Source organism: Zophobas morio, unplaced genomic scaffold (genome assembly GCF_036711695.1).
Source record: "Zophobas morio isolate AGI-343-1 ecotype UQ-CSIRO unplaced genomic scaffold, CSIRO_AGI_Zmor_V1 ptg000021l, whole genome shotgun sequence".
NCBI lineage: Eukaryota > Metazoa > Arthropoda > Insecta > Coleoptera > Tenebrionidae > Zophobas > Zophobas morio.
In genome coordinates, this window is record NW_026972126.1 from 17057929 (window position 1) to 17112314 (window position 54386).

The 54386-nt window shown below is 34.6% G+C and overlaps 11 protein-coding genes across 11 annotated transcripts; 1 reads left to right on the forward strand and 10 right to left on the reverse strand.

The window, feature by feature from the left end:
* Positions 1–10848: 10848 nt before the first annotated feature.
* Positions 10849–11760, reverse strand: LOC135131700 (slit homolog 3 protein-like). The gene has a single exon (XM_064059546.1). It carries the CDS (start codon positions 11758–11760, stop codon positions 10849–10851), a length of 912 nt encoding a protein of 303 aa, XP_063915616.1.
* Positions 11761–16863: 5103 nt separating this feature from the next.
* LOC135131701 (insulin-like growth factor-binding protein complex acid labile subunit) lies at positions 16864–17409 on the reverse strand. The gene has a single exon (XM_064059548.1). It carries the CDS (start codon positions 17407–17409, stop codon positions 16864–16866), a length of 546 nt encoding a protein of 181 aa, XP_063915618.1.
* Positions 17410–17524: 115 nt separating this feature from the next.
* On the forward strand, positions 17525–27013 carry LOC135131703 (uncharacterized). Its single transcript, XM_064059549.1, has 5 exons — positions 17525–19374; positions 22406–22587; positions 22726–22837; positions 26635–26721; positions 26771–27013. The coding sequence occupies exons 1-5, from the start codon at positions 17731–17733 to the stop codon at positions 27011–27013; spliced, it is 2268 nt and encodes a 755-aa protein (XP_063915619.1). The 5' UTR covers positions 17525–17730.
* A 2464-nt stretch (positions 27014–29477) lies between these two features.
* LOC135131704 (leucine-rich repeat-containing protein let-4-like) lies at positions 29478–30404 on the reverse strand. Its single transcript, XM_064059550.1, has one exon. It carries the CDS (start codon positions 30402–30404, stop codon positions 29478–29480), a length of 927 nt encoding a protein of 308 aa, XP_063915620.1.
* A 2000-nt stretch (positions 30405–32404) lies between these two features.
* Positions 32405–33223, reverse strand: LOC135131705 (leucine-rich repeat-containing protein 15-like). The gene has a single exon (XM_064059551.1). It carries the CDS (start codon positions 33221–33223, stop codon positions 32405–32407), a length of 819 nt encoding a protein of 272 aa, XP_063915621.1.
* A 639-nt stretch (positions 33224–33862) lies between these two features.
* On the reverse strand, positions 33863–34874 carry LOC135132754 (leucine-rich repeat-containing protein 15-like). The gene has a single exon (XM_064060948.1). It carries the CDS (start codon positions 34808–34810, stop codon positions 33902–33904), a length of 909 nt encoding a protein of 302 aa, XP_063917018.1. The 5' UTR covers positions 34811–34874; the 3' UTR covers positions 33863–33901.
* Positions 34875–34885: 11 nt separating this feature from the next.
* Positions 34886–39080, reverse strand: LOC135131706 (leucine-rich repeat-containing protein 15-like). Its single transcript, XM_064059553.1, has 4 exons — positions 39036–39080; positions 37961–38675; positions 36158–36906; positions 34886–34993 (listed from the first exon to the last, which is right to left on the reverse strand). Exons 1-4 carry the CDS (start codon positions 39078–39080, stop codon positions 34886–34888), a joined length of 1617 nt encoding a protein of 538 aa, XP_063915623.1.
* Positions 39081–39171: 91 nt separating this feature from the next.
* Positions 39172–40101, reverse strand: LOC135131707 (asporin-like). The gene has a single exon (XM_064059554.1). The coding sequence runs from the start codon at positions 40099–40101 to the stop codon at positions 39172–39174; it is 930 nt and encodes a 309-aa protein (XP_063915624.1).
* A 3631-nt stretch (positions 40102–43732) lies between these two features.
* LOC135131708 (protein artichoke-like) lies at positions 43733–44551 on the reverse strand. The gene has a single exon (XM_064059555.1). The coding sequence runs from the start codon at positions 44549–44551 to the stop codon at positions 43733–43735; it is 819 nt and encodes a 272-aa protein (XP_063915625.1).
* Positions 44552–47314: 2763 nt separating this feature from the next.
* Positions 47315–48226, reverse strand: LOC135131709 (leucine-rich repeat-containing protein 15-like). The gene has a single exon (XM_064059556.1). It carries the CDS (start codon positions 48224–48226, stop codon positions 47315–47317), a length of 912 nt encoding a protein of 303 aa, XP_063915626.1.
* Positions 48227–48958: 732 nt separating this feature from the next.
* On the reverse strand, positions 48959–49992 carry LOC135132743 (leucine-rich repeat-containing protein egg-6-like). The gene has a single exon (XM_064060935.1). The coding sequence runs from the start codon at positions 49972–49974 to the stop codon at positions 49078–49080; it is 897 nt and encodes a 298-aa protein (XP_063917005.1). The 5' UTR covers positions 49975–49992; the 3' UTR covers positions 48959–49077.
* Positions 49993–54386: the final 4394 nt, after the last annotated feature.

The window sequence follows — 54386 nt, forward strand, 5'->3', positions numbered from 1 at the left end:
TGAAGTAATTTGAAAGAATCTTGACACATGTTTTTGAAGTAGTTTGAAAGAATATCGGGGATTCTTCGAGATTTTTGTGTGTACTATTTTTGACGCAATTTGTCAGAATCCCGGGAACCATTTGTGTCGTGTTTTTGAAGTAATGTGGAAGACTTTAGGGTATTCGTCGCTTTTTGTTTTTGAAGTAATTTATTAGAATCTCTCGAAATCTTTTGTGTCTTATTTTGAAGTAATTTGAAAGAATCTTGACATTTGTTTTTGAAGTATGTAGTTTGAAAAAATCTCGGGGATTTTCCGGGATTTTTCTGTGTACTATTATTGAAGCAATTTGTCAGAATCCCGGGAACCATTTGTGTCGTGTTTTTGAAGTAATTTGGAAGAATTTAGAGTACTCGTTGCTTTTTGTTTTTGAAGTAATTTATTAGAATCTCTCAAAAAACTCTGTGTCTTATTTTGAATTAATTTGAAAGAATCTTGACATTTGTTTTTGAAGTAGTTTGAAAGAATCTCGGGAATTCTTCGGGATTTTTGTGTGTACTATTTTTGAAGCAACTTGTGAGAATCCAGGGAACCATTTGTGTCGTGTTTTTGAAGTAATTTGAAAGAATTTCAAGTACTCGTTGCTTTTTGTTTTTGAAGTAATTTATTAGAATCTCTCGAAATCTTGTGTCTTATTTTGAAGTAATTTGAAAGAAACTTGTCATTTGTTTTTGAAGTCGTTTGAAAGAATATCGGGGATTCTTCAGGATTTTTGTGTGTACTATTTTTCAAGCAATTTGTCAGAATCAAGGGAACTATTTGTGTCGTGTTTTTGAAGTAATTTGGAAGAATTTCGAGTACTCGTCGCTTTTTGTTTTTGAAGTAATTTATTAGATTCTGTAGATATCCTCTGTGTTTTATTTTGATGTAATTTGAAAGAATCTTGACATTTGTTTTTGAAGTAGTTTGAAAGAATATCGGGGATTCTTCGGGATTTTTGTGTGTACTATTTTTGAATCAATTTGTCAGAATGCCGGGAACCATTTGTGTCGTGTTTTTGAAGTAATTTGAAAGAATTTCGAGTACTCGTTGCTTTTTGTTTTTGAAGTTATTAATTTTTTAGAATCTCCGGGACACTTTGTGTTTTTGAAGTAGGTAATTTTAAAGAATCTTCAGTTCCCATGTGTTTTGCTTTTGAAGTAGTTTGAAAGAATCACGGGGGTCCCTTGTCTTGTTTTTGAAGTAATTTGAAAGAATCTCGGAACCTTTTGTCTTTCGTTTTTAGGTAGTTTGAAAGAATTTCGAAGATTTCTTGTCTTGTTTTTGAACAAAATTTTAAATTTGCCTTAGAAACTTCTAAACCGGATGTCATTCCAGCAATTTTGGAGATTATTTCTCCAACACAATCACCAGCAAAGAACAGAAGACGGAAACGGGAGTCTACTTTTTCGAATTATAGGAACTATGAAACGTCGAGAAAACAGGTAATGCTCCTATTACAATATATTCGCAGCTTAAGCTTAAACTGAGTGGGTAGGACACCACAAACAAAATCATAAAAAATGGTTTCTAATACCACAAATTTTTTTTAATATATGTTTTGAAAGGTTTATGGCTTACATAACGTTTATGAATTGTAAATAACGTATTTTCATGCGCATTTTCTCGTCGCAAAGAACCACAAACTCTTGATGAATTAACATACCAGACTCTGAGGTTTTACAAAGTGCCTCAAATGTCGTACCAACTATTGTCAGACTAAACTGCTCGAAACTGGTTGGTTAGATATGTAAAACTTAATCTCGGGAGGATTTTTGCGACCTTAATATTTTATCACGAAAAACGATTAATTGGAATCGACAGTTTTAACAAAAAAACGTGACTCTGATCTTGACATAGTTTCGTCCTTGGAATTTCTGTTTTGTTATTATGGCATCTAAAAAAAAGAGTTCTGATTTTCGCACGAAATGTTTTTTGCGCTGGAAAATTGTTGCAGTTGTATGAATTACTTTGTAAAAGTGGTTGCTCCGATTACTACTTTGTAAACCTAGAAAGTACTGATGATGTCATTTCAAGAAATGTGAAACAGTTTTTACGAGCTTCCGAAGAGAGGAAAGTCCTCCGTCAATAACTCCGCGGATTTTTATGTCAAAAATATTATAAAACCGGCAAAATTACCGTTAATGCTCGCGGGAAGTCGCGTTTAACGTAGACCAAGTACATTACATGTGGATAAATATCCAAATAGCACCTTTTTACATAAAATTTTTATCACCAAATCATGGCCAAATTAATTTCGTGATTAACTGATTATGAATGTAATAAATCAATTAAATTCTCCGGCACGTGAAAAAGATAATGGGTTTTTAATACCTCTCCTGGAGTGTACAATCGGGACAAATTGGCTTTAGTACGATCACTTGTTAATCCCTTTTAATAATGAATTAGAGAAACAAATATCTACACTTACCTAGGATACCAGACACGAATACGTCATTACTGGAAAATCTCCGTGATCTTTAATCCACAAACAAAGAAATTTTAAGCGAAATGGTCTTGTTTAAATTTGCTTATTTGACTCAATAAATCATGATAAGGTGTACAAATTATTAGATGTGCGTTTAGCATATTTTACTTGATAAACACCTATTCAGCGAAGAAGAATGGCCTAGTTGTGGAAACAAACAAGGGTCGTAAATAAAAGCCGGTTTCGCGTTACTCACTTCTTTATTTATTACATATTTTCTCTTTGTCTAGTAAGCTAAATGTTTGATTATTTTATAACCGCTGCAATTTACACCGGTGGCTACTTTTTCTTGAGTGTCATTTTTTCCGGTTATTAAATTTAAATTTACACATATTATCCGTGTGCCTCGGGCTTTGGACTTTGCTCGAAACATATGCATTAAAATGTTCGCTATTAGTCACCATTACCAGTGGCACACAACATACTAACATGATCACATTGACATTTGCCCCCTTTTTAAGTAGCCACTTGTTTAAACTACCTCGTGATATTAATTGCTGCCTTAATAATTTTATTGCTGCAACAAATTATTTTTCTGGCATAAATAAAATCACATGAACTGTATTTGGTTAAATGCATTAACCGACTTAATTAAAGTGTTATTATTTCCGTATTTTCATTGAAAGTTGTGGGAAATAATTAAAAGTTGGGTGCGTAGCAGTGTGTTTATATGGGTAAAGGTGCTTCAGGGCGTTGTAGTAGAAATATTTTAATAAAGTAAATGTAAACTTTTTTTGTGTGTGAAATTTATCGTTCCTTGAAAATGCATTTTTTGAGAAATACTTGAGCTAATAATAATAATAATTGTGTTGCTAGAGTTATGCAACCAGTAAAACATCGTGTAATTATTCATTTCACGGCATTGACGGTGTAAAGCGATTCTTAGAATTATTGTCTGGTTTTTTATTATCTATTTTTTTATGACGTTAGTTATTTCAATCGATTGTAACGTTATTGCTTACTATTACGTCGTTCTAAATAACGTAAGAAGGACTAATTGCATAACATAATGTTAAATCATCAAAAAATGAATCACAATCTACAGCGTTAAAAATGTGAAAGTATGTTTAGTTTTTGAAAATTATTTGTTCTTCCACTTGTCGATTTCATTCTTTTAAGAGTTTTTCGTTTGCTGTTTCAATTTTTGCTTTATTCCATTTTCTGCATTTTTCCTGTTATAAATAATAAAACTATCAGAACCGTACCAGTGGCTGAGTGCTTTAGAAATTCGTCAAGGGTTCTTCTATGATCCTGCATTATTGTTGTGGAGCTATGTTCTAGAACTTTTTCCAATGTCCGCTACTTAACATCATGTTCTTAATCAAAAGTTCAGTTTTTTATTTTTTTTTTAAATCTCTGTACTTGCCTTTTTATGCCAGCAGATTTGCTTCTAGAATCTTCTCTAGAAGTCCACAACTAATATTTCCATGCCAACAATCTTACAAAAGTTCTAAAAATTTCTGTCTCTGTTCTAAAGCGAACTTTCTGACAACATCACTTTCAATTCTTGAATTCTTCACTACATTTGTTCTAAATTGAATTCTTCTAGAATGTTGCTTTCAATCTTTTGATTGTTTTAGAATTTTATAGAAGCTTCCAGTTGCACCCTTTCGTTGATAGCTATCCAGTTTTGTATTTTGTTCTAAGTGAACTTTCCTGGAATATCACTTTCGGTTCTTCGAATCTTCTAGATTTTCTTTGGTATCTCTAGTCTCTCTGTACCTTCGTAACTTTTCAATCCCGTGAACGTTTTTTCTCTTATATGTTGCTAATGTTTTTTTACGTATGTGTTTTAACGTGAACTCTCCTAGAATATAATCTGCAGTGCTCCGAATGTTATAGAATTTTATTTAAGCTCTCCACGTTTTCCTTTTCGTTGATTTATTATTTTGTTCTGTATTGTTCTAATAAGGTTCCTTGTTAACAGAATATTCTAGAACCTAGTTGAAACTTTGTCGATAATTTTCTTTCTTAGTTTCCTAAAAATTCTACTCATTTTAGAATTTGTACCATGCTAATTAGTTCTAAAGTGAAATCTCCTCGTATATCACCTTCAGTTCCTCGAAAGTTCTAGAATTTTTTAAAATATGTTCATTCTAAACCTTTACGTGGTATCTATTATTTTATGTACCGTCAAAAAGTTTCTTCCTAGCATAATATTCTAGATCTTTGGTGAAACTTTCAAATTTTTCAAAATTGTTGTTAGAGTTTCTTGCATGTGTACATTTGTTCTAAAGTGAAATCTTCTAAATATCACCTTCAGTCCTTCGAATCTTTTAGAATTTTATAGAAGCTTTGAATCCTTTTCTACGTTGGTATCTTCTAGAATTTTATAGAAGTAACCGTAATAACGTTTTTTTCATAGCAAAATATTATACAATTTTAATGCAACTTTATTGATAATTGGCTTTCTTAGATTCCTCAAAATTTTCCTCATTTTTGACTAGAATCTTTCCTAAAACTTCCCAGTTCCGTGAACAAAGTTCCCCTTTTCTTATGCGATGCTAATATTTTTCTACGTATGTACATATTTTCAAAAGTTAAATATTCTAGAATATTGTCTTTAGTTCTTCCAATCTTCTAGAATTTTATAGAAGCTCTTCATTTTTATCTTTTCCTTGTTATCAATTCTGTTTTTTACTGTTGTAACGTTCCTTATTAATTGAATGTTCTAGAATCTTTTCGAAACTTTGTGGATCATTTTCTTTCTTCTCTCTTACACGATGCTAAATTTTTTTACGTATGTACATCTCTTCTGAAGTGAAATCTTCTAGAATATTATTTTCAGTTCTTCGAATCTTCTAGAATTTTATAGAAGGTCTTAATTTTTAACCTCTCCTTGTTATCAATTCTGTTTTGTACTGTTGTAACGTTCTTTGTTAACAGAATATTCTAGAATCTTTTGGAAATTTCGTCGATTATTTTTTTCCTAGATTTCTCAAAATTCTCCTCGTTTTTGACTAGAATTCTCCCAAAAACTTCCTAGTCCGTACACAAAGTTGTTTTTCTCTCTTTTACACGATGCTAATATTTTTTACGTATGAACGTGTCTTCTAAAGTGACATGTTCTAGAATATTGTCTTTAGTTCATCCAATCTTGTAAAATTTTATAGAAGCTCTTCATTTTTATCCTTTCCTTGTTATCAATTCTGTTTTGTACTTTTGTAACATTCCTTGTTAACAGAATATTCCACAATCTTCTTTCTTAGATTTCTAAAAATTCTACTCATTTTAGAGAGATTTTCTTCGAGAAATTTCCGAGTTCCGTTAACACATTTCTCTCTTTCTGTCTTGTACGATGCTAAGATTTTCTTGCATCTGTATATTTGTTCAAAAGTGATCTCTCCTAGAATATTACCTTCAGTGCCTCAAATGTTCTAGAATTTTTTAAGAGCTATATTTTCTTAATCTTTCCTTGATATCTACTCTTTTCTGTACCGTTACAAAGTTCTTGCAGAATATTCTAGATCTTTCGCGAAACCTCGTTGATAGTGTTTTTTTTTATTTTATCAAAATTCTTATTTTAGTGTAAAATTCCTTCAGAAACTTCCCAGTCCTGTTAACATATTTCTCTTTCTGTCTTGCACGATGCCAATAATGTTCTTACATGTGTACATTTTTTCTAAAGTAAAGTCTTCTAGGAAGCACTTTACTTACTCTTCTAGAATAATATCAACTTCAGTTCTTTGAAGGTTCTAGGATTTCACTGAAGTTTTCCATTTTTTATTTTTCCTTGACATCTACTTTGTGAGTCGTTAAAACATTCTTTTTTAGTAGAACATTCTAGAACCTTCATGCAACTTCGTCGATAGTGTTTTGACTTAGATTCTCCAAAGTTTTACACAGTTTAGAGTAGAATTTTTTCAGAAGCGTTGGAGTCCTATTAACAGGTTTCGCTCTTTCTCTCTTGCAGGAAGATATGATTTTTTTGCATCTGTACATTTGTTTTAAAGTGAAGTCTTCTAGAATATCACCTTTACTTCCTCGAATCTTCTAGAATTTTATAGAAGCTTTATATTTTCAAACTTACCTTTGACCCTCTTCATGAAACTTTGTTGATACTTTTCTTTCTTAGATTCCATAAAATTCTACCCATTTGAGACTTGAATTCTTCTAGAAACTTCTCGGCCCCGCTAACGTTTCTCTCTTACACAATGCTAATATTTTTTTTTTAGAATATTGTCTTCAGTTCTTCGAATGCTCTAGAATTTTCTAGAAGATTTTCATTTTTAAGTTCTTCTTATTATCAATTATGTTTTGTACTCTTGGAACGTTCCTTCTTAACAGAATATTCTAGAATCTTCTCGAAACTTCGTCGATAATTTTCTTTCTTAGATTCCTCAAAATTCTCATTTTTGACTAGAATTCTTCCAAAAACTTCCCAGTGCGATGAAAAAAGTTCTCTTTTTCTCTGTTACAAGATGCTAATATTTTTTACAAACGAACGTGTCTTTTGAAGTGACATCTTCTAGAATATTGTCTTCAGTTCTTCGAATCCTCTAGAATTTTATAGAAGATTTTCATTCGTTAAACTTTATCGATAATTTTCTTTCTTAGATTCATCAAAATTCTACTCATTTTAATCTAGAATTCTTCCAGAAACTTCCCAATCCTGTAAACACATTTCTTTCATTCTCTCTTACACGATGCTAATATTTGTTTATGTATATACATGTTTTCTAAAGTGAAATCTTCTAGAATATTGTCTTCAGTTCTTCGAATAATCTAGAATTTTATAGATGCTCTTCATTTTTCTACTTTCCTAGTTATCAATTCTGATTTGTACTGTTGTAACTTTTCTTTCTTGTTACCAAAATATCCTAGAATCTTTTTGAAACTTCGTGGATAATTTCCTTTTTTAGATTCCTCACCAGCAAAGTGAAACCTTCTAGAATATTGTCTTCAGTTCTTCGAATGTTCTAGAATTTTATTGAAGCTTTCTAATTTAAATTTTTTCTTGATATCTAATCTGTTCTGTGCCGTCGAAAAATTCCTTTCTAGTAGAATATTCTAGAACCTTCGTGCAACTTCGTCGATAATGTTCTGACTAAGATTTTTCAAAATTAATTTAAATAAACAGGTTTTTCTCTTTCTCGCTTTTGCGTTGATAAGATTTTCTTGCATCTGTATATGTTCTACAGTGAAACTTCCTCGAACATCATCTCAAGTCCTTCGAATCTTCTAGAACTTTATAGAAGCTTTGAATTTTTAACCTTTCCTTGTTATCTCTATCCTTTTCTGTACTGTCATAACGTTTCTTACTAGCAGAATATTCTAGAACCCCCATGAAACATCGTTGATAATTTTCTTTCTTAGATTCATTAAAATTACATTCATTTTCGATTAGAATTCTTTTAGAAACTTCCCAGTCCACTTATCACATTTCTCTTTTTTTTCTCTTGCACGATGCCGATATTTTCCTGCATCTGTACGTTTGTTATAAGGTGAAATCTTCTAGAATATCACCTTCAATCTGTATCTTCTAGAATTTTATAAAACCTCCCCATTTTTAGCTTCTCCTGGTTATTTATTTTGTTCTGTACTGTTGTCACCTTCGTTGTTAGCAGAATATTCTAGAACGTTCTTGAAATTTCATCGATAATTTTCTTTCTTAGATTTCTAAAAATGCTACTCATTTTAGAATTGAATTCTTCTAGAAACTTCGCAGTTTCGTTAACACATTTCTCATTTTCTCTCTTGTACGATCTTTCCTAGATATCTCTATCCTTTTCTGTACTGTCATAACGTTTCTTACTAGCAGAATATTCTAGAACCCCCATGAAACATCGTTGATAATTTTCTTTCTTAGATTCATTAAAATTATATTCATTTTCGATTAGAATTCTTTTAGAAACTTCCCAGTCCTCTTATCACATTTCTCTTTTTTTTCTCTTGCACGATGCCAATATTTTCCTGCATCTGTACGTTTGTTATAAGGTAAAATCTTCTAGAATATCACCTTCAATCTGTATCTTCTAGAATTTTATAAAAGCTCCCCATTTTTAGCTTCTCCTGGTTATCCATTTTGTTCTGTACTGTTGTCACCTTCGTTGTTGGCAGAATATTCTAGAACGTTCTTGAAATTTCATCGATAATTTTCTTTCTTAGATTTCTAAAAATTCTACTCATTTTAGAATTGAATTCTTCCAGAAACTTCGCAGTTTCGTTATACATTTCTCGCTTTCTCTCTTGTACGATCTTAAGATTTTCTTGCATCTGTACATTTGTTCTAAAGTGAAACTTCCTAGAATGTCACTTTTAGTCTTTCGAATCTTCTAGAATTTATAGAAACTTTCAATTTTTAACTTTTCCTTGATGTCTCTACACTATTTTGCCATCCATCGTAACGTTTCGTCCTATCAGAATCTTAGAGAATTTTCGTGAAACTTTATTTATAATTTTCTTTCTTAGATTCCTCAAAGTTCTATTAATTTTAGATTAGAATTCTCCCAGAGACTTCCCAATCCCGTAAACACATTTCTTTCTCTCTCTCTTACAAGATGTTAATATTTTTTTAACGTATGTACATGTGTTCTAAAGTGAATTTTCCTAGAATATCATCTTCAATCCTTAGATTGTTCCAGAATTTTAAAGATACTCTCCATTTTTAACCTTTTCTTGATATTCATTCTGTTCTGTATTGTTGCAACGTTCCTTGTTGGCAGAATATTCTAGATTAGATCCCTCAAAATTATCTTTAGACCACACTATCAATAATCCGTTTATTTTCAGTATATATTTTTTTAAATAATTGAGGTATATTAGACCAGTTAATTTTTATGCTATTTTTATTTTCTTTTTTACTCCAGGCAGTAGTAACAGTAGTCTACAAACTGATTTATTTTTTAGTACACTTAAGGGTATCACTGCACTGGTTTTAAAGTCTTCCCTATTACAACCCACTCATTATTTATATTTAGGTCACACTTTTATTGTTAAATCTCTCTTATTATTTATCATTTAAGTGAATTGATTTTAAATAAAAGCGAATAAAAATTCCACATCACCATGAATAAATGAAATTTAATTAAACAACACCATGCACCATCACTGTGATCACCACAATTAACGCAGTGACCCGAACACATTCCAGAAATAATGAACGAACTTCCCCAGAAAAGAAAACAAACCGGAAATTATCAAGGCAACTCTGTCATCAGTTTCCGCTTGGTTGCACCCAATGCAAGTTTTTTTGCATTACCATCACAAACAGACAACACATGTTTTCATGGTGTGCAGATCGCATCCATACATAAAATAACACCGTTTTGAAAAACCACCAGTTAACCTCCAAACTCTGCCCCAATGGAGTCCGTAATCGCCGCTCTTCTGCTCATCCAGCTACTCACAACCCAAGCCATCAAATACACCGTGGTCACAGAAACGAATAGCGTCATCCACCGCGACAGAGACTTCATCGAGAGCCAAGAAGGCGCCAAAAAAATCGTAGTCGAAGACGACTTCCACGTTCTGGACGAAGACATGATTCAAATCCGCCACAAAACGCCGATTTTTTTGATGGAGAAGAACTATGTTCTGCACAAACTGGAAGCCGGGGCTTTCTCGGACCAAGAAATTTCTGAATCTATTGTGATTACGAATAGTCAGATAACGGTGATTCCAACCGCGGCGTTTCGGAATTTGAAGATATTTGAGCTGATTTTGAAAGATAACGAGATCACTCATGTTGAGGAGGAAGCTATCACTGATCTGCCTAATCTGGAGGTTATTAACTTGTCGAGGAACAAAATTATGTTGCTTCATGACAATTCCTTCGTCGACGCGCCGGCGAGGTTTATCGACTTGGCGTTCAACGAGCTGGAGGAAGTTAGGGAGAAGTGGTTCAGTTTTATGAGTGAGAAGGAGGCGGTGATGGTGTTGTTGGACAACAACATGATCAGGAGTGTGGATCCTAGGAGTTTTGATGGGCTTAATTTGGGGATTTTGAATCTGAGGGACAACAGGATTAGGGAGCTTCCGGGTGAGATTTTTGAAAATGATACACTCAGTGTGGTTTATTTGCAAAATAATAATTTGGAGATGTTGCCGGAGGCGTTTTTTGATTTGACGCATTTGAATCTGGCTGATTTGACTGGGAATTCGTTGGATTGTGAGAGTCAGAAGAAGTTGGAGAAGTTTCATGAGGATTCTTTGGCCACTGTTGTTTTTGAGAAGAGTTGTTGAATTAACGTTTTATTGCACTTATCCAGCACTGAGTGGAGTTTCGTCTGAAGGAGCAGAAAGTTTGAAAAGTGTACAGAAGGTGGAAACAGAATTTAAACTTAGATGACACTACATTTATGATCTTATAATTAATAAACACATATTATAATTTCCAGTGTTTAGTTTAGACGACACCTAGTATAACAATCTTGATCTAAAAAACAAGAGGATCCACTTTTTTCACTAAATTCCAACAACTTTTCAACTGTTTCGCATTTAAGGGGGTTAGAACGTAACATTAGTTTTTCTACAGTTGAATTAACCCCATAGAAAGCATCCGGAAGTTCTTCTACTTGGTTATAATCCAGCTGTAACATCTCAATTTTGTTTTTCGTAAATAGTTCCTCTGGAACATCCCGAATTAAATTTTCGATAAGACAAAGCTGCATTATGTTCAAATTTTCAAACCCTGTAGGATGAATTTCATCAACTGCGTTATGATTAATTCTAATGGTGAGATCTTCTTCGGTCATAAAACCAAAACACCCTTCTTCAATTTTTGTTATCCGGTTAAAACCAATGTCCAAAATAGATATGTGGGGAGTGTTGACAAAATAACCAGAACTAATCTGAGTAAGCTTATTTTCGGATAATATCAGCATGTACAGTTGTAGCATGTTCATAAATGCCCCTTTCTCAATAACGGTAATTTCATTGTCGCCTAAGTACAGAGTTTTTGTTGGAAGATTGTTAAACATTTTCGACTGGATCCTGGTCAATTTGTTACCCACAAGTGAAATGTGGCTAATGTTTTGGTTATCAAAAACTCCTGTTTCCATGTATTGTAAGTTGACGTTATTCATTTGGAGATTTTCAAGCTGTGTTATGTTTAACATGCCTTTGCGTAGTTCGGGCAAATTTTCTTTAATAGTAACCCTGAAGAAGTCGCTGTTAGCGTTTATAACGGTTCTTGATAATGTTTGCACATTGTTTGAGCTTTCAAAAGCCACTTCGTATTTGATTAAATTGTTATTAGAGCTGTGAACCTTTAGCACTGAGTAGAACACAACTAAAATGATCGATGGCAGCATTTTTGAAGCTGTGGTTGCAACGTCAAAAATGCATGTATGCAAGTGTGCAAGAATGGTACCCAGAAACCATTTCACTTATAAAAAATTGTGAGGAAAAAAAGCATTAAAATGTAATTTGTGCATTTAGAACGAGTTTTTAATCATCCGATAATGGAAATAAATGAACAGAAATGTGCATCGCTTTTTTTAAGTTACAAAATGGTGACTGGGTACCACCTGGTACAAAGTAATTAAATATTGTTGCATATTCGCACTTCTAGCCCTGTTAAAAATGCCCAATCAAATCCAATATAACCCAATCTAAGTTAGATTGGACCAGATTGTGTTTGATTGGGTTAATTGGGATTCAATTTGAACTTATATTGGATTTGATTGGGCAAACACAATTAAGGGCTTTGATTGGATTTGATTGGATTTGATTGTGAAAATTGGAAATAATTGTGTATTACCAATAAAAACATCTAAAAAGCAAAATGTGATGTAATAAATACAATTTAGGTTTGGAGTGTGCTAGAACGTGCAAATGGAACATTTTATTTTATTTTATCACTAACATTGATGTCCCTAATATAAATAATTTTGTTGCTTTCGTTTAGATTCCCAAAATGGCTTTGAGTTATCATTTACAATAAAATGCCGTAAAAGATAATTATTTATTATGGAAATAAAATGCTTATTGAAACGATTATAACGAAAAATACAATTATTTGAAAAAAGCACCCCCTTCACGAATAGAATAAGTTGTTAACATTTTATTACCCGAGAACAAGGCTCGAAAGAATTCTGAATCGATCACAAGAATATACATCTATATGCATATTCAAAAAAATTGCATAAATATGTTCTGCGTATTAGCAACCCCCATAGGGGGGTCCACGGGGAACGTAACCACCCACTTCGATGAGAAGTCGTAAAGAAACACATTACGCAACCATTTTGCATCCTACGGCAACGATACGGACCGTAGGTGCCTCAATTTCACGTTTAAACGACGGTCACAGTGTCGCCCAATCTGGCCCAATCAAATCCAATCCCAAATTGGGGGCGCCCAATCAAATCCAATCTGCGAATAATTCGCACGCCAATCGCACAAAGAAGGTAAAAAATGACCACCACAATGGTCACGTGGTACGCAAGCAAACATATTATCACCATTATAGCGAACAATAAAACTTTTTTAAAAAACAACCCTTTTACGCGGGTTTAAGTGTTAATATTATCCGACAGGAGTATATTTTTGGGAAAAAATTCTGTGTTCGACACGATAGGATTTATGACGATAAGCATACTCAAAAAAAATGCATACATATTTTCCTGCGTATTAGCAACCCCCATAAGGAGGTCGACGGAGAACGTAACCACCCACTTCGATGAGAAGTCGTAAAGAAACACATTACGCAACCATTTTGCATCCTACGGCAACGATACGGACCGTGGGTGCCTCAATATTACGTTTAAACGACGGTCACAGTGTCGCCCAATCTGGCCCAATCAAATCCAATCCCAAATTGGGGGCGCCCAATCAAATCCAATCTGCGAATAATTCGCACGCCAATCGCACAAAGAAGGTAAAAAATGACCACCACAATGGTCACGTGGTACGCAAGCAAACATATTATCACTATTATAGCGAACAATAAAACTTTTTTAAAAAATAACCCTTTTACGCGGGTTTAAGTGTTAATACTGTCCGACCAGAGTATATTTTTGGGAAAAAATTCTGTGTTCGACACGATAACGTTTACAGCGATAAGCATACCAAAAAAAAATGCATAAATATTGTCTGCGTATTAGCAACCCCCATAAGGGGGTCGACGGAGAACGTCACCACCCACTTCGATGAGAAGTCGTAAAGAAACACATTTCGCAACCATTTTGGGCACCTACGGCAACGATACGGACCGTAGGTGCCTCAATTTCACGTTTAAACGACGGTCACAGTGTCGCCCAATCTCGCCCAATCTGCGAATAATTCGCACGCCAATCGCACAAAGCAGGTAAAAAATGACCTCCACAATGGTCACGTGGTACGCGAGCAAACATATTATCACTATTATAGCGAACAATAAACCTTTTTTAAAAAACAACCCTTTTACGCGGGTTTAAGTGTTAATATTATCCGAGAGAAGTATATTTTTGGGAAAAAATTCTGTGTTCGACACGATAACGTTTACAGCGATAAGCATACCAAAAAAAAATTGCATAATATTTTCTACAAATTACCAACCCCAATAAGGGGGTCAACGGAGAACGTAACCACCCACTTCGATGAGAAGACGTAAAGAAACACATTACGCAACCATTTTGCATCCTACGGCAACGATAGGGACCGCACGTGCCTCAATATTACGTTTAAACGACGTTCACAGTGTCGCCCAATCTCGCCCAATCTGCGAATAATTCGCACGCCAATCGCACAAAGCAGGTAAAAAATGACCTCCACAATGGTCACGTGGTACGCGAGCAAACATATTATCACTATTATAGCGAACAATAAAACTTTTTTAAAAAACAACCCTTTTACGCGGGTTTAAGTGTTAATATTATCCGAGAGAAGTATATTTTTGGGAAAAAATTCTGTGTACGACACAATGAAATGTATAACTCTAATCATGATTAAAAAAGTTATATAAATATTTTGTATAAATTAGCAACCCCTGTAAGGGGGTTGACGCTGAACGTAACGACCCACTTTGATAAGAAAACGTAAAGGGACACATAACAATTATTTTTTATTCTACGGGAATGGTCCTGACCAGACTTGGCTCAATATTGCGTTTAAACGACATTCATAGTGTCGCCCAATCAAATACAATCTGCGAATAATCCGCACACCCATCTCACACAGAAGGTACAGAATAACCACCAGGGTGGTAATCTGGTACGCAAGCAAGCATATTATCACCATTTTAACGAATAATAAAACTTTTTTAGAAAACAACCCTGTTACGGGGTTTTAAGGGTTAATACTGCACCACCGGAGTATACTATTGGAAAAAAATTCTGTGTTCGACACAATAAAATGTATAACTATAAACATGAGAAGTTAGATATTTTGTATAAATTAGCAACCCCTGTATGAGGGTTGACGCAGAACGTACTGACTCACTTAATAATAATAATAATAATAATCGTAATTTATTATCCAACAGACAAAGATCTATGTGGATACTTGTACATAACTCCGGATAAGTATACACAAATACATATAACAAAAAAAGAAAGAAATCAATACAAAACAATTATATAACTAAACACTAATCACTAAAAAATTATATAACTCAACATGCAGGAATGTCAACTACAGTGGCGTAAGAACTGCATTTTTACACAGATAAGTGAAATGTTTGATATTCTGTAGAAAGATGTCAGCAAGAGGAGCAATATTATTGTAACTTCTTTGATTGGGCGCCCCCAATTTGGGATTGGATTTGATTGGGCCAGATTGGGCGACACTGTGACCGTCGTTTAAACGTAATATTGAGGCACCCACGGTCCGTATCGTTGCCGTAGGATGCAAAATGGTTGCGTAATGTGTTTCTTTACGACTTCTCATCGAAGTGGGTGGTTACGTTCCCCGTCGACCCCCTTATGGGGGTTGATAATACGCAGACAATATTTATGCATTTTTTTTGGTATGCTTATCGCTGTAAACGTTATCGTGTCGAACACAGAATTTTTTCCCAAAAATATACTCTGGTCGGACAGTATTAACACTTAAACCCGCGTAAAAGGGTTGTTTTTTAAAAAAGTTTTATTGTTCGCTATAATGGTGATAATATGTTTGCTTGCGTACCACGTGACCATTGTGGTGGTCATTTTTTACCTTCTTTGTGCGATTGGCGTGCGAATTATTCGCAGATTGGATTTGATTGGGCGCCCCCAATTTGGGATTGGATTTGATTGGGCCAGATTGGGCGACACTGTGACCGTCGTTTAAACGTAATATTGAGGCACCTACGGTCATTATCGTTGCCGTACGATGCGAAATGGTTGCGTAATGTGTTTCTTTACGACTTCTCATCGAAGTGGGTGGTTACGTTCTCCGTCGACTCCCTTATGGGGGTTGCTAATACGCAGGAAAATATTTATGCCATTTTTTTGATTATGCTTATCGTCATAAATCTTACCGTGTCGAACACAGAATTTTTTCCCAAAAATATACTCCGGTCGGACAGTATTAACACTTCAACCCGCGTAAAAGGGTTGTTTTTTAAAAAAGTTTTATTGTTGGCTATAATGGTGATAATATGTTTGCTTGCGTACCACGTGACCATTGTGGTGGTCATTTTTTACCTTCTTTGTGCGATTGGCGTGCGAATTATTCGCAGATTGGATTTGATTGGGCGCCCCCAATTTGGGATTGGATTTGATTGGGCCAGATTGGGCGACACTGTGACCGTCGTTTAAACGTGAAATTGAGGCACCTACGGTCCGTATCGTTGCCGTAGGATGCAAAATGGTTCCGTAATGTGTTTCTTTACGACTTCTCATCGAAGTGGGTGGTTACGTTCTCCGTTGACCCCCTTATTGGGGTTGGTAATTTGTAGAAAATATTATGCAATTTTTTTTTGGTATGCTTATCGCTGTAAACGTTATCGTGTCGAACACAGAATTTTTTCCCAAAAATATACTTCTCTCGGATAATATTAACACTTAAACCCGCGTAAAAGAGTTGTTTTTTAAAAAAGTTTTATTGTTCGCTATAATAGTGATAATATGTTTGCTTGCGTACCACGTGACCATTGTGGTGGCCTTTTTTTACCTTCTTTGTGCCATTGGCGTGCGGACTACTCGCAGATTGGATTTGATTGGGCGTACCCAATCTAATTTATATTGGGCGATCCCAAAATAATTTTGATTGGATTTGATTGGGCATTTTTAACAGGGAGAAGGAAGTATAGGTTTAAGTAGAGGCCACCCAGCGAGTGTCGAGAAAATCCAGACAAGTTGTACTATTTTGTACATAATCGTTGTGTGAATTTGAGTTACTAAAAAATAATTTGTTGAGTTTAACCCACGCCGATTTTAATCACCCCTTCATCGTAACAATATTAAAGGAAAGACAAGAAAATAAAAGAAGCGAGTTATTCTTTGTAGTATTTAACATTTCTGGTTGTCATATTCTATTATCGCGCCATTTGTTTCAGCAAACTTCTTCAATTTTTGTAAAGTACCACACTGGAGAGGATTGTCGCCAATATTGAGACCTTTCAAATCTTTCTGTTGGAAAAAAGAATCCGGTAGATGTTCTAATGTGTTGTTAGTCAGCTTCAACTCAGCCAAGCTTCCTGTAAACATTTCTCCTGGAACTTCATTCAGTTTATTGTGACTTAAATCCATATACCAAATGCTGATTCCATCGAAGGTTCTAGGATGTATTTTTTCAATGTTATTGTGCCCCAACTCTATGATCAGGGGTTCTTCTTTCTTCATACAACTGAACCACTTTTCACCCAGTTCACACAACTCATTGTACCGCAGATCAAGAATCCAGATTTTTGGAGTATTCACGAAAGAATTAGCATGGAATTTAACAATTTTATTTCGAGACAACAGAATCTGTTCCAAGTTTGGCATGTCGGTGATAGCATTTTTTTCAACGTGTGTAATTTCGTTGTAACCCAAATCGAGTATTCGAATTATCATATTTTTAAAAGTACCAGTAGCGATGACAGTTAGTTTATTGTTACTAAGATCAATTATTTCGGATATGTTTTGATCATCGTGTTACCGCTGCCGCCACGTGGCCGCCACTGGACCGGCCCCCGTGATGCTGGCGCCGCTGGCGTGGACCGGCGCAGAGAGAAGAGAAACAGCTGAGCGGAACGACGTAGAAAATATATGGCGTACCAGTGGTGCCTTGTATAACTTTTGAAATTCGGACACTTTTCTTTGAAATATATTATAGGGCAGCGGTGGGATAGCCCTTGTGCTTTTCTGTGAGAGTTCGGGAGTGATGTGAATGCGATGGATCGTGATAGTTACTCCAGTAGCTCGAGCTCCAGATCGAGTTCAGCGGATGGGAACTACAAGCGCAGACAGAAGCGTACTCGATCACCTTCCAAAGCGTCCCGAAACTTAAGCGCACCTGGTACGAGCCGGGGCAGCGACCATAAGTCATGTACGCCATCAAATACACCTCCGTTATCAAAATCCAACGATACTGTGAGCAGGTTAGAAGCGTTGGTGGAAAAGTTGATTAAGCACCAAACAAAGGCGAAAGACAAACACCATCGTGGAATTAGGGTTGCTATAAAACCGGAAAGTATACCCGAGTTCACGCCTGGAAATCCAAATTTGAGTTCAGCGAAATGGATCGCAAAAATCGAACAGTTGGCAAAAATTAATAACTGGGATGAGCCAACCATGATATTTTTAATGCAGAGTCGTCTAAGTGGATTAGCTCGACGCTGGTATGATAATTTATCAACATATCGACTGAGTTGGAAAGAGTGGAAGAAATTGCTCGTAAAATCCTTCCCTGAACACAGAGATTTCGCCACTACGTTACGTGCCCTCGTAAATCGGATGAAGTTGCCTACAGAATCATGGGAAAGATATTACTTTGACAAGGTAGAACTTACAAATGCTTGCGATATTAATGGACATAGAGCCGTGTCGTGTATTATTGATGGTATTGAAGATCCAAGCGTCCAAGCAGGGGCCAGAGCAGGTAGATATACGAGCCCAGACCGGCTCTACGCTGAATATATCTCTGTTCTAAAACCTGAAAAGTCCGTCTCGAGCACGACTGTAGCGAAAACTGCGTTTACAACTGCACATCGCCGTCCTTTGAGCGAAAGGGAGCGATCGAATGAGCCGCCTCCAAAAAAAGCGAAACCACCGGCTAGAAGACCCCCAAAATGCTATAACTGTAGGGATGAGGGTCACTTTGCCGATAAGTGTCCGAAACCCAAAGTGGAATGTGCCAGTTGTAAGCGGTTGGGCCACCTTACAAAAGATTGCCGCAGGCAGTCCATCAAGAATCAAGTTGTCCTTGAGAAAGACTTGGCACCCGTCAACAGTAGTTATTTTTTTGACTGCTGGGTTAATGAAACGCCCTCCCAGGCATATGTTGATTCGGGGTGCGGCGCTGTTCTAATCCGGGAAGATACCGCCAACATGCTGAACATGGAACGCAGTCCCTGCACGAAATATGTAATAGGTTACGGCGGAGTAGCCACGAAAACTCTCGGAAAACTGATCATCCGACTCAAGATAGATGGTGCAGAGGCTGAAGTTGAGAGCCTGATAGTACCCAATACTGCTCAAGAAATTCCTGTGCTGGTGGGCCAAACTTTCTTAAATCAAGATGAGATCATGATGATTGTTTCTGGACAGACCGTACGAGTTACCCGAAGAGGAAGTGACTTGTGCGAAACTCTCGATGTTCCTCCCAGGAAAATTCCTTTATGGGCAAAGGAATCAATCGTGTTAGAACCGAGAACGGCTCTCGTCGCCGTGACTTCTCGAGGTGCCTGTGCCGACGACGTATACGTAAAAGGTGGCTTACGACCGCTGCCTGATGGAGAACACGTCGTACACGAATGTATTACAAAGGGGGAGGATGGCTACGTCGCCATCACGAATCTTTCGTACCGGCATATCGAGGTAAGTCCCAAAACAATCTTAGTTAGGTCTGTAGTTTGTTTTGAGGAAAAGTCGTCTCCGGTGTCAAAAGTAACAACTGCATTGCCGTTAGCGACACAATCCGTTGATGTAGTCGATGTTTTCGATTTCCATAATCTGATATACAATCAACATCTCACGCCAACGCAGGTCCGTGATTTAGTTAGTTTAATAAACGAATTTAGCGATTGTTTTGCGTCAACCACTAAACATCTAGGCAAAACCGACGTGTTGAAGATGTCGATACATCTTCAGGATGACAATCCTGTGGTCTATCGGCCATATCGTCTCTCTCACAATGAACGCCAAGTTGTGAGAGACATCGTAAAAGATCTACTCGAAAATGAGATCATCCAAGAATCGGATTCGCCTTACTCGAGCCCTATAGTCCTCGTGAAGAAGAAAAACGGTGAGCAGCGTATGTGCGTCGACTACAGAGCCTTAAACGCCAAAACAGTAAAGGACAGGTTCCCTCTTCCACACGTTGACGAATTCGTAGAAAAATTGAAAGGATGTAGGTACTTTACAAGTCTGGACCTGGCCAGCGGATACCACCAATTGCAAATAGAAGCTTCTTCTGTTCCTAAAACGGCTTTTGTCACTCCAGACGGTCACTACGAATTCCTCAGGGTTCCATTTGGATTGTGTAACGCACCAGCTGTGTTCCAAAGAACTATAAACAAGGTTTTGGGGAATTTGCGTTACGGGAAGGCGCTAGCTTATATGGACGACATATTGCTGCCGACAGAAGACATCGAAAGTGGCATGGCTAATCTAAGACTAGTCTTACAGTCACTTCGCACTGCTGGACTTACTTTACGCCCGGCCAAGTGCCAGTTTTTTATGGAAAAAGTTGAATACTTAGGACATGAGATTAGTGGCCAAGGCATACGACCAGGGAAAGCAAAGACAGTCGCAGTCGAGAATTTCCCAACGCCGACTGATGTACGCGGTGTCAGACAGTTTCTTGGCTTGGCTAGTTATTTCAGAAAGTATGTTAGAGATTTCGCTAAAATCGCTAAACCGCTAACAATCCTAACAAAAAAAGACACTGTTTTCACATGGGGTGACGAACAACGGATAGCTTTTGACGCCCTCAAAAAGTCATTAACATCACGACCTCTATTGGCGATTTACGACCCGCAATTGACGACGGAGGTTCACACTGACGCATCCAAATGGGGAATAGGTGGCATTCTATTACAAAGGCAAAGGGACGGTACTGTTCGACCAGTACTATATTATTCCAGACAGACTACGAAGGAAGAACAACGATACCACTCATACGAGTTAGAGACAATGGCAGTGGTGTATACATTGAAAGCATTTAGAATATATTTGATTGGTCTGAAATTTAAGGTTGTGACGGATTGTAGCGCGATTCGCGCCACTCTATCGAAGCGTGATTTAGTCCCTAGAATTGGAAGATGGTGGCTAAGCATCCAAGATTATACGTTTGACGTCGAATATCGTCCGGGACACAAAATGTCACACGCTGATGCTTTGAGCAGAAACCCTGTCGGTTTAGAAGTAACGATTGCAGGTGCCGTAAACATCAACGAAGATGATTGGGTTCTAACCGCTCAGATGTTGGACGATAGGTGCAAGTACCTTATCGAGACTCTGCAACGGAAGCCAGAGGATAAGGAAGAACGAGATATACATGCAAACTATCGTCTTATCAACAATAGACTGTATAAGATTACAAACAACGGGAATAAGTGGGTTGTGCCTAAGACGGCAAGACGAAACGTCGTCTCGCATTTCCATGACGAGAATGGCCACTTGGCAGATATGAAGACGATATCGGCCATATCGGCATCATACTGGTTTCCTGGAATGCGTAGATACGTCAAGAAGTATATATCGAGTTGCCTACCGTGCTTGTACAACAAAGACATGGGTGGGAAAAAGCCAGGCTACATGCACCCTATCGAGAAAATTGCGGTGCCCTTTGACACACTTCACGTTGATCATCTGGGCCCTTTTGTCAAGTCGAAACGAAAGAATGCATATTTAATAGTGCTTGTAGATGCTTTTACAAAGTTCGTGTTCATGAAGGCAGTCCCATCAACTAAGGCACGACTCGTGGTTAACTTCTTGAATAGCATGATAGACAATTTTGGTGTTCCTAGAAGAATCATCTCAGATAGAGGTAGCTGTTTTACTAGTAAGCAGTTCACGGAATACTGCAAGACTCTAAACATAAAGCATGTTTTGAACGCAACGGCAACCCCGAGAGCAAATGGTCAGGTTGAACGTTACAACCGCACGATATTAGCCTCACTGGCGTCATCTATGGAAGATGAACAAAGATGGGACGAAGCCGTCTCGGCAGTGCGATGGGGACTGAATTCTACGGCGAATTCGTCTACGGGAAAATCGCCATACGAGTTGCTGTTCGGATGCGCGCCAAGAAGCACTGGTACTGCATTTCTGGCCAACGAAGTGGCAATTGAACCAGAGAATGCAGGAGACGTCCAAGCAATGAGAGCGAACGCAAAAGCTCGTATAGACGCCCATCAAAGCAAACGCAAAGCTTCCTTCGATGCACATCGACGTGCGGGGCGAACGTATAAGAAAGGTGAACAGGTTCTAGTGCGAACGATTGCTGCTAGTAACCAGGGCCAAAGCAAGAAGCTTCTGCCAAAGTATAGTGGGCCCTTTGTCATTACAGAAGTCCTGACACATGATCGCTATGTAGTCGAGGACATGACAGGTTCTTCTCGATCGCAGAGAAGCTACAGAGGAGTCGTTTCCCTCGATAAGCTAAAGCCCTACAACGTGAGAGTTAGTTCAGAATCCGACGGAGAATCTGAGACTAGCCATGAGGGTTGTTCGTCATAAGGTCAGCTAGTGGAATTCTAAGATCACTACGTTGCTGTCTTAGTATCCCCTAGCAACAGGTTATGTTATTATAAGCTTAGAATAAGTTATATAGGGTTACTAACTCGGGAATAGTTGAGGCGAGATTTAGCCTAATTTGTTTGTTAACTGGTCCCTCTTCTTTTAGGGCAACTCGCTCCACGGGGACGCGGAGGCTGGTAGCGTAGCCGACTGTTACCGCTGCCGCCACGTGGCCGCCACTGGACCGGCCCCCGTGATGCTGGCGCCGCTGGCGTGGACCGGCGCAGAGAGAAGAGAAACAGCTGAGCGGAACGACGTAGAAAATATATGGCGTACCAGTGGTGCCTTGTATAACTTTTGAAATTCGGACACTTTTCTTTGAAATATATTATAATCGAAAGTACCGACTTCTATTTTTTCTAGATTGTGAGCATATAGCCTAAAATAAGGGGTTTCGGGGGTGATTTCTGGCATACCTCTATGTAGGACAGGTACGTCACTGAGAACTGTGATGGAAAAAGCATTTGGTTGGCTGGTTATTACTTCTTTGTCTTGGGTGATCGTTTCAAATTCGGGGATTAGTACTTCCATCTCATACGTAATTATGCAGTTTGCATCAATTGTTTGAAAACATACTAATAAAGCAGTGGTAATTATTTGATACAAGCTTTGTTTCCAAAACAGTGACTTTAAGGAACCCATTACTGATATCTCCAATGTTTCTTGGCAACTTTTGTCCATAGGTCAAATGTAACTTCGTATTTAATCAAACTATTATTAGAACTGTGACCGTTTTATCGAACGGAGTATAACGAAAATATTTATAAACTCGCAATTATAATGTCAAAAATAAATTCATTGAAATACAAAAGAATGATAAAAAGACCAATTATGGCACTTGTTAAAATTGGGAGGAAAATAAGTATTAAAATGCAATTTGTGCTTTCAGCATGGTACTGTTACGTTGAACGGTGATTAATATCGGTGTATTACAGAGCAAAATAATTTCCGTGGACTGAATTGACTGAAAAATAATCGTTCCCGACGGTGGCCTCTGTTTAAATCTATACGTTCCTCTGGATGGATCCCGAACGCCGCTTCGAGGTTTTTCTCGACCCCGCAATCGAGACATTTTAATTCGCCCCAGACTTGTTCTTGTGCGAATGTCGCCCTGTTGCGTCGCCGGCGATGAGTCACCCATCATCGCCGCACACACTAGAAAATCTATAGGCGTCGTATGGGTTTATTATAAAAATGGTAACAAGATAAATCATTTCATTCATAAAAAAATGTGACGGGAAATAAGCATTAAAATGACTATCTTTGCTTATCCCCTCCAAAAAATTGATGACCTCAGCTCAAAATTTTGCCGAATAAATCCTATCTAAAATGTCCAGAATATGATGAGTCTCTACTTGTGATTTATCATTCCATTCATATTTATGGATTTGCTTATACAAGTTTCACAACAAGAAACTTAAAAAATGTTTCTTCGGTAAATTTTGTGATTTTGTAATTAAACTCTGCCCCTCGATCTGACAACAAATGAAAAATTCATCACAATTAAGGTAGGGGTGGGTGGGTGGGGCTTATTTATTTGCTTCTTTTTCTTAACGTATTTAGTTTTTTTCTGCAACACGTACTTAACATATGTTTCACACCGTAATTTCTTGTAGAGAAATAAGGATTTTGCAATTAAGCTCCTCCTCCGGCTCACAACGAATAAGAAATTTATCACATTTGAGATGGGGACGCGTGGGCGTCCTTAATTGTGATTATTTTTTTTATTCGTGGTAAGCTTAGCAAAATCCTAATTTCAATACAAGAAATTACTATGTGACACATTTCAAGTATCGTGTTGTTGAAAGAAATTATATATTAAAAGAAGCCAAGGACTAAGCCCCGCCCACCCGCCCAGATCACAGTTTTCATTTGTTATCACATCAAGGGGCGGAGCTTAATTGCAAAATCCGTATTTATCTACAAAATTTACCATGTTAAATGTGTTTTCAAATTTCTGGCTGTGAAAAAATGACTACGTATATAAAGGGAAAAAAAGGCTAAATATAAACACCGACCACCTGCCCTCATCCTAATTGTGAGGTTTTTTTTTTAAATCGTCGAGAATCGGAGGCGGAGCTTAATTGCAAAATTCTTATTTATTCCAAGAAATTACCATGTGAAATATATTTTAAGTATCGTGTAGGTGGAAGAAAACTGTTTATACATATTTAGAAAGACAAGTAAATGATTAAGCCCCGCCCACCCGCCCATATCTCAATTGTGATGAATTTTTCATTTGATATCATATCGAGGGGCGGAGCTTTATTGCAAAATCCGTATTTGTCTACAAAAATTTACCATTTTAAATGTGTTTTTAAGTTTCTGGCTGTGAAAAAATGACTACGTATATTACTAAAAAAAAAGCTAAATATAAGCACCGCCCACCCGACCTCATCTCAATTATTATGTTTTTTTTTAATCGTCGTGAATCGGAGGCGGAGCTTAATTGCGAAATTATTATCTTCCCCCAGAAATTGCCATGTGAAATATATTTTAAGTATCGTGTAGGTGGAAGAAAACTGTATATACATATTTAGAAAGAGAAATAAATGCTTAAGCCCCGCCCACCCGCCCATATCTCAGTTGTGATGAATTTTTCATTTGATATCACATCGAGGGGCGGAGCTTAATTGCAGAATCCGTATTTGTCTACAAAAATTTACCATTTTAAGTGTGTTTTTAAGTTCTTGGCTGTGAAAAAATGACTACGTATATTACCAAAAAAAAAGCTAAATATAAGCACCGCCCACCCGACCTCATCTCAATTATGATGTTTTTTTTAATCGTCGTGAATCGGAGGCGGAGCTTAATTGCGAAATTCTTATCTTTTCCCAGAAATTGTCATGTGAAATATATTTTAAGTATCGTGTATGTGGAAGAAAACTGTATATACATATTTAGAAAGAGAAATAAATGATTAAGCCCCGCTCACCCGCCCATATCTCAGTTGTGATGAATTTTTCATTTGATTTCACATCGAGGGGCGGAGCTTAATTGCAAAATCCGTATTTGTCTACAAAAATTTACCATTTTAAATGTGTTTTTAAGTTTCTGGCTGTGAAAAAATGACTACGTATATTACTAAAAAAAAGGCTAAATATAAGCACCGCCCACCCGACCTCATCTCAATTATGATGTTTTTTTTAAATCGTCGTGAATCGGAGGCGGAGCTTAATTGCGAAATTCTTATCTTTTGCAAGAAATTGCCATGTGAAATATATTTTAAGTATCGTGTAGGTGGAAGAAAACTGTATATACATATTTAGAAAGAGAAATAAATGTTTAAGCCCCACCCACCCGCCCATGTCTCAGTTGTGATGAATTTTTCATTTGATGTCACATCGAGGGGCGGAGCTTAATTGCAAAATCCGTATTTGTCTACAAAAATTTACCATTTTAAATGTGTTTTTAAGTTTCTGGTTGTGAAAAAATTACTACGTATATTACTAAAAAAAAAGGCTAAAATAAGCACCGCCCACCCGACCTCATTCAATTATGATGTTTTTTTAAGTCGTCGTGAATCGGAGGCGGAGCTTAATTGCGAAATTCTTATCTTTTCCCAGAAATTGCCATGTGAAATATATTTTAAGTAATGTGTAGGAGGAAAAAACTATATATACATATTTAGAAAGAGAAATAAATGATTAAGTACCACCCACCCGCCCATATCTCAGTTGTGATGAATTTTTCATTTGATATCACATCGAGGGGCAGAGCTTAATTGCAAAATCCATATTTATCTACAAAAATTTACCATTTTAAATGTGTTTTTAAGTTTCTGGCTATGAAAAAATGACTACGTATATATTAAGGGAAAAAAGGCTACATATACACCGCCCACCCGCCCTCATCCCAATGTGTAGTTTTCTTTAATCGTCGTGAAACGGAGGCGGAGCTTATTTGCAAAATTCTTATCTTTTCCCAGAAATTGGCATGTGAAATATATTTTAAGGATCGTGTAGGTGGAAGAAAACTGTAGGGGAAAGCTGGGTGGAACGGGGTAGTCGGGTAGAACGGGGTACACGTTTTAAAATCAAGAGGTGTCGACATATCTGCTTGAATTTTCTTAGAACGCATCACCAGACGTTATATTTCCTTCCCCTCCAACGTCTCTTCCATATGCGAAGCATTACTGTGTTAACCGGCCTAGTGACTATTTCTTGCGGGTGTTTTGTAGTTTCAGCGTTTTTTCATAGCCATCGTAAGTATTGTTTTCATTTATTATTAGCCATAAGTATACATTCTTTACATTCTACATTCAATTAGCTTTCTTTTCATCCATGCGGTTTTACCCACATGGTTTTTGTTTATAAAATTTATTGTCTGACATAGATGATCAGCATGTGGGGCAGAATGAGTTGGGGCGGATTGGGGTACCTACCCCATTCTACCCCAGTGCTGAGACCACGTTTATTCGCTGTATTTTATCTTTTATGCTTTACTTTAATATACCATCTTATCATTTTAGATGGTTCGTGATTACGTGCGGAAAACAGAGAGGCAAAATTGGTCAGTTCAATCGATGAATCAAGCGGTTTTGGCAGTAGTCAATGAAGAATTGGGTTACAAAAAAGCTGCGACTCAATTTGGTGTTCCACAAACAACTCTCGAACGCTATGTTAAGAAAAAAAAACAAGCCAAAGACAATTTTAAAATTGACAAAACAGCTGGAAAATTTCGTCCAGTTTTTACACATGAACAAGAGCTATAACTAGTAGATTATATAATTAACATGGAATCTAGATTATTCGGACTTACTATGATTGATATGCGGCGATTCCTTTATCAATTAGCTGTTACAAATAATTGTGCTAATAGATTCAATGCTACCACACAGATGGCAGGCAAGGACTGGATGCGAGCATTTCTAAAACGGCATCCGAATGTATCATTACGAACCCCTGAAGCTACTTCAGGAGCTCGAGCAATGGGCTTCAATCGCGTTGCTGTTACTAAATTTTTTAGTTTATTGTTAGAAACTATAGACAAGCATAAATTGACAGGTGATCGAATTTATAACGTTGACGAAACGGGAGTAACCGTTAATCCAAAAGGTCATACGAAGATTCTGGCACGGACAGGAAAACGCCAAGTTGGGACTCTAACCTCTTCAGAACGTGGAGAAACTGTAACAGCAGAAATTTGTATTTCTGCTGCTGGAGAATACATGCCCCCCATGCTTATATTTCCTAGAAAGCGAAAACAGCAATCTTTCGAACTTGGTTTACCTATTGGGTCTTTAGTAGACACTAGTGACTCAGGGTGGATAACAACAGAACTTTTTATGAAATGGTTTAAAACGTTTATTCCATTTTCGAGAGCAACTAAAGAACGCCCTGTGCTTCTCATTCTAGATGGACCCACACTAAAAATTTAGAACTTGTTTTATCCGCACGTGACAACGGTGTTGTTTTGCTATGCTTTCCACCGCATACTACTCACAGGCTTCAACCACTAGATGTGTCTTTTATGAAACCTCTGAGTGCACATTATGAGACTGAAGTTCGCAATTGGCTTGGCTGCAATCCCGGAAAAGTCGTTACACTCTCTCAGATTTCAACATTATTTGGAAGTGCACTCGTTAACTCAGCAACAATGAAAACCGCTGTCAGTGGATTTCGAAAGACTGGCATTTGGCCTCTTGATCCAGAAGTCTTTACCGAAGCAGATTATTTACCCTCTGCTACCACTGAGATAGCAAATGTTGAATCAGAAAATGGACCAGAAGAACCATCAACACCTTTGGAGGAGTCTTGGGCAAAAACTCCTACAGAAATAGTATCTTTTGTGGTTACAGAGGCTAAATCACCAAGACCACAAAGAACTGCATCTGATATCTTAAATCCTCAGCCGCAATGTTCTTTTTGGGACAACACAACTTCCAAATCTAATGATAGCAGTTCAAGTTTTCCATGCTTGTCTCCTAAAATAGCATTGCCTGTTCCAATTATCAAACAAACTACTAAAAGAGTTTCTCGAAAAAGGGGCAAAACAGTCATCTTAACATCCACTCCATACAAGGAAGAATTAGAGACGACAATTGTTGCAAAAAAGTCGTCATCTTTAACGAAAAAGAAAGGAACAATAAAGAAAACTCTAAAATGGGACCACACACCATCTAAAACTAAAACATCACAAAAGAAGAAATCTAAAATCGTTAAGAAATCTAAAAAAAAACAAAGAATCTTCTGATTCATCCTCAGAAGGAAGTGATGTCGAATGCCTTTACTGCGAAGAGTTTTATTCAAAATCTGTAGAAGGATGGATTTCATGTTCTATGTGTCATAAATGGGCACACAATTCTTATGCTGGTGTGGATAGCGAAAACGACGAAGCTGTTCATATTTGCGACATTTGCAAATAATTTTGTAGTATTCAAATATACTAAAAATAAATATCCAGTTTAGGTTTTGCACACTTATTTAACTATCACTTACTATACCCCATTCCACCCTACCCCTGGGGCAGAATGGGACAAATCCACACTTTATGTATAGTAATTTTTAAAAATTTACCAACGGCAAATTTGGGAACAACTATTTCTAAAATGTTTAGCTAATACTCTAAGCTCTTGTTCAATGTCAATAGATATTGATATATTTCGCTTTTTTTTGTCTAAAAGTTCATGTAAACACTAAGTACCCCGTTCCGCCCTTCCTTCCCCTATATACATATTTAGAAAGAGAAATAAATCATTAAGCCCCGCCCACCCGCCCATATCTCAGTTGTGACGAATTTTTCATTTGATATCACATCAAGGGGCGGACCTTAATTGCAAAATCCGTATTTGTCTACAAAAATTTACCATTTTAAATATGTTTTTAAGTTTCTGGCTATGAAAAAATGACTACGTATATATTAAGGGAAAAAAGGCTACATATACACCGCCCACCCGCCCTCATCCCAATGTGTAGTTTTCTTTAATCGTCGTGAAACGGAGGCGGAGCTTATTTGCAAAATTCTTATTTTTTCCAAGAAATTACCATGTGAAATATATTTTAAGTATCGTGTAGGTGGAAGAAAACTGTATACACATATTTAGAAAAAGAAGTCAAAGATTAAGCTGGGCACCATCTAGGTAAAAAATAGTCAACTATTGCTACATATTAAACAAAAGCAGATAAAAGAAGGCTACAAATCTTTGATAAACTTTATTCATTCTGCATATTAAACACTTAACAATTCTTGTTGTCATATTTTATTGCCAAACTATTTTCTCTGGCAAACTTCTTCAGTTTTTGTAAAGTACCACATTTGAGAGGATTGTCGCTAATATCGAGTACTTTCAAATTTTTCTTCTGGAAAAAAGAACTCGGTAGATCTTCCAGTGTGTTGTTATTTAGTTTCAACTCAACCAAACTTTCTGTAAACATTTCTTCCGGAACTTCATTCAGTTTATTGTGACTTAAATCCAGGTACCAAATCCTTGATTCTTCGAAGACTTTAGGATGTATTTTTTCAATTTTGTTGTACTGCAACTCTACGAACCCTGCTTCTTTTTTCTTAAAAAAACTGAACGATTTTTCACCCAATTCCCCCAACTCGTTGTGTTGCAGATAAACAATCAACATTTGTGGAGTATTCACGAAAGAGTTACCATGGAATTTGACAATTTTATTTCGACACAGGATAATTTGGATCAAGTTTGGCATATCGGTGATGGCATTCTCTTCAACGTGTGTAATTTCATTGTGATTCAAATCGATTGCTCGAACTTCCATATTTCTAAAAGTACCAGAAACGATAGCAGTTAGTTTGTTGTTGTTAAGACTTATTAATTCAGTTATGTTTTGATTATCGAAAGCTCCGGTTTCTATTTCTTCTATATTGTGACCATCTAGTTGTAAGTAAAGGAGTTCGGAAGTAATTAGTAGCATACTTTTGCGTAAAACGGTGACGTCACTGAGAAGAGTGATGGAAAAAGCGTTTACTTGGTTGGTTATAACTTCTTCCTTGTGGATGATTGCTTCATTTTCGGGGGTGATTGCTTTCAACTCATACTTAATTAAGCAATTTACAGCAGTTGCTCGAAACACTAGTAAAGTGGTGATAAGAATTTGGTACAAACTATATTTCCAAAATAGTGAGTTTAAAGTGGCCATTGAAAACATCTAGAAACTTTTTTCTTGAGTATGACTGTGTATAAAATGTCGCTTCGTATGTAATGTGTGACTAAAATTGCAGTTATAATGTCAAAATTGAATGTATTCAAACAACTACAAAAATAGAGATGTTTTTCATTCTTTTACATAATTGGGAGGAAAAGACGTATTAAAATTCAATTTGTACATTCAGTACGATAAATTTAATTTTTCCGTATATGCAGAGTTTTATACACATATGCAATTTACATCTGGCGACTCGGAAAAAAAGATTGAACTTCATACAAAAATACATTGAAATTTCTATAATTAAACTTATTACGTATAACATATTTTTATATTTTCTTTGGACAATCAGGTGTTTTTCCAAATTTTCCTTTCTAAAATTCTGTCTGTAAATGTCGCTGCATTGGATAACATAACTAAAACTTTCTCTGTCAGAACAACAATAAGAAGAACGAAATTCATGAAAGCTTCATTAATAAATCTTAATATAGTCAGATAATTGTTTTTTCTAATTGTTTGTATGTAATTAAGTAATATTTACTAGACCGTTTATCACTTAAACAACCTAGAAATAGATTGACAATATAACCTCCACACGTTTCAGAAGTTTCGTCCACTATAAAATATTTTTTTTTGCAATTTCTTCACTAGTAGAAATAGTCTAAATGTAAATTGCAAATAAATAATTTGCAATAATTAATGTACGTCAATCAATTGAAAAAAGGATAATTCATACATATCCAAAATACGGGTTAACAAGCTTTTAATTTTTCTCTGTAATATTATTTTTAAGCTAACATTTACAAATTTATGATTTGTAAACACAAACGAAATTTGATACTGGATACCCTCAATCAAATAGTACTAACTTCGCATCTTAGTAAGTACTTAACAATAAAGGTTGTCGTATTCCATTTTCACCATATTTTTTTACCAAACTTCTTCAATTCATCTGAAGTACCACACTTGAGAGGATTGTCGTCAATATTGAGTCTTTTCAATTTTTTCTGTTGGAAAAAAGAATCGGGGAGATGTTCTAATGTGTTTTTATTCAGCATCAGTTCAACCAAACTTCCTGTAAAAATTTCTCCTGGAAGTTCATCGTTACTGGAACAAAGTCGATAAAAAATTAAACGAAATTTAACATGAATATTCAAACAAGTCGACTTATAGTTTTTATCAGGTTTACTACACTCCAGGGGCAACTTTAAAATTTTTGGTCAAAATTGTTATTTCATCGACACTTTATTTTCAGTAATTAAAATGAAACAACCAAAAATATTATAAATATTACTGTAGGAGGTTTTCAAACAGACTTTTTTCAAAAGATGTTTAAGATGTTTTGTGTAAAAGTACGGCACGTTATAACTTTTTGCCATCATACCTAAATATATTTGAGACTTTCACTCAAAAAAATTGTGAGGAAAACAAGCATTAAAATGTAATGTAAATGTAATAATTAATAATAATTTTTTAGAACGATCTTTTAATCATCCGACAATGGAAATAAATGAACAAAATGGTGGCTGGGTACTACCTTAGTAAAAAATAATAAAATATTTCCACATATTAAACAAAAAGAAATAAAAGAAGCCAACAAATCTTTCACAAAATTTATTCATTCTGCGTCTTAAACACTTAACAATTGCGGCTGTTATATTCTATCAACAAAAATAAAAAGTTATGAAAGGCCAAAAAGTTACTGACGAACGTGGATGTTGGTTAGTTATAAAATTAAAAAAAATATATGAGAAATGCCGAGTCTGACTTCACGGAAAATGGGTAGTAATGTTAACAAGCTTTTAATTTTTCTCTGTAATATTATTTTTATGGTAACATTTACAATTTTATGATTTATAAACACAAACGATATTTAACATTGGATGCCCTCTTCGTAAAAAATAATCAAATAGTACTACATATTAAAGGAGAGACAAGAAAATAAAAGAAACGAGCAAATGTTCGTTAACTTCATCAACTTCGCATCTTAGTACTTAACAATAACGGTTGTCATATTCCACTATCACCATATCTTTTTCAGCAAACATCTTCAATTTTTGTAAAGTACCACACTTGAGAGGATTGTCGCGAATATTAAGTCTTTTCAAATTATTCTGTTGGAAAAAAGAATCCGGGAGATGTTCTAATGTGTTGTTATTCAGCATCAGCTCAGCCAAAGTTCCTGTAAAAATTTCTCCTGGAAGTTCATTCAGTTTATTATGACTCAGATCCATATACCAAATGCTGAGTCCATCGAAGGTTTTAGGATGTATTTTTTCAATCTCATTGTACCCTAACACTATCTCCAGCCCTTCTTCTTTGTTCATAAAACTGAACCACTGTTCACCCAATTCACGCAACTCATTGAATTGCATGTCAAGAATCCACATTTTTGGAGCATTCACGAAAGAATTAGCATGGAGTTCGACAATTTTATTTTGAGCCAGGAGAATCTCTTCTAAGTTTGGCATATCGGTGATGGCATTTTCCTCAACGTGTGTAATTTTGTTGCAACCCAAATCGAGTATTCGAATTTTCATATTTTTGAAAGTACCAGTAGCGATGACAGTTAGTTTATTGCCATTAAGACTAATAATTTCAGTTATGTTTTGATTATCGAAAGTACGGATTTCTATTTTTTCTAGATTGTGAGCATCTAGCCTAAAATAAGGGGTTTCGGGAGTGATTTCTAGCATACCTCTATGTAGAACAGTTACGTCACTGAGAACTGTGATGGAAAGAGCATTTTCTTGGCTGGTTATTACTTCTTTGTTTTGGGTGATCGTTTCAAGTTCGAGGATTAGTACTTCCATCTCATACTTAATTGTGCAGTTTGCATCAATTGTTTGCAAACATACTATTAAAGCAGTGGTAATTATTTGATATAAGCTGTGTTTCCAAAACAATGACTTTAAGGACGCCATATTTGACATAGGTATAGAACGTTTGTTGGCAACTTTTTTCTTTGAGTGTGACCTGGGTCCAATGTAACTTCGTATTTGATCAAATTATTATTAGAACTGTGCCCGTTTATACAGAATGGAGCATAACTATAATGATTGACGTAAATATTTTTAAACTGGCACTTATAATGTCAAAAATAAATTCATTGAAATACAAAAGAATGACAAAGAAGACCAATTATGGCACTTGTTAAAATATAAAAAATATAAAAGTGATGGTTTTTTAGTTCTTGGGTACAATTTGAAGGACAATACGTATTACAATTCAATTTGTGCATTCAGCACGTTACATCAAATTTTAATTTTCACATTATAATTTACAATAAAATGGGAATTAATTAACTTTAGAAAAACATTTTTTTTTTCTAATCTTTTGCTTTTTTTTATTTTTAGAATTAGTTTTAAACACCTTGGCGTAACTAGCAATTTTAAAAGGTTGAAGTCAATTTTGTACTCCTAAGAAAAAAAAAGGCAATCAAAAGGCGCACGAATTTTTGACACACTTTATTCAATCCACAACTTAAATGCCTAACAATTCCGGTTGTTATATTTCAAAGAGGTCCTATTTTCTTCGGCAAGCTTCTTCAATTTTTGCACAGTACCACATTTGAGCGGATTATTACTAATATCGAGCCGCGTCAAATTTTTCTGCTGGAAAAAAGAATCCGGTAGATCTTCTAATGTGTTGTTGTTCAGCGTCACATCGATCAGACTTCCTGTAAAAATTTCTCCCGGAACTTGACTCAGTTTGTTACCACTTAAATTCAGATACCAAATGGTGATTCCAGCGAACGTTTTAGGATGTATTTTTTCAATATTATTGTCCCCAAACCCCATAATCACCGGTTTTTCTCTGGTCATAAAACTGAACCACCTTTCACCTAATTCACCCAACTCATTCTGAAACATGTCAAGAGACCACATATTTGGAGTATTCACGAAAGAATTATCATGGAATTTAACAATTTTATTTCGAGAGAGATGAACCTCGACCAGGTTTGGCAAATCGGTGATGGCGTTTTCTTCAACGTGTGTGATTTGGTTGTACGCCAAATCCAGTTTTTTGATTTTTAAATTTTTGAAAGTACCAGAAGCGACGACAGTTAGTTTGTTGCTCTCAAGACGAATCTCTTCAGTTATGTTTTGATTATCGAAAGTACCAGGTTCTATTTTTTCTAGATTGCGTCCATCTAACCAAAAGTAGTAGGTTTCGGGGGTAATTTCTAGCATACCTTTACGTAGAACAGGTACATCACTGAGAACTGTGATGGAAAAAGCCTTTTCTCCACTGGTTATTACTTCTTTGTTGAGGATGCTGGTTTCGTAGGTGTATACAGGGGTGGTTACTTTCAGTTCATACTTAATTTCGGAGTTTGCTGCGATTGTTTGAAAACACACTAATAAAATGGCGGTAAAAATTTGGTACCAACTTGCCATTATTTAAAATTTGAGTGATGAAAAGCCAAAGAGATACTGACGATCGCGGATGTTAGTTACATCATGAGAGTCTAATTATAACACCTGTTTGCTGGGAAATCCGTTGTCCCACATATATTCATGGTCAAGCAAATGGTGGCAATGTGGTGGCACTGGTTTTATGTCTGCTGTATAATACACGATCTAACGATAACAAACGAAGTAGAATTATTGTTAGACAGATAGATGTACTTAAAAATAAACTGCGATATTATTGTTTTAAAAAAAATATTCAAAAATGTATAAGAAATTCCAAATTTGACTTCACGAAAAAAGAACCCTAGTAAAACAATTTCGATCTAAACGTTGGCCCTACTTTTTAGTCGAAAATTCATTAGTTTTTCCACTGTTTCACATTTAAGAGGGTTAAAACTTATAGTTAGCATTTTGTAATTGAATTATTCCCCGGATAAAAAATATCCGGAAACTCTTGTATCTGGTTAAAATCCAGGTGTAACCTCACGATCTTGTTTCTGGTAACCAGTTCTCCTGGAACGTCTCGAATTAAATTATGGGTGAAGGAAAGCATTGTAATGTTCAAGTTTTCAAATCATCTCGGGTGAATTTCCTCAACTGCATTGTTTTCGATGTCAAAGATGTTGAATGTTGTCAAAATAACTCGGACTAATTTGCGTAAGCTTATTTTGAGATAATATGAGGCAAATTTTCTAAAACCTACACCCCGAGGATGTCTACGAAATGCCACTTCTTATGTGATCAAATTATTAGAACCGAGGATTTTGATCACAGAACAGACTACAATTAACAAGACCGATGACAACATTTTTAAATTTATAGTTACGGTGTCAAAACTTGGTGTATTAAGAAATGTAGCAAGAGATTCGTTTAAATAATAAAAAAAAATAAAAAAAATATAAATGCTTCATTTTTTGTTCTTGTGTCCAGCTAGAGGAAAACAAGTATTAAAATGTAATTTGTCCATTCAGTACGAAATTTCGTTCATCCAACAACAAAAATAAATTACCAAATATTTTTGGGTCCACACAAGCCACCTGAAAATTTTTCGTCAAATTTGCAACGACGTCGACATAAATTTTTATATTTTTCTGATTTAACTTTTATTTAATATGTTAAAATAAGATATCACGTTTTTCGTTAACCCAGTATTTATTTTTTACACATATTATAATAAACAAACGAACAGTATTACAGTTTTATGTGTTTAATTTTGACGACACCTAGCAACTCTATCGTATTCTAAAAGAAGCAGGAAGGATCTGATTTTCGCTCAGAGTCGATCAATTTTTCCACAGTTTCACATTTAAGAGGATTATCATATATCGTCACCCTTTTCACAGTTGAATTAATCCCTTCACTAAAAATATCCGGAAATTCTTCGATTTGGTTAGAACTCAGCACTAACATGCCAATCTTGTTTTTCGTAAATAATTCCACGGGTACGTCCCGAACTAAATTGTTCAAAAAAGATAGCTCGATTATATTTAAGTTTTCGAAACCTTTGGGATGAATTTTCTCAACTGCGTTGTCGTCAATTACAATCGTTAGATACTCGTCGCTTAAAAAACTAAAACTTCCTTCTTCAATTTTAGTTATCCCATTGGAACTGACGTCGAAATATAGTATGTGGGGAGTATTGTCAAAATAACCAGGACTAATTTGTGTAAGCTTATTCTGAGATAATATCAACTCGCGCAGGCTTAGCATGTTTCTAAATGCTCCGTTCTCAATGAAATTAATTTCGTTTCCACTTAAACTCAGAAATATTATTGGAAGATTGTCGAATATTCTTGACTGGATTTTAGCCAGTTTATTACCCTCAAGTGAAATTAGGCTAATATTTTGGTTATCAAAAACTCCTTCCTCCATGTATTGTAAATTGACGTTATCGATGCAGAGGTAATTGAGGTAAGTTATGTTTAACATGCCCTTGCGGAGTTCGGGCAAATTTTCTAAAACACTCACTGCAGAGATGTTGTTGTCAACGTTTATAACGTTCCCTGATAGTTTTTCTGTTGAATACAAATCCGAAAATGTTAATTCATATGTGATCAAGTTATTAGAATTGTGACCATTAACTAGAGAATAAAGCACAACTAAAACGACCGATGTAAACATTCTGGAAGTAGTAGTTACAATGTTCAAACTGTATGTGCACCAATATGGTAAAAAGAGAAACCATGTCCATTACCAATTTAAAAAAAATAAACATAAATTAAGTAGGTGATTTTTTTTCTTCCTGTATGTACATAATTTGGGGACACAAATATTAAAATGTAATTTATGTATTCGGTATGAAACATTTAATTTTTGGTTCCGACACCGAAAATAAATTCAACATTTACATCTCGCTCTGTTTAGTTTTTACACGATGTACGTTCGAATAGGAACAACCTTAAGATTTGTAGTCAGATTTCTGTCAAACATGAAATATTTTTTTTCAAGTTTTAGAAATGAAATTTAATTTTTGCTCAAATCAAGAATTTTTGTGCAAATATTGCTGAAAATACTCGACCGGATTTTGGTTAGTTTGGCACCGACGAGTAAAATTTGGTTATATTTTGATTCGGTATGCCATTTTCAACATTGTTACGAAATAAACCCATATGCCGCCCCGCTACGACGCCTATGGGCCGTCGAGAGCTTTCTAGTAAGCGCGGAGACGATTGGTTAGTCATCATCGGTGACGGTGACAAGCTGGCGTTCCATAAAGACGAATCTGGAGTGGGTTACCGGAAGTCTCAATTTCAAACATTAATAGTCACTCGGTAATTCAAATATGTGACAAAAAGAAACAAGACTTTACAGATACATTGATTGTGTTATAATGTTCTATAGTTTTTTGCACCCACGATGTTGTGTATAAAATCATTTCACACTCTTTCCCGTCACTAGTCTAGGGTATTTGATATATTAAAATTTCAAAATGGTGGCTGAACACCATCTTGGTAAAAAATAATCAAATATTATCACAATACATATTAAAGAAAAAACAAGAAAATAAAAAAGCAAATAAACATTTAGCAAACTTTTATATTTCGCCATCTTAAATACTTATTAACAATTTTGGTTGTCATATTTTAATGAACAAACTATTTTCTTCAGCAAACTTTTTCAGTGTTTATAAAGTACCACACTTGAGAGAATTGCCGCTAATATCGAGTGCCGTCAAGTTTTTCAGCTGGAAAAAAGCATCCGGTAGATCTTCCAATGTGTTGTTATTCAGCGACAACTCAGTTAAACTTTCTGTAAAAATTTCTTCTGGAACTTCATTCAATTTATTATGGCTTAAATCCAAACTCCGAATGCTTATCCCATCGAAGGTTTTTGGATGTATTTTTTCAATATTGTTCCACCCTAATTGAAGAACCAGCGCTTCTTCTTTTTCCATAAAACTAAACCACTTTTCACCCAATTCTCTCAACTCGTTATATTGTATATCAAAAAAACATATTTTTGGCGTATTAACGAAAGAGTTATCATGGAATTTAACAATTTTATTCCGATGTAGATGAACCACGGTCAAGTTTGGCATGTCGGTGATGGCATTTTCTTCAATGTGTGTAATTTCGTTGTAACTTAAAACAAGTATAGCAATTTTCAAATTTTTAAAGGTACCAGAAGCAACGAAAGTTATTTTGTTTTGATTATCGAAAGCACCAATTTCTATTTTTTCTAGATTGTGATCAGCCAGTCTAAAGGTGTAGGTTTCTTCAGCAAGTTCTAACATACCTTTACGTAGAACAGTTATGTCACTGAGAATGTTGATGTATGCAGAATCTACTTGAGTGGTTATAACTTCTTCGTTTTGGATGAGTGTTCCACATTCGGGGGTGTTTACCTCATACTTAATTAAGCATTTTACATCAATTGTTTGAAAACACCCCAACAAAGTGGTGAAAAGTATATGGAACAAACTGTGTTTCCAAAACCGATATTTTAAAATAGGCATTGATAACCAGTATAACGTTTCCTGGTAACTTTTTTCTTGTGTATGATTGTGAATCAAGTGTCGCTTCGTTCTTGATGAAATTGTCAAAACCATAATTTTAATTCTTGTGCAGAATTGGTAGGAAAATGTGTATTAAAATCCAATTTGTGCATTCAGTACGATACATTTAATTGTGATTTCCGTACTTTATCTAACAATAAAAATAAATGAACATCGAAAACGAGGACATTAACTGTATAAAAAGTGGAAAATCACGTTAGATTCAGTGGTTAAATTTTCAAAATGGTGGGTGGGCGTCATTTTGGTATAAAATAATCAAATATCACTAAAAATGAAAGGAAAGACACGAAGACATCGTTGACAAACTTTATTCATTCGGCACCTTAAACACTTAACAATACTGGTTGTTATACATTGTTAACAAAATATTTCCTTCGGCAAGCATCTTCAATTTTTGCAAAGTACCACAGTTGAGAGGGTTGTAACCAATACTGAGTCTTCTCAAATTTCTCTGCTGGAAAAAAGTATCGGGTAGATCTTCCAATGCATTGTTATTCAGCATCAACTCAACCAAATTCCCGGTAAAAATTTCTCCGGGAACTTCATTCAGTTTATTATGACTTAGAGCCAAAGTCCAGATGCTTATTCCATCGAATGTTTTAGGATGTATTTTTTCAATATTATTGTATCCTAACAGTATCACCAGCGCTTCTTCTTTTTTCATAAAACTGAACCACTTTTCCCCCAATTCGCCCAACTCATTGTATTGCATGTCAAGTTCCCACACATTTGGAGTATTCACGAAAGAGTTAGCATGGAATTTGACAATTCTATTTCGAGACAGGAGAACCTGGACTAAGTTTGGCATGTCGGTGATGGCATTTTCTTCAACGTGTGTAATTTCATTGTAATCCAAGTCGAGTACTCTAATTTTCAAATTTTTAAAAGTAGTAGACGCGATGACAGTTAGTTTGTTGCTATTAAGAGAAATTGTTTCAGTTATGTTTTGATTGTCGAAAGCACCGATTTCTATTTTTTCTAGACTGTGTTCAGTTAGTCGAAAATGAAGTGTTTCGGGAGTAATTTCTAGCATACCTTTACGTAGGATGGGCAAGTCACTGAGAACTGTGATGGAAGAAGCATTTAGTTGGGTGGTTATAACCTCTTTGTTGTGGATGGTTGTTTCAAATTCGGGGGGGTTTACTGTCACCTCATACTTAATTAAGTAGTTTGCATCAATTTTTTGAAAAGATACTAATAAATTGGTGATAAAAATTCGGTACAAAGTGTGTTTCCAAAACAGGGACTTTAAAGTGGCCATGTAGAACGATTTTTTGGTAACTTTTTTCTTAAGTTTGACAATGGGTCAAATGTAACTTCGTATTTGATCCTACCTTTTATACAGAACGGAGCATACGTAATATGGTTGATGTATCACGGGGTTTACTAAAATATAAAAAAATATAAAACAGACAGTTTTTTAGTTTTTGTGCACAGTTGGGAGGAAAATAACTATTAAAATTGAATTTGTTCATTCAGCGGGTTACATTTAATTTCAATTTCCACATAGTAATTTATAATAAAAATAAATGAGGGGTCCGAAAGACATGACATGAACAAAAATTACCTGAAAATATGACACTTCTGTGGTTTTTTTCACAATTTCCATATCATCGTTACTGGAACAAAATTCATACAAAATTACACAAAATGTAATATTCAAACAAGTCGACTTAGTTTTTATCAGGTTTACTACACTCCAGGGGCAGGTTTAAAATTTTTGTCCAAATTTGTTATTTCATCGATACATTTTTTTCAGTAATTAAAATGAAACAACCAAAAATATTATAAATATTTCTGTAGGAGATTTTCAAACAGAGTTTTTTTCAAAAGATATTTAAGATGTTTTGTGTAAAAGCACGGCACGTTATAACTTTTTGCCATCATACGTAAATATATTTACTTAAAAAAATTGTGGGGAAAACAAGCATTAAAATGTAATTTGTACATTTAGAACGAGCTTTTAATCATCCGACAATGGAAATAAATGAACATAATGGTGTCTGGGTACTACCTTGGTAAAAAATAATGAAATATTACCACATATTAAACAAAAAGAAATAAAAGAAGCCAACAAATCTTTCACAAAATTTATTCACTCTGCGTCTTAAACACTTAACAATTGTGGCTGTTACATTCTATCAACAAAAATAAAAAGTGATGAAAGGCCAAAAAGTTACTGACGACAGTGGATGTTGGTTAGTTATAAAATTAAAAAAAAATATATGAGAAATGTCGAGTCTGACTTCACGGAAAATGGGTAGTAATGTTAACAAGCTTTTAAGGCTCCTCCTTACAGTCATTAAAATCTGCCGAAATACGGCAAAACGCCACTTCCAATATCATCCTTACTATAGCACTTGAAGACTTGTGCGACATATCTACTTGTTCGTGATACAAAAATCTTCATGAAAATAGTTTTAAAAAATAAAAACAGAAAAACTTATTTTTCTCTTTGAGCCAAAACTATAACGTATTTTGGCTTAAAAAAATCTGACAGTGTAGATAATATTATTGCTCACTTGGGACTAATAATTATTTTTTCGTTAAACTATCAATTTTTTAGTTATTGTTGATTAAAGCAAGACCTAAAAAGGGCATTTTTTGTAAATGTAGGCAACCAAACATTTTTTTTCGTCAAGAACGAGCCAAGAAAGTGTATGATTTACGATAGGGGTTGGCCACTATTGAGAGATTAGACGGATTTAAAACCCTTGTTGAGAAAATATGCAAATGAGGTGACCGTAGTGTGTTCTACCTGAAGGTTGTGGAATCGTACAATTATGTAGGAGTATTATATTAATCTAATTTCAGAATAACAAATAAATAACCGAGTTTGGATTTTTTACAAAACTGCCTAACTTGTTTCAACAGCTATAATTGCTGCTGATCCCAAATGTGAAATAACTTAGACAAATTTTAAAATTATCACTGAAAAAGAAAAGAATAGAACAACTTTTTCCAAAGCACACTATGAAGATTCTTTATACATATTATAGCCTCTAATAAATATAATGATATAAAAATAAATAATGGTCTGTAAATCATAAATCTTTTTTTATTATAGGACGAAGTTGCTGATTTCGACTCCATCGTGAATCAATAATTTCTGAGAGCATGGCTTTTAAATAAAATTTTTCCAAATAACTTTCCATTTCTTTCTCCCAAAAATCGTCATTTCTTTCAATTAAAAAATATTGTAAATCAACCTCAGTATATATGATGAAATAACACCATTTTTTTTGTGTTATATGAAGTTGCCCTTGCACTTGATACATGTAATCGTGCTTATATTTTAGTACAATCGAGTCGTCAGCTTCATTGATGACACACAATTTAATGGTACCGTCTTTTATGGCTTCTTTAATTTTTTTATTTCGGGCAGAAAAAGCACACTTAATTTCTATAATTGTATCATTATTAATTACTCCGTCTGGAGACGCTCCCAAATATTTTTTTGCGTTATCGATGAATAAGCCGCATGGTAACACCTTTAAACCTGTCAAACACTCAAATTTAATTCTGGCTTGTTCCTCATGAACTATTCCAAACTGTATAGCGTCGGGTATTTTTTTGGAGAACGTTGTATCTGAATATACAATTTCCTTAACTGTATTTGCAGTGTTCGTGGTATTTTTCATTTTGCAAATTTTTCCAAACTTGCTAGCTGTCAAACGAATTGATCTTTCTTTTTTCCAGTCATTACTAAGTCGCTGGCCACGAGTTGTTTTTTCAATTGTCACAGCATTACACTGTGATAAGATTTTTAAAAAATCAGATTTTTTTTCTTCATACACTTTTGGAACCATATCTGGCATTGATGCTACATCATCTGAAACTTCACATTTTGATGTGGGGGTGATTTGAACAGGGGTTACAGAAATTTCTATCTCAGTCTACATTTTTAAATTTAGAGGAACTTATAATATAAAGATATAAGGATAAGTAATTCAGTACATACACACGATTAGTGCCAAATAACTATTTAATCATCATAATTTACTTTGAATAAGTTTATTCTATTCTATTGATATTCATTGATTCATGATAATATTGATAATTTTGAAATTTGTCTAACTTGGGATCAGCAGTAATTATAGCTGTTGAAACAAGTTAGGCAGTTTTGTAAAAAATCCAAACTCGGTTATTTATTTGTTATTCTGAAATTAGATTAATATAATACTCCTACATAATTGTACGATTCCACAACCTTCAGGTAGAACACACTACGGTCACCTCATTTGCATATTTTCTCAGCAAAGGTTTTAAATCCGTATAATCTCTCAATAGTGGCCAACCCCTATCGTAAATCATACACTTTCTTGGCTCGTTCTTGACGAAAGAAGATGTTTGGTTGCCTACATTTAGAAAAAATGCCCTTTTTAGGTCTTGCTTTAATCAACAATAACTAAAAAATGGATAGTTTAACGAAAAAATGATTATTAGCCCCAGGTGAGCAATAATATTATCTACACTGTCAGATTTTTTTAAGCCAAAATACGTTATAGTTTTGGCTCAAAGAGAAAAATAAGTTTTTCTGTTTTTATTTTTTATTAAAAAAACGGAAGCCTTTAATGCAATATAAAAACTATTTCCATGAAGATTTTTGTATCACGAACAAATAGATATGTCGCACAAATCTTCAAGTGCTATAGTAAGGATGATATTGGAAGTGGCGTTTTGCCGTATTTCGGCAGATTTTAATGACTGTAAGGAAGAGCCTTAATTTTTCTCTGCAATATTATTTTTATGGTAACATTTACAATTTTATGATTTATAAACACAAACGATATTTGACATTGGATGCCCTCTTCGTAAAAAACAATCAAATAGTACTATATATTAAAGGAGAGACAAGAAAATAAAAGAAACGAGCAAATGTTCGTTATTACTTAACAATAACGGTTGTCATATTCCATTATCACCATATTTTTTTCAGCAAACATCTTCAATTTTTCTAAAGTACCACACTTGAGAGGATTGTCGCGAATATTAAGTCTTTTCAAATTATTCTGTTGGAAAAAAGAATCTGGGAGATGTTCTAATGTGTTGTTATTCAGCATCAGCTCAGCCAAAGTTCCTGTAAAAATTTCTCCTGGAAGTTCATTCAGTTTATTATGACTCAGATCGATATTCCAAATACTGAGACGATCGAAGGTTTTAGGATGTATTTTTTCAATCTTATTGAACCCTAACACTATCTCCAGCCCCTCTTCTTTGTTCATAAAACCGAACCACTGTTCACCCAATTCACGCAACTCATTGAATTGCATGTCAAGAATCCACATTTTTGGAGTATTCACGAAAGAATTAACATGGAGTTCGACAATTTTATTTTGAGCCAGGAGAATCTCTTGTAAGTTTGGCATATCGGTGATGGCATTTTCCTCAACGTGTGTAATTTCGTTGCAACCCAAATCGAGTATTCGAATCTTCATATTTTTAAAAGTACCAGTACCAATGACAGTTAGTTTATTGCCATTAAGACTAATAATTTCAGTTATGTTTTGATTATCGAAAGTACGGATTTCTATTTTTTCTAGATTGTGAGCATCCAATCTAAAATAAGGGGTTTCGGGAGTGATTTCTAGCATACCTCTATGTAGAACAGTTACGTCACTGAGAACTGTGATGGAAAAAGCATTTTCTTGGCTGGTTATTACTTCTTTGTTTTGGGTGATCGTTTCAAATTCGGGGATTAGTACTTCCATCTCATACTTAATTGTGCAGTTTGCATCAATTGTTTGCAAACATACTATTAAAGCAGTGGTAATTATTTGATATAAGCTGTGTTTCCAAAACAATGACTTTAAAGAGACCATCTCTAACATAGGTATAGAATGTTTCTTGGCAACTTTTTTTTTTGAGTGTGACCATGGTTTCAATGTCATTTCGTATTTGATCATATTATTTGTAGAACTGTGGCCGTCTATACAGAATGGAGCACAACTAAAATTATTGACGTAAATATTTTTAAACTGGTAATTGTAATGTCAAAAATAAATTCATTAAAATACAAAAGAATGACAAAAAAGACAAATTATGGCACTTGTTAAAATATAAAAAATATAAAAGAGGCGGTTTTTTAGTTCTCGGGTACAATTTGGAGGACAATACGTATTAAAATTCAATTTGTGCATTCAGCAGGTTACATCAAATTTTAATTTTCACATTATAATTTACAATAAAATGGGAATTAATTAACTTTAGAAAAACATTTTTTTTCTAATCTTTTGCGTTTTTTTATTTTTAGAATTAGTTTTAAACACCTTGGCGTAACTAGCGATTGTAAAAGTTTGAGGTCAATTTTGTACTCCTAAGAAAAGAAAAGGTAATCAAAAGGCGCACAAATTTTTGACACACTTTATTCAATCCACATCTTAAACGTCTAACAATTCTGGTTGTTATATTTCATAGAGGTCCTATTTTCTTGGGCAAGCTTCTTCAATTTTTCCACAGTACCACATTTGAGAGGATTATTGCTAATATCGAGCCGCGTCAAATTTTTCTGCTGGAAAAAAGAATCCGGTAGATCTTCTAATGTGTTGTTGTTCAGCATCAAATCGATCAGACTTCCTGTAAAAATTTCTCCCGGAACTTGACTCAGTTTATTACCACTTAAATTCAGATACCAAATGCTGATTCCATCGAACGTTTTAGGATGTATTTTTTCAATATTATTGTCCCCAAACCCCATAATCACCGGTTTTTCTTTGGTCATAAAACTGAACCACCTTTCACCTAATTCACCCAATTCATTCTGAAACATGTCAAGACTCCACATACTTGGAGTATTCACGAAAGAATTATCATGGAATTTAGCAATTTTATTTCGAGAGAGATGAACCTCGACCAGGTTTGGCAAATCGGTGATGGCGTTTTCTTCAACGTGTGTGATTTGGTTGTACGCCAAATCCAGTTTTTTGATTTTCAAATTTTTAAAAGTACCAGAAGCGACGACAGTTAGTTTGTTGCTCTCAAGACGAATCTCTTCAGTTATGTTTTGATTATCAAAAGTACCAGGTTCAATTTTTTCTAGATTGCGTCCATCTAACCAAAAGTAGTAGGTTTCGGGGGTAATTTCTAGCATACCTTTACGTAGAACAGGTACATCACTGAGAACTGTGATGGAGAAGGCCTTTTCTGCACTGGTTATTACTTCTCTGTTGAGGATGCTGGTTTCGTAGGTGTATACAGGGGTGGTTACTTTCAGTTCATACTTAATTTCGGAGTTGGCTGCGATTGTTTGAAAACACACTAATAAAATGGTGGTAAAAATTTGGTACAAACTGGCCATTATTTAAAATTTGAGTGATGAAAAGCTAAAGAGATACTGATGATCGCGGATGTTAGTTACATCATGAGAGTCTAATTATAACACCTGTTTGCTGGGAAATCCGTTGTCCCACATATATTCATGGTCAAGCAAATGATGGCAATGTGGTGGCACTGGTTTTATGTCTGCTGTATAATACGCGATCTAACGATAACAAACGAAGTAGAATTATTCTTATACAGATGGATGTACTTAAAACTAAACCGCGATATTATTGTTAAAAAAAAAAATCAAAATTTTATAAGAAATTCCAAGTTTGACTTCACAGAAAAAGAACCCTAGTAAAACAATTTCGATCCAAAGAAACGTTGGCCCTACTTTTTTATCGAAAATCTATTAGTTTTTCCATTGATTCACATTTAAGAGGGTTAAAACTTATAGTTAGCATTTTGTAATTGAATTATTCCACGGATAAAAAATATCCGAAAACTCTTGTATCTGGTTAAAACCCAAGTGTAACCTCACGATCTTGTTTCTGGTAACTAGTTCTCCTGGAACGTCCCCAATTAAATTATGCGTGAGGGAAAGCATTGTAATGTTCAAGTTTTCAAATCATCTCGGGTGAATTTCCTCAACTGCATTGTTTTCAATGTCAAGGATGTTGAGTGTTGTCAAAATAACTCGGACTAAATTTGCGTAAGCTTATCTTGAGATAATATCAACTGCTCCAGTTTTAGCATGTTTCGGAATGCTCCTTCCTCAATGAAATCAATCTCATTTTTACTCAGATCCCGAAATTCTGTGTAAATGTTGTAGAATATCATCGATCGCATTTTGGTTAGTTTATTACCGATAAGTGAAATCATGGCAATATTTTGACCATCAAAAACTCCTGCCTCCATGTATTGTAAGTTGACGTAATGTACTAGGAGGTACTGAACCTGTGTTATATGTAATTTGTCCATTCAGTAATTCGTTCATCCAACAACAAAAATAAATTACCAAATATTTTTGGGTCCACACAAACCAACTGAAAATTTTTCATCAAATTTGCAACGACTTCGACATAAATTTTTATATTTTCCGATTTAACTCTCATTTAATATGTTAAAATAAGATATCGCGTTTTTCGTTTAACCCAGTATTTATTTTTTACACATATTATAATAAACAAACACAGTAATACAGTTTTATGTGTTTAATTTTGACGACACCTAGCAACTCTATCGTATTCTAAGAAGCAGGAAGGACCTGATTTTCGCTCAGAGTCGATCAATTTTTCCACAGTTTCACATTTAAGAGGATTATCATATATCGTCACCCTTTTCACACTTGAATTAATCCCTTCGCTAAAAATATCCGGAAATTCTTCGATTTGGTTAGAACTCAGCACTAACATGCCAATCTTGTTTTTCCTAAATAATTCCACCGGTACGTCCCGAACCAAATTGTTGGAAAGAGATAGCTCGATTATATTTAAGTTTTCGAAACCTCTGGGATGAATTTCCTCAACTGCGTTGTCGTTTATTGCAATCGTTAGATCCCTGTCGCTTAAAAAACTAAAACTTCCGTCTTCAATTTTGGTTATCTCATTAAAACTGACGTCGAAAATTAGTATGTGGGGAGTATTGTCAAAATAACCAGGACTAATTTGTGTAAGCTTATTCTGAGATAATATCAGCTCGCGCAGGCTTACCATGTTTCTAAATGCTCCGTTCTCAATGAAATTAATTTCGTTTCCACTTAAACTCAGAAACATTATTGACAGATTGTCGAATATTCTTGACTGGATTTTAGCCAGTTTATTACCCGCAAGTGAAATTAGGCTAATATTTTGGTTATCAAAAACTCCTTCCTCCATGTATTGTAAATTGACGTTTTCTATGCAGAGGTAATTGAGGTAAGTTATGTTTAACATGCCCTTGCGGAGTTCGGGCAAATTTTCTAAAACACTCACTCTAGAAATGTTGTTGTCAACGTTTACAACGTTCCCTGATAGTTTTTCTGTTGAATACAAATCCGAAAATGTTAATTCATATGTGATCAAGTTATCAGAATCGTGACCATTAACTAGAGAACAGAGCACAACTAAAACGACCGATGCAAACATTCTGGAAGTAGTAGTTACAATGTTCAAACTGTATGTGCACCAATATAAAAGAATGGAAAAAAGAGAAGCCATGTCAATTGCCAAATTTAAAAAAAAATCAAGCAATAAGTAAGTGATTTTTTTTCTTCCTGTATGTACATAATTTGGGGACACAAATATTAAAATGTAATTTATGTATTCGGTATGAAACATTTAATTTTTAGTTCCGACACCGAAAATAAATTCAACACTTACATCTCGCTCTGTTTAGTTTTTACACGATATACAACCTTAAGATTTGTAGTCAGATTTCTGTCAAACATGAAATAATTTTTTTCAAGTTTTGGTGGATTTAAATCAGCATTCCTGAGTGCCCTATCCTCAATGCAAAGAATCTAATTTTTGCTCAAATAAAGAATTTTTTTTTTTCATTTTCGTGGCTGATTACTTCCACCTCGTATTTAATTAAGCAACTTACATCGATTATAAGCAAACACAAAGTGGTGAAAAGTATATGGTAGGAACTGTGTCTGATAAATAACGATTTTAAAACAGCCATTGAAACGTTTTTTGGAAACTTTGTTCTTGATCAAATGTCGCTTCGTATTTGATCAAATTCTTAGAACCATCATTTTAGTTCTTGTGTAGAATTGATAGGAAAATGTGCATTAAAATCTAATTTGTGCTTTCAGTACGATACATTTATTTGAAGTTTTAAAAAAAGGACATTAACTGTATAAAAAGTGGCGCTTTTTTAGTGATTAGTAGATGATATTTGGTGTAAAAATTTAAACAAGGCGACTGGATACCATCTTGATAAAAGTGGCCTAATATTACAAGCTACAAAAAAACTCGTTCCCTATCTTAAACATTTAACAATTCAGTCTGTCATATTTTATTGTCATACTATTTTCTTCGGCGAGCTTCCTCAATTTTTGCACAGTTCCGCACGTCAAAGGATTATCACTAACATCCACCTCCTTCAATTTTTTCTGTTGGAAAAATGTATCCGGTAAATCTTCCACCGTGTTGTTATTCAGCATCAACTCAACCAAGCTTCCGGTAAAAATTTCTGCCGGAACTTGATTAAGTTTATTGTGACTTAAATCCAGAGACCCAACTGTTATTCCATCGAAGGTTTCAGCATGTATTTTTTCAATATTATTGTGGTCAAACGACAAGATGACTGCTTTATCTTTCTTCATAAAAGTGAACCCTTTTTCACTCAATTCAGCGAACTCGTTGTATTGCACGTCAAGAACCCACAGTTTTGGAGTATTCACGAAAGAGTTCTCATTGAATTTAACAATTTTGTTGTAGGACAGAAACACCTCCTTCAAGTTTGGCATGTCGGTGATGGCATTTTCTTCAACGCGGGTAATCTTGTTTAACGACAAATCCAGTGTTCTAATTTTCAGATTTTTAAAAGTACCAGACGCGATGACAGTCAGTTTGTTGCTTTCGAGACTAATTAAATAAGTTATGTTTTGATTATCGAAAGCACCGACTTCTATTTTTTCCAGATTTCGATTCTCAATCCAAAACTCGTAGGTTTCTGCAGAAATTTCGAGCATACCTTTACGTAGAACAGTCACGTCACTGAGAACCTTGATGGAAGGAGTCCTTTCTGTGCTGGTTATCAGTTCTTTGCTGTGGATGATTGTTTGTTTGGTGTAGAAATCCAGTTCATACTTAATTTCGGCGTTGGTAACAATTGTTTGAAAATACACTAATAAAGTGGCGGTAAGAACTTCATACAAACTAGCCATTATTTTAGAACTACTTAAGTGATGAAAAACCAAAGAAGTACTGACGGTTGGAAATTTTTTGGTTTACGTGAGAGTCTAATAAATAACACTTGTATTCAGGGAAATCCACGTTCCACCACACAGATTCATGGTTAAACACGTGACATCAATGTAGTGATAGTGATACTAGTTTTATAAACATGGATGATAGACGTAACATGATTTCTGTAAAAATCTATATATTTGATTTGTCACTTGAATACAAATATTAATTTTGTAATCTTGTATTTATATTTAACATATTTACCTATAATATTGTAATTAATAAACACATTACAGATTCGAATTTTTAGTTTTCATTGCACCTATCAAAATATTCTTCCTCTAAAATAAAATGCTCGATTTTTTCCTCAAATTCCGATATACATATAAATTTTTTTATATAAATTTAAGTATATATTACATCGTATTTTTATCAATTATGTAGCATGTGCAATGACGAAAGTGTTTAGTAGTATTTGATAGTAGCAAAACGTCCAAAATTAGCAATACTGGTGGAACAGTAATCATGCAATAGATTTTTTTTCGGGAAAGTGTAGTTATTTTAATGTTTTAGAAATACCGCGAGATCGAAAAAGAAATTAATCAAAGTTGGCCATACAGGACAAGCTGTTTGTCGTAATTTAAATTTTTTTATTAAATGTCAAATTGACAGTTTAAACCTACTTTTAAAACACACGAAAATGTATCAAACTCACCACTTTCCAATTTTTTCCCATTTTGTCCCATTTCTGAAGTTAAATTCTATTTTATTATTACTTTTGTCAACGTACAATTATTTTAAACTAAGACAAACGGCTTTTCGTGCATGGCCAACTTTGACCAATTTCTTTTTCGATCTCTCTGTATGTATTGTGGTCCAGTTTGTATTAATTTTTACAAAAATAGAAAGGTTGAATTATCTAAGAATAAAAAATTTCAAAAATCGAAAAATTAAAAAAAAACTGAAAAGTTTCCAAAACTGAGGAATCGAAAACTTGAAAAATCGAAGAATTGAAAAAAAAATATAGAGAAGAACTGAAAAATCGAAAAATTGAGAAAACAAAAAATCTGAAATTTAAAACATTGAAAAATTAAAATATCGAAAAATTGAAAAATCGAGAAATCGAAGCCCCAACCGAGAAATGGAAACATCGGAAATTGAAGAATAAGAGGATCGAGAAATCGAGGAGGCGAAAAGTTGAGAAGTCAAAAAAGAGAAAAACTGAGAAACCGAAATAGGAGAAAATCAAAAACTTGGAAAGTTAAAAATTGAAAAATTGATAAATCAAAACTTTAAACTAGAAAAATTGAAAAATCGAAAAATTGAAAAATTGAAATACTGAAGAACTGAAAAATTGAAAAATCCAACATTTAAAACATTGAAAAATTAAAATATGTATCGAAAAATTGAAAAATCTAGAAATTCAAATATCAAAAAATACACATTCGGATACCTAAAATTTAGAAATGGAAAAACTAAAAAATCGGGAAACTGAAACATCGAAAAATTCAAAAACTGTGACATCGTGAAATTGAAAAATCAATGGATCGAGAACTAAAGGAGTCAAAAAGTCGAGAAGTCGAAAAATTGAGAATCCGAAATAGGCCAAAATCGACAAATCGAAAAATTAAAAACCGAAAAATTGAAAAATTGAAATATCTAAGTATAAAACAAGAACTTTTAATTGCTCGGAAAAACAAAAATTCAGAATTTTAAAATTTGAAAAATTAAAATATCGAAAAGTTGAAAAATTTAAAAATCTAAAGTTAAAAACGAAAAACTAAAAATGCGAAATAAACAAAATTAAGGAATGAAAAAATCCAGAAGTAAAGAAATCGAAAAGTCGAAGAATCAAAATACCGAAATATCTCAAAACTGAAATATAGAAAAATTCCAAAAGATAAGAAAAATAGCAGAATCAAAAAATTGAAAAATCCCTGAACTCGAAGAAATATCCAAAAATTGAGAAATTAAAAAATTGAAAAATCGAAATATTTTAAAAAAGAAAAATTGGAAAATAGAAAATTGGAAAATTCGGAAAATTGAAAAATTGAAATAATGAAGAACTGAAAAGTTGAGAAATTAAAAATACGACAGTCGAAAAACTGAAAAATTCAAGAATCAAAATACTGAAAAATTGAAGAATCAAAAAATTCAAACATCCCAGAGTTGAGAGAAAACCAAAAATTGAGAAATTATGAAAGTGAAAAATTTAGCAATCGAAAAAGCAAAAAAGCAATTAAGAAAAATCGAAAGCTTAAAAAATCGAAAAATCGAACAATTGAATAACTAAAAATTTAAAAAAATCAAAATTGTGAAAAATTGAAAAACCAAAATATTTAAAAATAGTAAAATTGACGAGGAGAAAAACTGCGAAATCGTAAAACTGAAACATCGGCAAATTGAGAAATCGAAAAATAAAAAAATCAAGAAATCGAAAATTTAAGGAATGAAAAAATGGAGAAAGCCCAAAACTGAAATACTGACAAACTGAGAAATCTAAAGTTGAAAAATGGAGAAATCGAAGCCCCAAAATTTAAAAAACTGAAAAATTAAAAACTCAGATAACTGAAAAATCGAAAAATCGAAAAGCCGAAAAATGAAAGATCGAAAAACCGAGAAATAGAAACATCGGAAACTGAAGAATAAGAGGATCGGGAAATCGAGGAGTCGAAAAGTTGAGAAGTCAAAAAAGCGAAAAACTGAGAAACCGAAATAGGAGAAAATCAAAAACTCGAAAAGTTAAAAATTGAAAAATTGATAAATCAAAACTGGAAAATCGTAAATTTAAGAATTCGGAAAATTAAAAAATGAAATATAGAAGAACTGAAAACTCGAGAAATCGCAAATCCAGAATGTTTAAAATTGAAAAATTGAAAAAACCATAAAACTAAAAATTGAAAAGTTGACATATTTTAAAAATTGAAAAACCAAGTTGGCAAAAACTGAAACATAAAAAAATCGTAAAACCGCGAAATCGAAAAATCGAAACATTGAAAAATAGAAATACTGAAGAACTGAAAAATTGAAAAATCTAATATTTAAAACATTGAAAAATTAAAATATGGAAAAATTGAAAAATCTAGAAATCCAAATATCAAAAAAATACACATAGAAATGGGAAAACTAAAAAATCGAGAATCTGAAACTTCGAAAAATTCAAAAACGACATCGTGAAATTGAAAAATCAATGGATCGAAAACTAAAGGAGCCAAAAAGTCGAGAAGTCGAAAAATTGAGAAACCGAAATAGGTCAAAATCGAAAAATCGAAAAGTTAAAACCCGAAGAACTGAAAAATTGAAATATCTAAGTATAAAATAAGAGCTTTCAATTGCTCGAGAAAACGAAAATTCCAGAATTTTAAAAGTTGAAAAATTGAAATATCGAAAAGTCGAAAAATTTAAAAATCTAAAGTTAAAAACGAAAAATTGAAAGTTCTCAGGCGACGTAATGTTAACCACCTTGGTGTAACCAGAAATTTTAAATGGGTGACGTTGAAGTCAATTTTGTACTCCTAAGAAAAAAGTTAATCAAAGAAGCGAACAAATTTTTGACACACTTTATTGAATCCACATCTTAAACACCTAACAATTCTGGTTGTTATATTTCATAAAAGCCCTATTTTCCTCAGCAAGCTTCTTCAATTTTTGCACAGTACCACATTTGAGAAGATTATAGCTAATATCCAGGCTTTTCAAATTTTTCTGCTGGAAAAAAGAATCCGGTAGATCTTCTAATGTGTTGTTGTTCAGCGTCAAATAGAACACACTTTGTAAAAATTTCTCCTGGAACTTGACTCAGTTTATTACCACTTAATTCCATATACGAAACGCTTATTCCATCAAAGGCTTTAGGATGTATTTTTCCAATATTGTTGTCCCCAAACCTCCTAGTCACCGGTTTTTCTTTGGTCATAAAACTGAACCACCTTTCACCTAATTCACCCAATTCATTTTGAAACATGTTAAGAACCGCCATATTTGGAGTTTTCACGAAAGAATTATCATGGAATTTAACAATTTTATTTTGAGAGAGATGGACTTCGACCAGGTTTGGCAAATTGGTGATGGCGTTTTCTTCAACATGTGTAATTTGGTTGTCCGCCAAATTCAGTTTTTTAATTTTCAAATTTTTGAAAGTACCGGAGGCGACGACAGTTAGTTTGTTGCCGTCAAGAAGAATCTGTCGAGTTATATTTTGATTATCAAAAGCGCCGACTTCTATTTTTTCTAGATTGTGCCGTTGTAAGCAAAAGTAGTAAGTTTCGGGAGTAATTTCTAGCATACCTTTAAGTAGGACAGGTACATCACTGAGAACTCGGACGGTAAAAGCCTTCTCTACGCTAGTTATTACTTCTTTGTTGAGGATGTTTGCTTCGTAGACGTATCC

What these genes read in the sequence shown, in the direction of transcription:
- LOC135131700 (XM_064059546.1), bottom strand. Translation starts at nt 11,760, where the DNA reads ATGCTGCCATCGATCATTTTAGTTGTGTTCTACTCAGTGCTAAAGGTT.
- LOC135131701 (XM_064059548.1), bottom strand. Translation starts at nt 17,409, where the DNA reads ATGATAATTCGAATACTCGATTTGGGTTACAACGAAATTACACACGTT.
- LOC135131703 (XM_064059549.1), top strand. Translation starts at nt 17,731, where the DNA reads ATGGATCGTGATAGTTACTCCAGTAGCTCGAGCTCCAGATCGAGTTCA. An exon ending in TTTCGTACCGGCATATCGAG is followed by an intron (nt 19,375 to 22,405) that starts GTAAGTCCCAAA and finishes CTCTTCTTTTAG; the next exon opens with GGCAACTCGCTCCACGGGGA. An exon ending in TTAGTACTTCCATCTCATAC is followed by an intron (nt 22,838 to 26,634) that starts GTAATTATGCAG and finishes TGTCTGACATAG; the next exon opens with ATGATCAGCATGTGGGGCAG.
- LOC135131704 (XM_064059550.1), bottom strand. Translation starts at nt 30,404, where the DNA reads ATGGCCACTTTAAACTCACTATTTTGGAAATATAGTTTGTACCAAATT.
- LOC135131705 (XM_064059551.1), bottom strand. Translation starts at nt 33,223, where the DNA reads ATGGAAGTACTAATCCTCGAACTTGAAACGATCACCCAAAACAAAGAA.
- LOC135132754 (XM_064060948.1), bottom strand. Translation starts at nt 34,810, where the DNA reads ATGGCAAGTTGGTACCAAATTTTTACCGCCATTTTATTAGTGTGTTTT.
- LOC135131706 (XM_064059553.1), bottom strand. Translation starts at nt 39,080, where the DNA reads ATGACGCCCACCCACCATTTTGAAAATTTAACCACTGAATCTAAC. An exon ending in CGGCAATTCTCTCAAGTGTG is followed by an intron (nt 36,907 to 37,960) that starts GTACTTTATAAA and finishes TTTATTCTCTAG; the next exon opens with TTAATGGTCACAATTCTAAT. An exon ending in TTAATTCAACTGTGAAAAGG is followed by an intron (nt 34,994 to 36,157) that starts GTGACGATATAT and finishes TGTTATCGTTAG; the next exon opens with ATCGTGTATTATACAGCAGA.
- LOC135131707 (XM_064059554.1), bottom strand. Translation starts at nt 40,101, where the DNA reads ATGGCCACTTTAAAGTCCCTGTTTTGGAAACACACTTTGTACCGAATT.
- LOC135131708 (XM_064059555.1), bottom strand. Translation starts at nt 44,551, where the DNA reads ATGGAAGTACTAATCCCCGAATTTGAAACGATCACCCAAAACAAAGAA.
- LOC135131709 (XM_064059556.1), bottom strand. Translation starts at nt 48,226, where the DNA reads ATGTTTGCATCGGTCGTTTTAGTTGTGCTCTGTTCTCTAGTTAATGGT.
- LOC135132743 (XM_064060935.1), bottom strand. Translation starts at nt 49,974, where the DNA reads ATGGCTAGTTTGTATGAAGTTCTTACCGCCACTTTATTAGTGTATTTT.